The 72,089-nt window shown below is 36.1% G+C and overlaps 1 protein-coding gene across 1 annotated transcript; it reads right to left on the bottom strand.

The window, feature by feature from the left end:
• Nucleotides 1–21,111: 21,111 nt before the first annotated feature.
• On the bottom strand, nt 21,112–64,455 carry ABO5 (ABA Overly-Sensitive 5). The gene is made up of 2 exons (XM_089821181.1): nt 63,216–64,455; nt 21,112–22,877 (listed from the first exon to the last, which is right to left on the bottom strand). Exons 1-2 carry the CDS (start codon nt 63,996–63,998, stop codon nt 21,666–21,668), a joined length of 1,995 nt encoding a protein of 664 aa, XP_089677307.1. The 5' UTR covers nt 63,999–64,455; the 3' UTR covers nt 21,112–21,665.
• Between the last annotated feature and the right edge of the window lie 7,634 nt (nt 64,456–72,089).

Raw genomic sequence — 72,089 nt, 5'->3', positions numbered from 1 at the left:
AAGTATCAATAAACCATTTTTTGCAAATCATATAGTGAGTTAAGTTAGAGAATTTTGAAACTCTAATGGAAAAGTTTCATAGTGTTGCCTCCATTTTGTGATTACAAAATGGACAATACTATGATGTTGTTTTGATGGTTAGATATGAACTATTTTTGTATGGACTGAATTAGATGTGAGATATTCAAAGGACTAATCAGACATTGCAGATATTAGTACAATCATTTTGGTATTGTACCTATTGCTTGTTGTATAGATCTAATATTATTGGAGAGTAGTGAGCTCACATTGTAATACAACTCCTAATAGGGTTAAGATCACCTCTAACAACGTTTAGTCTTCTCACAAGGACTAATGTACTAAATGTATGTAATGACTCCTAACGGGGTCTAAAATCCTAACAAAGAACTTTCAAAATGGTACATTGTTGGGGTTGCAGTCCCCACTAGAATTTTCCCTTGGTTAGGGTTTCAAAAATAAATCATGGTGTTATGAGTTTCTTATTGTTGTGTGCTTTACTTTTCTGTTTAATTATTTATAAATGCATATGGTTAAGTTTTGAGATATATATTAGGAGTAAAAGTGTTGCAATACTAATTCACCCCGCCCCCTCAATATTAACTATTTCTAATAAGGACACACATGGTGCTCAACTAATTGTCCTAGCTTTCTATTCTTCTTTGATGACTCTTCATAGGTTGATGATGACTCCTCTCAGGATGAAGTTTTTCATCTTGTTGTTGGTTTTTCCTCCTTATACATTGTGGATCCTATTCCACCTCTTGTTGCTAGTATAGTCCCCTATGGCCATGCAAACCCTTCTCCTATTGTTGTTGATGCTCTACTCCAACCTTTGGTGGATGATGTATAACCTTATCACCACTTTGTCCCTTGTTCTGATAGTTTCATGAGAAGGATTTCTCAACTTGGTGATGTGTTTTGTAATGAAAGTATTTCCTATATTATTTTATATAAACATGGGAAAAATCATTATTCCTCTTCTCACTTTCTTCCCCATGTTGTGAGCGAATTGTCTATGTTGGTCTCAGATTGGTTTTGACAATTGAGTGTCAACACACTTAACCAATTCTCAAGATGATGCCAAGTATAATACAAATGCCAAGCTATAGTGTGTGTCGAGCCAGAGTTTCAATAGATGTCGAGTGTACTTCAGGTGCCAAGTGAACTTTAGGTGTCGAGTGAAGTTCAAGTGTCGAGTGATAAGTGATGCTAAGTCACTATAGGTGTTGAGTCACTATAGATGCCGAGAAAAGTATAGATGTCGAGTGAAACAAAACTACTATAGAAGCTGAGTGAGACTAAATTCCTATATGTGCTAAGCATCAGCAAATAGTAAGTATTGAGTAACACAGAATTAGCATATGAGTTTGTATCTTCACAAACTCAGAGGTAAACCATTTTTAAAGCCGACTTAGGATGAATCTCAGAGGATCTTGAAGATAAGATTGAATCTTTTGCATTACCTATGTAATCAGCATGCAACCAATAAGAAAAATGAAGAAGGCATGAAACTAATAGGAAAAGTGCAAGAATTGAGCGGGAAATGAAGATTAAATATTGATCGTAGATTCATATCTAACCCTAAGTCTTCGAAGCCTTTAAAAGGAGGATGAAACTATTGTAATATTCAAATATGGAAAGATTACTTATGAGAGGGGGTGGTGAATCATAAGTATCATACTTTAGTCAATAAAACTTTTAACTGAAAGTAAATTGCATGCATGTAAGTATATCAAATAATCATAAAACCAAACACATGCATCAATAACACTTAACACTGGAATTTGGTGCCCCAGAAACCCTCCAAAAATAAGAAGGTAAAACTGGGGTGGGGATGATACCCAGAAAAAATTACTACAGCAATATTGTTCAACCACTTCTGATGGTTTGCCCTGTTAAAGGCTTTACACTGTGTCAATAGTGACCTGGTTAGAGGCTTTTAAACACTTAACATGAAGTGTTACCTTGTTAAAGGATTTTATCACCTAGTTAAAGGATTTATCGAAATAGCTGTTAAGCTAACCTATTATCATAGGAATTTTATTCTAATACAATTGCTAGAAAGTATTAGGTACAATAAGCCTGACTGATTACAATCCTTGATTGCTGATTGTAGGCACTTGTTCTGCTTTCTCCGATCTAGATCCTTTTGTGATCTGATAATCCTCACTTCTGAAAATAGACTTCCTTGCGAACCCTTGTATATCTTCTCATACCTCTTATCTCTCTTACATTTTTACAATGAAGTTTTGTCTTCTTATATAGAAGTCTGATTTGCCTTTACCGCTCAATTCTCCCTCTTCAATTTTAGGGTTTCAAAATTGATTAGGTAGGATACAATGTATCTACCCCTTATCTTGTTTTCTTCTTGAAACTTCGCCAGTTGTATCTTAAAAATGTTCTACATGGTGTTTTGTGCCACCAACTCATCATTCTTATCTTCCTTTTAATTCAAAGATTTCTAGATAACAACCTTGTCGGCTTAGATCTGGCGAATCTTCGATTTCCTAAATAATGCGGCAACTCGGCATTATTGAGTTACTGGTGCTCAGCACCTTTGTGTTACTCGGCACCTATACCAGCTCGGCACTTGAACTTACTCGGCACTTGAACTTCACTCGGCATCTGAACTTCACTCGGCATCTGAACTTCACTTGGCACTTGAAGTTACTCGGCACTTGAAGTTACTCGGCATCTGAAGTTACTCGGCATGCATGATGTACTCGGCATCCAGTGTGGAATATGATTAAGTGTGTTGGCACTCAAGTGTCAAAAACATTATGATGTTAACAATCTCCCCCTTTGACATGAGTGACAAAAACACTTAACTGACCTTTTAAGTACATTTACTAATCTGATTGGTATGTACATATTGAAATCTTTGATCAAAATTTATGTCTTACAATCTTACAATATATACCTCAAAAATTTTGTAACTCCCCCTGAGTTGATTGTGCCTTATCTATATATTATTTGTATATCAATGCTCCTCCTTTATATCTGTTCTCCCATTAATTCATCTCATAATATCTATATCTCCTCCTTTACAATCTATATCCCCCCCTTTTTGACACTTATGTCAAAGAATGTTTAAGGGTTAAGACCATATTTGGCCAAGAATGTCCTATTTACCTCCATAATCATTCTAAGAGTTGCATCCCAATTATTCAAAGCAATTTCTAGTGACTTATGCTGGATGGCAGTCTCGGCAGCAAGATGAACAAGTCCATCTAATGTAGAAAGACTTGGATCTTTCTTGAGTACATTTTCAGCATATACTTGCTCTTTATGGAGTATCTCTAAATGTGGCGTAATGGAGGACTAAAGTCGTATTACTTTGGCCTTGATATTGGCCTCATCTGCTGTTAATATAGCTATTTCTTTGTTTGTGTGAAGCAATTGGGCAAAATGCTTCTCACTTGGTAGTTGCATGCTTGAAATGTTTAAGTTTCTTTCCAAGCTCAGTATCTTTTGGCTTGTTTCTTGTGTGAAATATGAAAAATCACACAACTTTTTGAATAGTGAGAATATATTCTCAAGTACCGTCTTCACCTTATCTATGAGCTTTTCCAATTCTACTTGTGAAAGTGCGATTTGTCTTGATATTTTCTTGTTCACTCTCCCTTGAAATTTCTTTTCTAACCATTCCATAAGTTTTGCATTGGTTTCTAGGTCTTCATTTATCACCTGGTCAACAATATCTGTTAATTGCTCTGTGATATGCTTTGACTCATCTAGTGATTGCAAACTGAAGGCATCGATAAAGATGTCCTTGATCTCATAAAGTGTTTGCTGATTTTTATACTCGTTCATGAGTATTTCCCATCTTTTCCTTCTATTTAGTGCATCCTGCACTTCATTGATTTGATCAATGGTTATTGATTTTGAGTCATAACTTGGTATGACTATCTCTTCATCTGATTCAGGGTCTCCATAGTGAAGTACCCTTGCAACTCTGGTGGTGCTGGATGATGGTACTGAAATTTGTAATGGCTTGTGTGAAGGAGTCCCCGAGGTAGGCAAATTTATTAGTGTTTGTATTGCCACCTGTTCTTTAGGGGTTTTTACTATTTCCTCCTCTTTCTGTTTACCATGATCAATTATTGTTATCTGTGGAAGTCCACCTTGTATTTGTGTTGTAGGATCAGATGTAATGGTCTGTCATGTTTGTTCTTTTCCTTGTTCTACAGCTGCACTTTGCTTTTGTCTTGCAACATCAATTATACTAGTTGGTATATCAAATTGACTACTAGTAGTTGTGATAGAAGGTGGTTCTTGTGTATTCACCTTATCTTTAACTATACTTTCTACTAGTTTCTGTAACTCATCTATACTCACCAATACTGGTTCTGTACATAATATTGCTTGTTGTGTTGACTGGTCAAGAATTCTTTTCAGATCTTCTGTAGTTAATGGATTGACATTCTGAACAAAAGTATCAGGAACATTAATAATTGTTATAGTATCTGCAGGTGGGATGGATGCTTGTGGAGGGCTAGGGGGTGGAAATTGTGTGTCTTGCACACTCTAATCTAGTTGCTCCTCTTGTTCAGTTGTTGCCATTGTATCCTATTTTTGTGTCTTTTCCTCCTTTCCATCTATCTTTTCTTCTTCTCTCTTCTCTTCTTCTCTTCTCTTTTCTTCTTCTTCTTTCCTCTTTTTCCTCTCTTCTATGGGTATGGCTGCTTCTTCCTTGTATTCTTCCTTAAGAAAATCTTCAATCTTTTTATACAAATTCTTCCACGATTTTGTTGTTCTTTGAACAATCTCTTCCATTCTGTTTTGAAGTATAAAGAATGCCCTGTATTTGGGTGTGAACCTGTTATTATGCCTTTTGACTGCTTTGCTAATTTGTTCTCTAGTCAAATTCAGCAATACACTGGCTAGGGTTGATTCCCTCATCTCCTTCTCCATTTTTAAGCAAAAATGCCATCTGTCTTCTATAATTTTTGACAGCTCCTTTGGCAATTGAGAATCTAGTTCAAGTGGGGTGTACTTGAACTGCACCATCATTCCATACACTGTTTCTTCTATCTTATTTTGTTCTTCTTTATTAAATTTACTAAAATCAACTTTATTTAAATTATTCAAGTCACCACTTGCAATCCTTTAACATAGGGTATCAACTGATGAGTTGCTTACCTCTTCTGGTTGTTCTTCGTCATCAATGTCAGGTTGAGCCACGTACTTTCTTCTTTTCCTCGACTCTTCTTGAGATTCCTTGACTTGTTTCTTCTTTGCAACTTCCTCTTTAGCCTTTTGAGTAGAGGCTCTTGTTGATGCTCGTGTTGTTGGCTTTTGAGGTGATGAAGTGGCAGCTTTCTTCGTTCTGGGCTTGGTTGAAGTTTGTTCTGTTGCCTTTCTCTTCTTTGGCTTGGCTTCAGTTGGTGCTTCCTTGGCTTCTTCTTCCTCTGCACCTTCCTCCTTGCCTTCTCCAAGACCTTGGGTTTGTTCTATTGGCCCTTGTTCCTGCTCATCTTCATCCTTACTGTCATCTTCTTCTTCTTCTACGTCAGCCTCAATTTCTTTGCCAAACTTCTTCTTGATCTTCTTGACTAATTTATCTTTCTTCAATGTAGAAGCAGTTTTTAATTCCATGTTTATTTTTTATCTTACCACATCATAAGTGCCAAAATGTGGTGCATTTTTATCTACTTCCTCTGCCAATAATGCAATTATTGTTGTTGATGCCTTGTCAATATTGATTTCATATCCAAATGGCCTTAGCCATCTTACCCTTAGAATTACTGCTTGAATGTAAGTAAAATCTATGTTATCTAAGAAACATATGTCATGTGTATGCTTTTCTACTAATGAAGCTGGTATCCTTGACCTTTGCTTCATGAATTTCTTGAAATCCTCAAAATAACCTATCATTTGGGCATCAAAATTTTCACCCATTTGCTCAATGTATCCATTAATTTGTTCAACAATTGTTTTATCTAGATTCCATTTTACTTTCCCTATAGAAGGAAATTCTTTCATCAGATAGAAGAACATACACATCAAAACTGATCCAAATTTGCATTGAGCTCCTTTGCTTTTCCTTATGGCTCCCAAATTTTCATTAATCTGTTGAAACATGAGCTCTACCAGATCATAAGTGTGATCTCTTTTTATTATCTTGTATGCAACATCAACTGCTATACAAGGTACACTATTCAACCTGCTTGATTGATAGAATTTGTGTGAAATAATTCTCATAGTAAAATCTAGTAGGGGATCTATGACTATGTCAATAGTCATTCCTCTATTATTCCATTTGGCACCTGTATTTTTCTCTATTATTTCCCTTTTATCACTTCGCAGGGTCTTTGGCCGATCTAGGGTTGGAATACCAGTAACCCTATGAACAGTTTTCTTGGTAAATTTTACTAGCCCTGACTCTAACTAAAAAACTCCGTCATGTATTCAGCTCAAAATTATCCGTACCCATTCTGTTTTGAAAACAGTCGAAAATGCTAGGGTTTTGGTCAATCCTTTTCTTTCTACTATTGAAAACTCATTTTTCAGTACTTTTTTTTCACATAGTTTATCATATGCATTATGAATTTCTAAGTCTCCTATGGCACCAATTTTGCAATTGTAACATTTCCTCACATCTTGTACCATTACAAATTTTGGGGGAATGTGGGAAAGAGCTCCAGCTGGGTCGTTTTTGTAGGCAACTTCAGGAATAGGGCGGAAATTAGGTTGCTTTACTTCATTTGAAACTAACTGGACTTCAAATGACTCTTTTTCTTAGGTTTTCTTTGAACTTGACGCCATTATTGCAAACTAGGGTTTATACAACAAATGGGTATAAAACTGCGTAGCTCGGCACAAACGAAAATACCTTTAGATCGATGAAAAACGTGTTGAATGAGTTTGCAATCTGCTTGAAATACCAGATTCTTGATATGAAGTCACTCAGCTCTCTTTCTTCTCCTTTGCTTCTTGATCACGATGCGAAAAACTGATTGAAATCGCGATAATATACCCTAATTTTATCGCATTGAATGCTCAACTGCCAACTCGACTTCTAAAGAAAGTTTGACCTAACTCGACTTCCATTATTTTCATTTTACTTGACTTCTATTGGAGTTATCCAACTCGGCATCAATTTTCAGCTCGGTCGTTGTTGGGAGCTCGACATCCAAAGGCAGTTCGGCATCAACATTTAGTTTTATCTTAACATCTTGTTTCATGTGGATTTATACTTTGCTTAACTTCCTTTTCTTGGGACTGATGTATGATATAGCTTTGTATATCAGTCCTGTGTACTTCTTGTGCTTAGTTTGATGAAGTATGATCACTTAACCCATTGGGTGAGGTGATCCCTCCACTTGATGTGTTGCACCCTTCCTTCTTTTTCCAAGTCTTATTCATTTGCCCTCTTATCTTTTCAACATCAATTATTTGTTTCCTTTTGCAATCTTCAGTCTTGGGTGCCTTTGATTTTGTTGGGCAATTCTTGCTGACATGACCAGTTTTTAAGCAACTGAAACATGTGGTTTGATTCAACCATCTTTTGTAGTTTCCTTTGAAATGTGTTCTTATACAGTTTTGTGGTATATGTCCATATTCTTGACAATAGTGACAACTGTACCTGGTGTTGTAATCCCAATGATAATGACTTTCATTTTCTTCTATTTTTGTTGGTTGATTTAATGTCCACATAGGTTTTGATCTGCATTCAAATGCCCTATGTCCATACTTTTTGCAATTATAACAATGTCCATCAAATCTTTGAGTCCTTGTGACATTGGATCTGCAATTTTTTGTCATATGTCCTTACATGTTGCACTTGTGACAGAAACTTTTGGGTATGTTTGATTGATTGAATCTTCACTCCTGCACACATTAGTTGTATGTCCCTTCTTATTACAAAAATGACAAGTGGGTTTTGAATTCTTACCTTTATCACTTCTTTGTTTAGCACTCTTTGATGATTCTCCAACTTCAGTGTTGTTGTATCCTAATCTTGATGTATCATGGGCAGATTTTGGTGATTTCAGCAACTGTTCAAAATACTTGATTGCTTCACTTGATTTGTTGAGATTCTCGACTACCTCTTTTTCTCTGTTCAATTCATTCTGAATTTGTTCATTTTGCATCTTCAAGGTAGAGATCTCAATATCCTTTACATTGAGTTCATGATGAAGATTCATCATTTGGGCAAGTGTATCCATCTACATGTTTGAGATCCTTGTCAGTTCAGTACATTTTTCTTCAAGTTTGTTTGCAAGATTCCTTTTGTCATTTTCCATCATGACCTTATCATCAACTGCTCTTTTCTTTTGTTCAGTAATTTCACATATCATTATAGCCTGTGATTCATGTTCCATCTTGAGAGTTCTTATCTCATCTGCTTGAATTTTATTTTTCTCCATCAGTTCTGTTATTGCTACATCAAACTCTTTAGTGTCTCCACTAGAAAATATGTTGGTGTTATCAATCTCCTTGTAGTGTATATCATTTTCAGCTATGGCTAGATCCTTCCTCTTTTTTAATGAGTTTCTCAACTTGTTTCTGAATTCCTCCAAGCTATGCAAAGCAAGTTGCACATCTATCACCTGATTTTCAATGATCTTTCCAAGTTTGAAGGCTTCCATCTTTAGATCTTTTCTTCCAAGCTGTTAGGCTTTTCCTTAAGAGAACCTGGATTAAGCTCTGATACCAATTGTTGGAATATTCAAATATGGAAAGAGTATTTATGAGAGGGGGGGTGAATCATAAGTATCATACTTTAGTCAATAAAACTTTTAACTAAAAGTAAATTGCATGCATGTAAGTATATCAAATAATCATGAAACCAGACACATGCATCAATAACACTTAACACTGGAATTTGGTAACCCAGAAACCCTCCAGAAATAAGAAGGTAAAACTGGGGTGGGGATGATACCCACAAAAATTACTGCAGCAATATTGTTCAACCACTTCTGATGGTTTGCCCTATTAAAGGCCTACCCTGTTACAGGCTTTACACTGTGTCAATAGTGACCTGGTTAGAGGCTTTTAAACACTTAACATGAAGTGTTACCCTGTTAAAGGATTTTATCACCTAGTTAAAGGATATATCGAAATAGCTGTTAAGCTAACCTATCATCATAGGATTTTTATTCTAATACAATTGCTAGAAAGTATTAGGTACAATAAACCTGATTGATTACAATCCTTGACTGCTGATTGTAGGCACTTGTTTTGCTTTCTCTGATCTGGATCCTTTTTTGATCTGATAATCCTCACTTCTGAAAATAGACTTCCTTGCGAACCCTTGTATATCTTCTCATACCTCTTATCTCTCTTACATTTTTACAATGAAGTTTTGTCTTCTTATATAGAAGTCTGATTTGCCTTTACCGCTCAATTCTCCCTCTTCAATTTTAGGGTTTCAAAATTGATTAGGTAGGATACAGTGTATCTACCCCTTATCTTGTTTTCTTCTTGAAACTTTGCCAGTTGTATCTTAAAAATGTTCTACATGGTGTTCTGTGCCACCAACTCATCATTCTTATCTTCCTTTTAATTCACAGATTTCTAGATAACAACCTTGTCGACTTAGATCTAGCGAATCTTCGATTTCCTAAATAATGCGGCAACTCGGCATTATTGAGTTACTGGTGCTTGGCACCTCTGTGTTACTCGGCACCTATACCAGCTCGGCACTTGAACTTACTCGGCACTTGAACTTCACTCGGCATCTGAACTTCACTCGGCATCTAAACTTCACTCGGCACTTGAAGTTACTCGGCACTTGAAGTTACTCGGCATTTGAAGTTACTCGGCATGCATGATGTACTCGGCATCCAATGTGGAATATGATTAAGTGTGTTGGCACTCAAGTGTCAAAAACATTATGATGTTAACAGAAACCCCATTGTATGTATGGATGAGAGAAGTGTATGGGTGAATTGTAGTGAAGTGCAAAGAGGTGTAAAAGACTTAGAAAGAGCATGACAGCATTACAAAATTTAGTTGATTGAAATAAAGAAATCAGAATTTCAAGGAGAGACATATCAGATCAAGCAAGGATCAGATCAAATAGAGTAGAACGAGGATCTGAAATCAGTAATTAAGGATTGCAAGTCATCAGGTCAAGACTTTCTAATACTCTCTAGCAATTGTATTAGGAATGAAAATCCTATGATGATAGGTTGGTTTAATAGCCATATTGTAAGCCTTTAGACAAGGTGTTTAATCCTTTAATAGCGTAACATTCCAAGTAAGTGTTTTGTAAATCCTTTAGCTAGGTCACTTTTAATAGGGTGTAAAGTCTTTAACAGGATAGGCCTTTCACAGGGCAGACCATTGGAAGTGGTCAAACTTTGTAACCTTGAACAGTTACATATTGTTGCAGTGATACTTTGTGGATGTCATCCCCACCCCAGTTTTACCTTCTCATTTTGGAGGGTTTCTGGGTTACCAAATTCTTGTGTTATCTATTTTCATGCATGTCTTTACTTTCATGTTTACTAGATGGATTAGATGCATGTGAATGATTTCAGCTAAAAGGTTTTGAAAAGGTTAAAGTTAGTTACTTTTGATTCACGCCCCCCTCTTAGAAGTAAATCTTTCCACTTGTATATTCCAACAATTACCCACTCTTAATGTAGGTTTCAAATTGTCCAACTAGTGCATTACAAGTGTTTTGTTCTAGCCTTTGTTAGTTGTGTTTGATTCTTCACGAAATTGTAAATGCAATTTTTGGCATGTCTCTTTAAGGGTCAACATCCCTATTTTCTTTCTTTTATTATTAAAATATATGGCACATAGTAGTAAATTTTAGTAAATGCCTTTATAAGAAGTTATAGCTAAATAAAAAAGTTTCTTTATAGAATTCTCAATTAGAGAGAGATATTATATTTATCTACATAGAATTTTTAAGCATCATAGATTGTGGAAACATTATGTCTCTTATTAGTTCTTATCCTCTACTAAAGAAAACAATCTCAAGTCAAAATAAGTCATAGAAGGTATAGAAACTTTTAGAATAATTTAAAAAGGTAAGAAAAGAATCATGAAATGGATAATTAGGGTTGCTAAAAGGAAACATAATTCTAACAACACAAGGAATTTTATTGGAATTAAGGTTGAAGTTGAGAGTAATCATGCCTCTTTATCTTAGCACCTAATATCCAACTTTATTACAAGATGGGTTTTTAGCTCAGGTGTCACATCATGAGATAACCTTAGCATAACTAAACAAGCAATATCACTAGTAGAAATTAAAAAATATAATAAATTATAAATATTTAACTAATAAGTTGTCACCAAAATTCCTACCAACAGGTGGATGCATCTCTTGAGGAAATATACTCATAATAAATAGTCAAATGTGAAAGTACAAGAAAAGTCAATCAAGGGATACATGTGGGATTATGTTATATTTATCCCTTTAAATTCCATATGAATGTTTATGCATATGTTATCTCAAGTTTTAAATTTTCCATCATATAGTTTCTCTAGTGTTGGTCTTTTGGGAACCTAACTTGCAGTAGAGGGATTTTGAATGCATATCAATTTGACTTTTCATCTGTGTTGATATGCACTACACTTAAGAATAAACAAATAATGAAATACATTCCCTAATCTAGGAAATAAAACTTTTCTATTACATAACCATCAAATTCACCTTAAATTATAATATGCATGCCAAACTGAAAGTAAGTGAATACAAATAGCTTTTATAGTTTGAAATAATCCCTTATTTTTTTGTGGTGTTACATATGTATCGAGTGTATATTCCATTTCATTGATATTGTGTGATTGTTATGTAGTGAGTGCACTAAGCTACTTGAATTATAGTCAATGAAAACTCATCCCTTCTATCTTAATGGTATGTTTCTATTATTTGATTCCCCAACCATGTACCCACCTATGATTGGCAAGTTCAAAAGCAAAGAGACTGTATTCATAAAGAACCTTATGTTTCATTATCCTCAATTTATATGATTTGTGAATTTTGTGTATTGTCATGTTTATAGAAAATTAAGAAAGATTGAAAAATTATTATTATTTAGATTCATTAGTTAGGGTTATATAGACCCTCATCCTTGAATTGTCGGTATTTCTTTATGAGACACTACAGTTGAATTGTAGAAATATTGTTCTAGCAAATTCTCTACTAATGGGGCATACTTCAATTTCATTTCAAACTCCTATTCCTAATGATGATCTTTTGGCTTGAATACCTCACCTTCTTTTTAGCTCTTCTCCTCTTGTAGGACATTTGTGTTAAGGAATATGGATCTGTGATAGAGAATTTTAATATTCTTCTAATATCATATTATCTCATATTTATATATTGATATTCTTCCTTGAATATAATATATACATATATGATCAGAATTTGTATGATATATATCTCAAACTTGGCTAAGATTATATATATTGTGATTGTCAATATATTTATTCTAAATTGTGTACTAAGAATATCTTCTTGATCTTTGACTTGAGTGATCACAATGTATTTCCTTGGATAATAATGAAGTATGGTATATCAAATGACTATTGTAGATAACAGTATTACTGCTTTTCTTGATATTGTATTCCCAGCAGTCATCAATATTCATAATATATACATTGCAAGGGGTTAAATCCACAAAGAGACATGACTCCCCGTTCGCTTATGCCATGGTGAGTCATGACCCTTCGTGACCTTAATCAAATGTTATGATAACTAATGAGTATCCAAAAAGCATTGATACTAATCATGCTTGTTATTGTATCATTTTTATCGTGCCTGATATATATTACTGTATCATTGAAATAGTTATGAAACTCGATAAGGGTAATCTCATAAGAATGTTAATTATTTTGTTGTTATGTAGACAAGTATATGTTAATAGTAAATTATTCATTCAATATGTGTGTGTGTATGTGTAATTATATATATTTGTGTGTGTGTGTGTCTATGTACATATGTGTGTGTGTATAAATGTGTGTGTGTGTGTGTGTGTGTGTGTGTGTGTGTGTGTGTGTGTGTGTGTGTGTGTGTACATACATATCTATATACATATGTATTTATAATTAATAATTATATTTCACAAATACATACATACATACATACATACATACATACATACATATACATACATACATATATATATATATATATATATATATATATATATATATATATATATATATATATATATATATATATATATAAAATGATTTATTACATGCTTTCAATCTGAATGAAGCTACATTCTTAACACTCCCTCTTAGCAAAAGAGGATTGAATAGTCTTAAGTATTTCACGATGAAAAATATCTCGGAGATGCACTGACACCAACTTGTAGTGCTATCAATGAAAGTAATGAGTTATCAAATTTCTGGTACTCTAGGACAACATTGAAATGAAGTCTATCAAATAAAAACCTTGATCTTAGGATGACAATAAAGTCTTCAATATCATAGGTATCACAATCTTAGAAATATATAGTCTATCTTGATACATAAGTTATCATGACCTCACACATTTCGAGACAATTTAATGTAGTCTATCATGGTAACAAATCAAGATCTTAAAAGAAACAACACATGTAGCATCATGATTTCATGTTTGTTCTGGGACAACAACTTAATTAAGTCATGTGATAACAAGTCAATCTATTGTGAATTTCATCACCTTACTATAGAGACCTCAAAAGAAAGATCATCATCTTTCACAATACACATGTGCACAAAAGTAATCAATACATATATATATATATATATATATATATATATATATATATATATATATATATATATATATATATATATATATATATATATATATATATATATATATATATATATAACAAAACTGAGTTTTAATCTCAAGAGTTACGTTTACATCTTGTCCATTACAAGTGTACCTCAAAAATATTCCACTTTTAATTTTGCAAGAGGCTTGGTAAATATGTTGAGAGTCTTCTCTTCAGTGCTAATATATGCCAACTTGATAACATTTATATCCATTATATCCCTTATGTAGTGATAGGGATTTCTATATGCTTGGACTCGTTATGAAAGATTGGATTTATAGAGAGTTTGACGTAGCTTTGATTATCAAAATGCATATTTGTGGGATTTAGGGGTTTCCCAATAGTTCAACCAATAACTTTCGTAACCACACTACTTCTCAAGATCCCATAGATGTTTCTATGTGTTATCTTCTATAGAACTCTGAGAAACTATAGATTGTTTCCTTCTAAACCAAGATACCATTTCAAATCCAAGACTAAAACAACATCCTATAGTGCTCTTCTAATCAATAGAGCTCTTGACCCGATGAGAATCATAAAATCCAAGAAGTTGTAGCTCAGCATGGTCATATTCTAGACCAAGTCTAATAGTGCCTCGTAAGTACCTCAAAATTTTCTTGGCTTTTATGATATGGATCTTCTTAGGTTCACACATAAATTGACTTAGTGTGTTTGTAGAAAAATAAATATCAGGACAAGTATTCACCAAGTACATTAGAGATCCAATAATCTGTTTGTAGTATGTAGGATCAACATATTCATATTTAGATGCTTCACTCTTGAGCTTAAGAAATTTGACTCCACTAATGTGGACAATGGTTTACAATCCATCATGCCAAGTTTGTTTAATATATCAATAGTATATATTTCTTGATTCAAGAAGATATAGTCTTCCTTCTACCATACTTCTAACCCCAAAAAGTAGTGAAGTAGACCTAAATCTTTCATTTCAAATTTAGATGTAAGATTTTGTTTACATGTCGCAATAAGGTGATCTTTACCTGTTATTAGAAGATCATATCATATCACCCTTCGATTCTTTGAAGTATATATTAGGGTCAGCTTCATTTCTTCAGTACCCTAATTTGATAAGATAACTGTCAATTGTCCCATACCATGCCTTGGGGACTTGTTTAAGACCATAAAGAGCTTTCTTAATTTACTTTACATACATGTCTATTCCTTTCATGAATAACAAACCCTTTTGGTTGTTCTAGGTATACTGCCTCTTCAATGATACCATTTAGAAATAATGTCATTACATCCATCGGATGTATCTTCCACCCTTTAGAAACAACAATTGCAATGATGGTTCTAGCAGATGTATATCAAGCAACAAGAGCAAATATTTCCTCATAATCAATTCCAGTCTTTTGGGAGAATCCTATAGCCACAAATCTAGTTTTATGTTTTTCAATATTGTCATCAAGTGCTTGTTTAATTTTAAATGGTCACTTTGAGGAGACAATAGATTTGTCTTTGGGTATTGGTACTATGTCCCAAACATCTTTTTTTTGTATAGATAGATATTCCTCAATCATGGCATCTTTACAGGCTTGAGATTTAAAGGTTTCTTCAACATCTGAGGGTTCTAATTGAGTGGGCTCATGTATATGAGTGACATAACATGAGTGACTTCTTCTTTTCTTATTTTCTCTAAAGATTTCATCAGGAGCCACATTATTTTCTTCAATCATTTTCCTTGCCCATAATGGGCATTTCTTGTTGAGTGGATTTGAGTCATTCTTAGGATTAGAGATTTTGGGTCGATTATCTTTTGTACAACTCTCCCTCTCAATCATAGTCTCCCTCTCAATCATAGAACTTTCATCTAATTCTGGGATGGGTTCATCATTTGATTCTTCTATATTTTTGGAGTGTTTATATGCAACATCTTTTTCAAACTTAACATCTCCACTAATTTCAATTTTCCTTGACCCTAGTATGTATACATTGTAAGCTTTGAAAGACTTGTTATAGCCAACAAATATACCTTTGTTCCCTGAGGGCTCTAGTTTAGTCCTTTTCTCTTTAGGTATATGATTTTTAAGTGACTTTGATCAGGTTTGATTCCCTAGAAGACTTCTTCAATTGTTACATTTTCTAGAAATGAATGAGGACATTTGTTCTAAATGTATATTTTAGTATTAGATGCTTCAGCCCGAAATGTTAAGTGAGGATTTTGGTCATGCATCATAGCCTTAGTTGCTTCAATAATAGTTATGTTCTTTCTGTCAGAGCTACTCCATTCTATTGAGGGTTATAAGGTAATGTATACTCCCTCTTAATCCCAACAGATATGTAGAATTCTTTAAAGTTTTCAAGAAAATATTCTCCTCCATTTTAAGATCTTAGGGTTTTAATTATCTTCCCTGTTTGATTTTCGACTAAGGATTTGAACTCTTTGAATTTAGATAGAACTTCATTCGACTCTTTTAGTTTTAAGAAGTAGATCCAAGTTTTTCTAAAATAATCATCAACAAAAATGATATAATACAATTATCCTCCTATGGAAGGTACCGACATAGGTCCACATAAGTCAGTATGAATGAGTTCAAGTACCATCTTAGATTTGTGTTCACTATGAGGAAAAGATGTTTTGGAGTTCTTTACTAATGCATAACCTTTACATGTTCCTTCATGTTTAGATTTTAGGGTAGTTATTCCTTTAACATTTTTTTCTATGGAAGGTAGAGCTCGGAAGAGTAAGTGACTTGGTCTTTTGTGCCAAATCTCATTGTTCTTTATGACTTCATGACCTAAGGCTAAATTTTGAGTGTTACGTAATTTATATAGACTTTCGTCTCTAGATCTAATAGAGATTGCATTTTTTATGTTTGAAATTTTAGGCCAAGATAGGACCTTATCTTCCTAGAAGGTAATGCAATACCCTTGATCTGTTAAACTTGAGATAGAAAGTAGGCTTCTCTTGATACCTAGTACATATAGGACATCTTTTAAATGTAAGGTAACTCTAATTTTCAATTGGACTAAACAGGCACCAATTCCTTTCATAGGGTAAGTGGAGTGGTTCTTGATTGTGACTTCTTCAGTCGAGTGTCCTTCAAATGTTTCAAATTGATCTCAAAATCTTATTATATGTCTAGATGCTCTGTTGTCATTTATCCAAGCATTCTTGTTGGAGTTTAGCTCACTTGATAAGACAAGGAAGAATAGTGAGTTTTTTGGCTCCTTGACTTCAGATAGGTTGACTAGGGCTTTCTTTCTTTCTAGACAATACCTGTGTGTATGTCCAAATTTGTCACATTTGAAACATTGAACTTTGAAGAAATCTCTTTTCTTATAATATTTATTTTTCTTCTCTCTTTTCATAAAATGTCTCTTCCTTTTATTCTTCGAGTTCACTTGTAAGCCTTGAACTTGTTCTTTTTTATTTGATATGATTCCTCTTGTAATTAATCGTGACTCCTCCTGAGTACAATCATTCTTGAGTTGATCAAATTTAGTTAGAGTAGGATGGGCACTAACCCCTTGGATGAAGGATTCCCATGTAGTAGGTAGCCCTTTAAGAGCTATCAAAGAAAATTCTTCATCATTTACAATATATCCAAGAGTAGAAAGTTGGTCTCTTAATTCAGATATCCTCAAGAACTATGATGTGACAGTTTCTCCTTTGTTCATCTTGATGTGAACGAGTTGCATTTTTAGAGTAAGCAATCTACTGGTGTTATTGATTTCATATGAGTTTTAAATTGTCATTAACATTTCATATGTGGTTAATGATTTTGTTATATATGGAAGAATGTGATCTTTTACATAATCAATTATAATCTTCATGGCTTTGTTTTTTATTAAGTAAAACAGGTTTTGAAGGGTGCCTAAAACCCTGTACAAGTCTAAAGATTTTCAATAAGCACAGATGCAAAAGTACAATAGACAAAAGAGGAGTCAGTCACCCCCCAAACAAAGGGTAACCATGGTGACAGAAAAGCCTATCACCAACCAAAACCAAACACCCAGCTAGAAGGCTAAAAATCGAACTAAGAGATCAGCCTCCAAAAAACTAGTCACTACATGGGAGCTCACAATTTGCCCTTTGATTTAGAGCCTCCCTTGCATGATCGGAGGTTCATTTCTAAAGAAGGAGCAAAGGGCTTAGCTCAACCATCCTCTACTTTTGTTGCCTCAACAATCCAATCCCCAGACGAAACTGAACAATGGAACCCAAGGGAATCAGAAGCAACAACATTCTCCCTAGGAAAGCCCGTAAACGACTGGCCCCCAACAGGACCAGGAGGAGCATCTGATACAGGGGCAGGGGCAGGAGAGGGAATAGGGTCTTGACCAAAAGTTTGAACTTCCTTCGCTACCACTGGCACCAAATGATTGTCAGTAGGGGGATCATCCACAGGGGGAAAGTCATACACAGGTTCCAGAGACGCATCCATGGACTTAACCACCGTATAGTGCTCAAAAGAGGCCCCAGACCACTAGGAAGGTGGTCGCCTTGATTTGGTCTTCACAGCAGTACAACAAGCAACAACGTGACCTGTCATATGACATTTTCTATAGTGAAAAGGGATACCTTCATAATCCAACATTTGGGTCCAAGAACCCCTCAAGGATTCCAAACAAATCTTCTTTGGAAGGCCCTTTGAAATATCCATCTCTACAAGAATTTGTGCACACGTTGAATGGAGAATATCAGAAGTGTCTGAGTCCACATATAAAAAATCACCGATAGCATCCCCAATAGCTTCGTAAACAGAATCTAGCTACAAATGCATCGGGAGATTCAGAAGCCAGACCTAGATAGGAACCCTATTAAAGGATTTTGTAAGTGGATTGAAATCCATATGCCACGGTTTGGCCATATGTGGATATCTGTCCTGCCATAAAAAACTGTTATCACACAAAATAGTCTTCCTGCCTTTAGCATTTTTAAACTTTACTATGAAAAATCCTTTAGCAATCGGAAAGATGTGGACATCATGGTCTAAAATTGGTTCCCAATGCTTGGAGATCCAAGGATGAAGATTAGCAAGAGAAGGCCAAAAACCTCGAAAGTGAAAAATAGCAGCAAGAGAAGAGAACTCTTCTGTCGTATTGAAATTATCATCAACTATGTCTAGGTCTAAGAAAACCCTTATAGGGTTTGATACACTTACAGATGGGGACGAGAAGGCCCAAATGAGCCGCACCATGAAGACCCGCTTCAAAGGCAGCCACGTTGGCATAAGAGGCAACCCTACCCCTTGAAGGCACAAGAGAAGCCAACCCGAACCCAACAGAAACAGCGGTAGAAGGCATATTAGTCTGTCATTGTTACTGTTACTTTTCACAGTTATTTATCCCAACATCCAAACGTTCCAGAAATTGGGCTCAATAATGAGAAAAGACGAAGTCTCTATCAGCAAACTCCCAACATACACACTCTAGGCATCAGGACGGCTAGGGAACCATGGCAGCAGACGGCTAGGGCACCACTCACTGTACCAGCAACCTATGACCCCTGCACTCGACAACCAGGAAGAGCACGAGTAGGAGCTCAGGCACGAGCATGGAGCCTACGGCCATGGCTAGGGCAGCGGATGAACAGAAGCGAGAAAAGAAAGAATGTTTTTCCATCTTCATGGCTTTGTTGTTATGTCTTTTCCATACAATTTTGTTAGGCTCATTTTCAAGAATGGATTTTTTCTCTTCCACATATTTCTCTAATTCAAGTTCTCTAAGAACAATCATGATTTGTATTCTCCAAGATATGAACTTTGAAGCTCCAACAAGTCTATCTTGTAACTTGACTCCATTCATCATGATTGCTCTTTTGAGTAGATTAAATAATTCAAGAACTTTTGAAGGAGTTTTCACAATATTTTTAATCTCTATCTACCAACTAGGCTCTGGTGCCATGTTAAGGAATATGGATCTATGATAAATAATTTTAATATTCTTGTAATATCCTATTATCTCAAATTTATATATTTATATTCTTCCTTAAATATAATATATACATATATGATCAAACTTTGTATTATATATATCTTAGACTTGACTAAGATTATATAGATCGTGATTGTCAATATGTTTATTCTGAACTGTACCAAGAATATCTTCTTAATCCCTAACTTGAATAATCACAATGTATTGCCCTGAATAATAATTATGGTATATCAAATGACTTATGTAGATAATAGTATTACCACTTTTATTGATATTGTATTCCCAGTAGTCATTGATATTCATAATATACACATTGCAAGGGGTTAAGTCCACGAAGAGACATGAGTCCCTCGTGGCTTATGCCACAAGGAGTCATGGCCCTTTGTGGCATTAACCAAATGTTATGCTAACTAATGAATATCCCAAAAGCACCGATACCAATTGTGCTTGTTATTGTATCATTGTTATCGTCAATGATACATATTACGATATCACTAAAATAGTTATGAAACCCGATGAGGGTAGTCCCATAAGAATGGTAATCATTATGTTGTTACGGAGACAAGTATATGTTAATATTAAAATGTTCATTCAATGTGTGTGTGTGTGTGTGCGCGCGCGTGTGTGTCTATATATGTGTGTATATACATGTATATACATATTTATACACACACACACAGATACATAAATATATATATATATATATATATATATATATATATATATATATATATATATATATAAAATGTATTACATGCTTCAATCTAAATGAAGCTAATTCTTAACAATTTGCTTATGTGTTCATCATTTTGCTCTTGTAGCGTGAATTCTTTCTCCTCCTTCAAGACAACTACTCATTATTCCTCATTGCTTTCCTTCATCTCCAGGCTTACCACACCCTAGCACTAGAGATCACTCCAACATACCTTGTCGACACTAAGATGTTCTTGAGGAAAATCAAACCTTGGTCTCCAACATATGAGCCAAGTGATACAACTAATTGACCATGACTCCCTTGGGAAATTATACAATGTTATTTATGTGTAAACAAGTTATAACAAATTGGACATCTCAACTTGTGTAATACACAATAAAAATTATCTAAGTGATGGATCAAATATTGTGCCAAATGTAGACTCTATAGAAAAATGTCATAGCTATTGAACACCTTCAAATTACATTTGTCTTTATGAACTTACATGCAATGAGCTCAGCAAAATATATATAACTAGCTTATGACAAGTATTCTTGCAATAATATTATATTTCCAAATAAAAGAGGCAGAAATCATTGAAAATGTTATCACGATTTCACCAATCTGGATGTCAATATTTATAAAGCATCAACATATTGTCATGTTTTAACAGTGATGTAAATCAAACCATAAGCACACTTGATTATTTGCATTACACCCACGTATGCCATTGGGAATGCTTATCAGGTCAAACTATAGTAGAACATGATATATAATCCATTCACATTTCGCATGATAATTATTCTAAGAAACAGATAATCTTTTTCAGAGAGTGTAATAATCATCAATTCCTTGGGTTCAATTGAGGTTATAATTGAACCAAGAAGATATCTTTGAGAAGGTTTGACTTGTGACGGTATAAATTACATTTCTCCAAAGTGAAACTACAGAAGCTTCTTCAGAGGTAGTATATGCCCAATGGTCCAACTCTTTCAATGAAAACAAGATTCCATCGAGTTTTTAATGCAACTCTAAAGCATCGATCCAGGATGCAACAGAAAGTAGGGAAATAAATGTAAATCTTTCTTTACAGGTAAACAATTTCCTATTTTGCAGCTTTTTCCCAAATCAAGCTCAACAAGCCCAAAGGAAGCTCGAGCACAGTACGTCTCTTGCTTGTAAACTACATATATTCAATGCTCATCTTTACAGATAATGATGGAACTATTGGCAAAATGGGCAAATGGAGAAAAATTGAGGAAGGGTGACGCAGTACTTTCAATTCAGTTTGTTCTTGCATTGGAATAGTTTCACCTATGTGATAGAGGGCTAACAACCCAACCGGTTATACTGCGCTGCTTATTAGGTCTCGAGGTTTTCCGAGGGGCACTTTGTAGGCGTTCAAGAACAGAATATGTGATAGAGTCAGGTGTCAAGCCCTGCTGCTTCAGCTGGTCAAAAAGATTTAAGGCTTCCTCTGACTTTCCTTTTTTTTCAAGACAATCAAGAAGAATATTGTAGGTGACAATATTTGGACAACAACCTTTATCCATCATTTCTTCAAATAACCTGTTTGCCATCTCCAGCCGGCCTAGCTTTCCAAAACTTTCTATTAGCGTACTGTACGTGACGACATCTGGGCTCAAGCCCTTTTCCTCCATCTCCTTGAAACGAAAATGGGCTTCATCTAGTTCGTCATTCTTTCCAAGACAATTTATCAGAGAATTGTATGTGACAACATCAGGCTTACATGATCCCAGCTCCATTTCAGTGAATAGCTTACAAGCCCCATCTACATTGCCTGCTCTCCCAAAGCTTGAGATCAAAATATTGTACGTCATTATATCTGGAAGAGGACCCTCCCGTTTCATTTGTTCATAAAGAGAATAAATCAAGGGCATATTTTTTCTTTTGCCGAGGGCTGAAAATATAACATTGTATGTGGCACTGTCAATTTCCATATTAGATTCCCGCATCTTATTCAAGAGGTCAATGGCCTCTTGTGTCTGACCTGCATTGCAAAGGTTCTCGAGCATTAAAAACCACGAGGTCTTGTGAGCTTTATATCCATTTTCCCACATAATGCAAAACAATTTATGGGCCTCTGCAGTATGGCCCAACTTACTAATCCTTCTAATTAGGTGGTCATAGATTGATGTATTTATAACACTCTTAGATAGTTTTATAACCTTATCTAACTTGCTTAGTTGGCCCTCTTCTGCCAAACCCTCCAGAAGAACAGAGTATGTGAACTGGTTAGGGCAACAACCATTTTTTATCATATAACCAAACATCAAAATAGCTTTATCAACTCTATGATTTTTACAAAGTGCATGAAGTATTGTGTTGTATGCCGTCAATTTTGGAGTGCACCCATTTGCAATCATCTCATCAAAAATCGTAAGGAATTCCTCCACTCGGCTTTTTGTCCCCAGCATTCGAATAAGTATCGTATATGTGTACTCATCTGGCACACAGTGGTGTTTCTTCATTTCTCTAAAGAGTTCGAAAGTATTTTCAACCTGAAAATTGAGAATGTGTTTTTCCCAAATCGTTAATTTTACATTAAAAAATATGACATTGGAAAAAACTGAAAAAGCAACTCAAAAGACATGTCTCAATGTTATACTATATAAGAGTATAATCAATTAGAATGTAAAGAGAAAATTTAAATAAAAATCTAGTACAATCTCAAGAAGAATAGTTTAAGCAAAGAAGGGCAAGGCTCAGAGAATAGACAATGGATGCACTGGATCAAGAACGGATACATCAGAAAGTGGATTTTATTAATAATAAAAGAAATATATTCTATAGCAGCATGTACCCATGGAAAATAGTCAGCATGGTTACATTCTTGATTGATATTACTCAAGATTGGCCCTTTTTTTTCTAATTATTAGAAAATAGACAAGAATATGGTATATATGAAAGCAAATAAACCAGGACACAAATCAAACAAGAAAGCGTACGTACATATACAGACGTGCACTTGTAGCCATATATTTAGATAGATACACACCATTTTCATATATTTAGATAGATTTCAATTAACTTGTGATATTCAAGACAGTATTTAGTTCTATGTATTATAGAATGTTATAGATAACACATGCAAGAGGGTAAACTAAGGGGCACATGAGCTTAAACAGACAGAATGACAAATAAATGTTTTAATCTATTAAACACTTATGCACATATGTATAAAAAGCTAGCTATTGCTGTACACTTCTAATTTTTCAGTATATACCATGATATATGAAATTATACATTAGGTTCTGTAAATCACTGTACAGATTGAACACAACTACAAGTCTACAAGTACATAAATGCGACGAGAATTCCATTTCTAGCAGACTTCAGACTAAAAAGTATAAAACCAAACCCATATATGAAGTAATAACCTTTTTCAAAAACAAACTCAACACCAAAACGCACAAGCATATTAATGCTCTAAAGATATATGTTTTATTGTTATAGCCTCAGTTTTCAGAATGACAAAGTTAAAGCTGCCATCCACAGAACCTCATCAGTACCAACTGATGTGGCCAAGTTGCTACATACATCAAAGTCGAAAGGGGGATCAGAAAGGAAAACAAAAGTGATACCAAGTAAAGACAAAATAGAAGGAATGTAATAGGACATGATGGGTAGTGCCTTCCTGGAGAAAGGATTGGAAATCAAAAGAATTCTAAGATACATAAGAAAGAGGGATGAAACACTTTTCACCTCAAAAATCATGTTTGGTTTTGGTCAATTGTTTTCCTCCAAAATCATGTTTGGTTTTGGTTGATTTTTCTTGTCAAAAATTTGTTTCTGATTTCTATAATATGCAAAGTTCACATGGGATGTTATTTCAAAGATTTTTGTTTTAGGGTTTTTACCTTCTTTTCCAAAAAATGATGCTTTGTTCACTTTGAATCATGGTACCTAGCAATATGTTTTGGGTCATCCTTCTCATCTGCAAAATTTTGGAGGGTTTGCCGATTTTTCCTCAAAGTCATGGCAATTGTTCTCAGTATTTGTCTCTATCTACCAAGAAGGACAGTTCTGTTATCCAACATCAGGTTGGAAATTTTCAAAATGATTTCAGGTCAAAGGTTTTGCAGTTTTTGGGAGGTTTTATAGGCAAACTTATCTCAATGGAAGGTTCTTGTCTCTTGGCGAAACATTCTAAAGAAGGGAACAACCTTCTCTATTTTTTCTAGGCTACTCTTTGTCATTGACATTCTACAAATTTAAGAAGGATTTTAGCAGCAACAAAATGTTTTGAGGGATATGTAACTACAAGGCATGTACTGTCTGCTGCAGGGTAATTTATAGAATGACCATTGAGGGAGGTTATTAGATTATTTTAATATCCTTGGCTCTTTCTAAATTTAGCACGTTCTGCTAGAAACTTAGTAAATGGTCATTTAGAATTTATATTGAGTTTTCGTAGTATAGTCTATTTTAGACATTGTCTTATTTAGACAACTTTGCTTTTTTACTTTTTATAGCATCTGTAAAACTCTAGAGTGTTTGTTAATACAATCAATTCCATTTTTTAAAGTTACAATTTGGAACATAATAAAATTTTAATTTATTTTGTTATTTATATTCCCACCATTTTTTACTGCATGATTACTTTTGTGAAAGAAGGTGACCCTAAGCTGGCAACTGCCATAGTAAGAGAAATAGGGTCTTCTGAAGATAATTATTGTAGGGATATAAAGACTTGTCCTAGTCACAAAAGGAAGTGCCCTCTAGGTCATGGAAGCCCTAGTGTATTATTGGCATATATCTACTTCTGGCACCTTTAGCACCTTGAAGATGTATGGTAAGCCTAGGATGCCTATTTTGAGCTGGTTGAATTAATATCAATTAAGGTATGGATGTCGCTAGAAATAATATACCAGTGTAGCACATACTTTGTATTTTGTACTTGGGCTTTATCTAGTACTTCATAATTTCTTAGGGTTTGACCAATTTATTATAAACCAAAATGCAAGAGATTCCTTTCTATCCATAACTTGCACCAACTCTTAATTTGCCACGAATGTGCATACGATTTGCATATGTATATAGTATTGATATCCTTCCTTTAATGAATCAGGCAATTAGCAAATGTCTGATTTCTTAATATGAATGAATACTAATCCGCAATTGTCATATTTTAATATGACTTCCAAGTTGATGTTCGTATAATTGCTATATGATGGATATTGTCCTTGACCAACAAATATTGACTATGTCATCATTAATTCTAGAGCAAGAGGAATATGAAAATATCCTAATAATCACTGATATGATAAATATCAGTCTGCAGATATAGAGAGATTGTATACATATTATATCAATCTGGATATGAAAACTTAGGACAATCTGAATATGAAAACTTAGGTCAATCTGAAATATATGGATCTGCGAATTATTTGCTTTGACTTGTAAGAAGTGTCCCATCTGATCTGATCTTTATGGTCTTACATGAACCAAAAGAATTACAAGAGAGTCGCTAATATAGCAATCTACAAAGATATGATTATCGCTGCTCCTGACTTTTGCTCAATGCTTTATATGTGATGATCAGTTCTGGTTCAAATGATGCCCGGTCTGAAGTTGGTTATCACTGTCTTGACTATTAATATAATGTGATGTCCTTGTAATGTCACTGTCTCTGATATATATTTAATTTTCTTATGTGATGTTCCTGTTATGTCACTGTCTCTGATTGAGGCTCTCTGCACATGCAATCTATGTTTCTTTTGCCAATGGTAGATTAATTCTACCTTACTAGGCTGCCATAAGGCTCCAGGAGTGGTTAGTCTGCAATGTATATAAAAATGATATGCATTAAGTCTTTGGAGGAGTGGTGGATATCCCTTCAATATGTCTTCAACAGACATGAATATGAGAGTTGCATCTTATTACCAAATTGCAACCTTTCAAATTAATCTTTTATCCTAAATTGCATCCCTTAGAATGTTTCTTGTTTAAAGAAACTCTTTTCGTTAACAAACACCCTTTATTAATTGAGTCTTTATGCTATAAAGAGTCACTCCTCTTACTGTTTTATCCATTAGGTGGATTGTATTTCTTATATTTTCTTTTTTGCTGCCCATGAAATAGAATCCATATCACTATTTTGTTACATATACTAATTTCTATTATATATTTAATTGTTTGTGCTCCAAACATTTTCTTCTCGTTAACTGCTGTTATTTTAAATAAAAACCCTATATATTTGCCTTTTTACTTCAACCACTCCATGCTCTTACTTACATATCATTCTGTTCTGTCGTTGTTTATGAATCAATGACTTCAGAAAGTTTTACTTTGTTGGCTTTAGCTAGTTGTCCTTCCACGTATAAATGCTGTTTATTGTTCAAGGAGATCACTGTTTATTATCCTATTTGTTTTGCTTTGGAGATTTGGACAGGGATATTAAAAAAGTCGTGGTAAATTCCTCATAGAGGAGGGTATTAGACTCTATGATAAGATCATGAAAGTTATTGTTGGTGGTCACAAGTTAGCTGGGACTTTGTAGTTATAAGTTAGTTGATAGTTTCAAAACAGTAAAGGAAGACACTGCTATGAAGACTAGACTATTGATGGATAAAGCATCCTTGCTTCTTATTGTCCATTCTCGAGTGCTCTATTATACTCTTTCCTTAACAATCAAAAATCTAATCCTTCCTACATTAACAAGGCATATTGAGGTAATTTGATAGTTTTATTATAGTTGACAGCTCGTCAACATTGGAGAGAGAAAGCTGCATCATTGTGCAACTTGAGCAGACAGCTGATATATTCCTAAACCCAGAAGGACCAGACAGCTTTTCCAGTTTAGAGAGAAGATTTATATTCTACCTTAAATGACAATCAAGGGAAGGTATAACAATATAGTAATGGTCACAATAAATAAGGGCTAGTTGGTTGTTATGCGTTCATAGTCATAAACATATTAGTTGACTGTTTCAAAAAAAGTTTATAAAGAAACATTAAATGTAATGCAGACTAGAACATTAATGAATGAAGCATTGATCCATCTTCGCTTTCTTTATCTCTAGTGTTGCATTACATTTTCTTTTTGATGATCAAGAATCCAGTTTTATATTTATTATAACAAAAGCTGATGAATTTCCTTCGTTTCTAGCTTGGAAGATAAGAACTGATTGTGCACAATGTTTTATTTGTAACAAGTTTTTCTGTCATGTGATTTTGGTATCAAAGACCAGTCTATTAATAGTGGAATTAAAGCTTAGTTCCTCAAAATTTTCTTTTCCCAGGACCAAATGGAATTATATTTTGAAATGTAGCACTTGAATTTCCATAAAAGTGTAATGGAAAAATCTTAAGAAAGGGATGAGACTTTTAAGACAGGTCTTCTTTGACATGCAGAAGCACATGGCTACTTGATCTAGAGATGGCTACTCAAGCTGGAAACCAGGACAAGGAAATGGAAGTGATCAAAGATGTAGATGTCAGTACTTAAAATCAAAGTGGGCATCCTGGGCCTGGAGGCAGAAGCGGATGCCTGTGGAAGCGGATTCCAGGGTGGATGCCTGTGGAAGCCACCCCAAAGCACCTCCCAGGCATCTGGATGCGAGTGGAAGCCTGTCACAAGCCTCCACTCGCACCCAGATGCCTTGGAGGCACTTCTGGGTGGCTTCCACAGGCATCGGGGTGGCTTCCACATTCATATACTTCTGTTATTTGGTTAAAGCTTAAGGTTTATATCCTGGTTAGGCTTGCAGAGAAGTAAGAATTCAGAATTGCTACATCTGAAGGCTGACCATTATTGGTCACTGTGCATATGGAGGGCATTTGCAGAGCATTCTCTTGTGTTACAGGCAGAAAATGTGTCTGAGAGTTTGTGTGGCAGCAGATTGAAATCCAGAGATCAATTTCTACTATGTTGATTTTTCGATACATGGTGTCTTCCATTACAAATGTTAAGGAGATAATAGATAACACTAAAGATGCATTCCTATCTAATACTGTTTCCAGTTCAGGAGATTTGTGGTTTTTAACTGAGGAATTTAGCAATATCTGTGGATCTGTGATCCTAGAACAATCCGTTAGTTCAATATTTAAGGTTAATGAAAATGCATTTCTTTGCATATACATTAGATAGATATAGATAGATATAGATAGATAGATATAGATACATATAGATAGATAGATATAGATATAGATAGATTTAAAATACATAAATGCACATGCATCCACATCCGCACCAGAATCGGTAACTTGGCTTAAATAACAAAAATGGCTAGTAAGAGATATCAAAAATGCAGCCAATAGCATTTCCAGAATTCAATGATAAAGGGACTAGAATTGAGAAGGAATAAAAGACTGATAAGGTATGGGTAGATATGGCACAGATCAATGAAAAACTATGCACAAACTTCTTGGTAATGCATGAAAAACAGCTAGGGGCCCCATGAGTATTGGAGTAAATGTGGATTAATCTTATCTGTACAGGCTTGAGTTTTACTTAGGTAGCAACATAGTGCATTGTTAGTTATTCGTTGCACACTATGTTCCCCTGAGTTTCTGGTATGGGGACAGTGGGACGGGTTTCCGGGACGGCAAATTTTTTTGGCGATTTTGGGGACGGGGGGGGACAGCAAAGAGGGACGGCTATATATGTATATAGGGAAATTTTAAAATATACATTGAAATTTGCAAATATACATGTCATTCATATGAAAGTAAGCACAAAGCATGTCATTTAAACATTATAGAACCATAACATACAACATTATGCCATCTAGGAAATAATATCTGATTTCAATACTAAATTGTCAAAATGCATATCAATATCAGTGAACCATATCATAATGATAAACATGATAAATTTGAAAATCTAAATCTAAATATGTCCAAAGTTATATGCCCGAAAGCTAGAGGGATGCCATTGTGTAATAAGTATCAATGTATCATAATCATGTTCACATTCAACATAAAAAACAAAACATAGAAAAATGAAGCAAACTGCTGCTCCTATTCTGCCTCTTCTTGCAAAATGAAAACTCCAGCCAGCTGCAACACAAAATGAAAACCAAGCAAATGACAAAACAACTAAAATGTGTTGTCTTTAAACCTTTTAGGGAATTTGGAGGGGTGGGGTTCACCTGGTCGACCTAGTTAGGAGCCTTAAAATTATTTTTTTGCATAAAAAAAAAATTTAAAAAGAAAACATTTGGGGATGGTCGGCCATACCCGGTACGGTTGGGGGACGTTTAGGCGTACCCTTTCCGTACTGGCTGTCCCCTGTTTTTTTTCCAGCCGTCCTCGAGTTTCGGGGACGTCCCCTAGTAATTTGCATTTTTTGGGGATGGTTGGGGGACATCCCCTACCCATCCCCCCTGTAGCTAGAATAAAGTAACTATTATGTTTAGTACTTGTTAAAGCTAGTCGGGCTGGGTAGTTAGGAGGTGAGGGAATGCATTAGTTGGTTCCCAACCAACTGACCCTTCTATAAGTACTTGGAATATTGTCAATGTACTCATGTTGATTTTGGTATTAATAAAGAAATCATTTCCTCGCCTACTGGTAATATGGTATTAATGGTGCGCTCTGTGTTCTACTTCATATGTATCTCAATTACGTTGTTTTGTATAATTAATATATCTCTATGAACTTGAGTGATATTTCCACTCTACATTTTTGGCACCGTTGCCTAAGTCCGAACTTGGAGGTCGACAAGATGGAGTAATGGGAATGCCATTTGTACCACTCATCCAAGTAACAAATAGTGACGGGGAAGAGGAGGAAATAACTAGGGAAGATCAGTTGACACATGATCTGGTAACGGCCTGGGAAGTTACGGTCGATCAGTATGTACAAGGGGAAGCTCGTGAGAGAACAGTCCCTGAAGATACGGTACACAACAAACTTTCAGTGCCACCAATGGTGTATGATCTCCTCAGAGAGATCCATCGCCTGTTAGCGTGCAATTTCCTACGAGTGGAAGAGGAAAGAATTGAGACACAAAGGGAACAAAGGAGACAACAAGTACTTCAGCAGTTTGCGGAAACGAGGACCAGGGAATGTGAAGAACGTGAAAATTTCAAAAAGGAAAACAGACAATAAAACTAATTCATGCCCCTGATTCCAAACATATATCCCATGCGGGTACAAGGAGAAGAAACTGAGGAAGAAGTCGCCTTGAGGATAGTACATCTCCAGCAGTAGCAGGAGAGACGTCGTAACTTGAAAGGACACAAGGATTCCACGAGAATCCAAGAAGGGTTGATCGAGCATACAATCGAAGGTATAGCAAATTTGGTCATCTCGAAGACACCAGCAAGAAATTTGGGATACAGAAATCCAAAGACGTCTGCAGGGAAAGATCTCTGATAAGAGCAAAGTCAAGAAGAAGAGGATACTTTCAGTAGTTCCTCCTCGAGAGCGAACTTCCAACTGGGAGAAGGTGTTCCATCGGAAGGAGGTGTTCCATTGGGAGGAAGTGTTCCCTCAGGAGTTCCCTTTGAAGGAAGTGTTCCATCAGGAGGTGTCCCATCGGGAGGAAGTGTTGGAGGAAGTGTTCCATTGGGAGGAGGTGCTCCATCAAGAGGAAGTGTTGGAAGAAGTGATCCCCCGAGAGGGAAAAAGCCTCACATAATGGCAATAGACAAACAAAAATTACCAAGATTCATAAGGAATGGCTCGAAGAACCCCGCTCACCATTGTAAAACACGTATAACAATATGGCAAGCAAATGGAGAAAATGATGTCGCAGAATGGCTAAAAGCTTTCCCATCCGCACTAAGGGGTATTGACATTGATTGGTATACCGATTTGGAGGCAGCAAAGAAAAACACATGGAATAATATCCGCACAGCCTTCAAGGAAGAATTCAGACTCCTAAAGGATGATGAAATAGTAACGGAGATTTATAACACACGGCAAGGAAAGAGTGAATCCATCAAACCCTATAGTAGAAGAATGAAAGAGTTATTGGGAAACTAGACAACAAGCCAGCGGATGGACTAAAGAAACGATGGTTCATCGAAGGATTAATGTCGTCCCTCAGGAAAAAGATGAAGATAGTCCCACCATCAACCTTTGGGGATGCATGTACCCGTGCCATGGACATAGAAAGCAAGAGTAAAACTTCCAAGGCAAGAAGGCATGGAAGCACGAGTGAAAGTTCAAAGGAGATTGAAGAAGAATCCAAAACCATTCAAGCCCTGAGAAAAGACCTGAGGCGATTGATGAAGGAAGTGGCAGGGAGTAAATAAGAAAAGAAAGAAGGGAGAGAACTTTGGTGTACTGAGTGTGAAAAAGAAAGCCATACAAAAGGGAGCATGCCTGAAGAAAGCATTTAGTGAGATTTCTCAGGTACTGGGGGCACGCAATTAAATATTGCCCTTACAATTTAAAAGCAAGGAGCACTCAAGTATTCCTAGCCCAAGGGGGGCAATCTACACCCCCCTCCACTCCACCAAAGAACACAAATACAGAAGCCCCACCAGGAGGATACAGAAATAATAGGAGAGGAAATAATAATAATAGCAACAACAACAGTAACAACACACCACGGCATTCACTCCAGTATGATTCCAAGGGGAGGCCGATAATCCAATGTAGGAGATGCAATGAATGGGGACATTTCGCACGAGATTGTCAAAGCGACGGCAGACAAATGGAGGAATGCTCTGTAAATGGTGTGGGCTAGGCAATCATGAGGATGCAAATTGCCCAAGACAAAAGGGGGTAAATATGCTAGACATTGAAGATCCAGAAGGCAAAATTCTTGTAGTCACCAGGATGCAAGCCAGAAAATTAACCTATCCAGATGCCACTATGGAGACCGAAAGATTTCAAGAAGCAAAGAAAGACATTCAAGATAGCACCGGAGAGGAAGGCAAGACAAATCTGGAAAAGCCTATTTCTAGTAGGGTTGTAATGAATATTGTGTGGCAAGTATTGGAAACTACTATCCCAATAAAAATAGGTGATTTATTAGAAACATTACCCCAATTGAAGGTAGCACTAACACAAGGGGCAAATCAAAAAGGGATAACCTCAAAGGAAGAGGAGGGAGAAGTACGGACAGTAGACAATACCCTATTCACCATAGGAATGGGGAGAACACCAACGATAGTAGAGATGGAGATACTAGGATGCAAGCTCTCAGATACTATTGTTGATGGAGGTTCCAGTGTAAATGTCTTACCAGAAGAAACATGGAAAGAAATAAGGAAACCTATACTCTGGCCACTGACATTTCAACTAGTGGGAGTGGACCAACATGGAATCAACAGTATAGCAACGCTCATGAGACAAAAAGTCATAGTTGGTATGCAACAATTTTTTCTAGATTTTGTGGTTATCACTTTAGAGAAGAAAGGGTACAATGCTCTATTAGGAAGAGGATGGTTGGTTGCAACAAAAGCTACCCATAATTGGAAGCAGAACACTTTGTCTATTGAGTCTGAAGGTAGAAAGTACATCATAGATCTCAATAACTAGTCAGTTAGTCAAGACTTGGCATCAAACTCCAAAGGAGAAGAACATGGAGGGATGGAACCAGATGAGGAAGGAGTACTTAGATTAGGGGAATGCTCAGAAGATGACACAAGCTCCCTTAATGGATTATTTCACTAGCAGATGGGAGACTGAAGTTTTCCATGCAAAATGTAATATGCTGGAAGTACAAGAATTTAAGTCGGAAGAACGATACTTGGAAGGGTACACAAAGTATAAGGAAGGGGTGACAACTCTCAACAAGACACCTACACACATTTTTTTTTAAAAGGTGGAATACAAAGAGGCCAAACTTCAGGCTTTAAAGCTCAGAGAAGTAGATCAACCTAAAGAAATATGGATAGGAGATGATTGAGACCCAGTGTTGAAGGCGGTAGCCCTTAGAATCTTCTTGGAGTATAAGGATGTCTTTGGTTGGACGTACAAAGACTTGAAGGGAGTACCCCCGGAACTGTGTGTCCATCGGATTCCATTGGTACCCGGAGCAAAACCAGGGCGAAAAAGGCCTTATAGAATGAATAAAAACTATGCAAAAAGGGTCAGGGGAAGAAATCACAAAGATATTAGAAGCAGGGATAATATTCGAAGTACAAACAAGTGAATGGGTATCTCCTATAGTCATATCACTCAAGAAGGATGGCGCTCAAATTTGGATATGTGTAGATTTCAGATGTTTGAATGCGGTGACAATAAAAGACCCATTCCCCATTCCATTTACTGATAGCATTTTGGAGGAGGTAGCCGACCATGAGATGTATTCTTTCATGGACAGATTTTTAGGATACAATCATATTAGCATTGCGAAGGAAGATAGGCTAAAAACTACATTTGTGGTTGAAGACGGGGTATATGCCTATAATAGGATGCCCTTCAGATTATGCAATGCACCAGCCACGTTCTAGAGGATCATACTACATATCTTCGATGGCATGTCTGTGGGAAATTTCAAAGCATTATTAGATGACTGGTCGGTTTACAGTGGGGCAAGAGCAACACCTCAAAATTCTTGGAGAATGCATGGAGAAATGTTGAAGAGCAAGATTAGCCCTCAATCCAAAAAAACGCAGGTTCATGGTTTCACACGGGAGACTTCTTGGGCATATTGTGTGCAAAGAAAGATTGAAGACAGATCCTGATAAGATCAAGCTGATTTTGGAAACGGAAGCGTCGTCCAACGTAACAGGTATCAAATCACTCCTGGGTCATGTAGGATACTATAGAAGGTTTATAAAAGGATTTGCCGAAGTATCAATGCCACTAGAGAAATTAACTAGGAAAGGAGAGCGGTTTGGGTGGAAGGAAGAGCAGGAAGACACCTTCCAAGAACTAAAGAAAAGATTAGTTAAGGCCCCTATCCTCATATATCCTGACTGGGACAAAATTCAGTGTCCATGTGGACGCCTCCAATTATGCAATAGGTGCCACCTTGGCACAAAAAGGAAGGAAGGGTTGGATCATCCTATATATTTTGCAAGCAGGCTTCTATCTAAAGTAGAGCGTAACTATAGTATCATGGAGCGGGAAGCATCAGGTATGGTGTATGCGGTACAAAAATTCAGACATTACTTACTAGCTACACCCTTTGCGTTTTTTGTTGACCACCAAGCACTAATGTACTTAGTAAACAAACCGGCGATCCAAGGGAAAGTAAGTAGATGGCTAATTCTACTACAAGAATTTAAATTTAAAATCATAGTTCGGCCAGGAAAATCTCATGTGATTGTTGATCAATTGTCAAGGATCAAGTCAGGAGAAGCCTCAGATAGTGGGGTGTGTGAGAATTTTTCAAATGCACACTTATTTCAAATTGCAGTGTTACCTCAATGGTACAAAAAAATTGGATAGTAATTATCAACAACAACCTTTCCAAAAGAAATGCCTACAACGGAAGGGAGAAAATTTGCCTTAAAAAGCAACTCATTCTAGCTAATTGAAGGGTTATTGTACAAAATGGGACCAGACGGAATACTGAGATGTGTGATGGAGGAAGAAATTCTAGGTGTTCTAAACGAATAACATGAAGGACTGGCGAGAGGTCACATGGGACCAGATACTACAGCGAGGAAGGAAATCTTGGCAGGACTCTGGCAGCCGACATTGTTCGCAAATGCGAGGGAATGAGTATTGAGTTGTGACACTTGTCAGAGAGTAGGAAAACCACTCAAAAGAGACTTCATGCCACTATTTCCATCCAAACCACAAGAATTATTTGAGCGGTGGGGACTAGACTTTGTAGGACCCTTACCAGTAAGCAGAAGTCATCGGTGTAAGTACATGGTGGCAACAAAGTACTTAATGAAATGGGCTGAAGTATGGGCCCTTCCAGACAACACAGCTCTTAGCACGGCCAGATTTTTGTATGAGCAAATAGTCACGAGATTCGGGATTCCACTCCAGCTGACAAGTGATAGAGGAGTATATTTTGTGAATCATACCATCAAGAGGATGACAAGTGAGCATAAAAATTTTCCTTCCTTCTCAAGTCCTTACTATCCAAGAGCAAATGGCCAAGCAGAGGCTACGAACAAAGTAATAGTGGCAATCCTTTATAAAATTTGTGGAGTAGAAGGGCAGGAATAAGAACGAATCCCGGCAGTGGTCTGGGCATACAGGACTACGTATAAGGCCACTACTGGACACACTGCTTTTTATCTTATGTACGGACAGGAGGCCGTGGTGCCAATGGAACATATAGTACCAAGTTTACGGGTGGCAATCCAAAATAGATTGGGTGGTGAGGAAAGCCTCAAAGAAAGACTATGTACTTTACTCAAATTGGATGAAAGGAGGACATTTGCTCAATGGAGTAGAGGTGGCCCAGCAAAGGTGAAAATTTTGGCATGACAGGCATTTGAAGAAAATGAATCTTAAACAAGGACAACTGGTACTAAGGTATAATAGGAAAATGAAATAAAGCCAAGAAAATTTAAAGTCTGATGGCTAGGACCATTTAGAATATCAGAAATAAAGGAGAATGGAGCAATAAAGTTATCTACTTTAGATAATAAACCTATCAGAGACCTAGTAAATGGGTCTAAGTTAAAAGCATATGTGAAAAGAAATAAATTGGCAAGCAGCTATTTTAGAAGTACAAATGAGGAACAAGTATGAAAAGCAAAATGTGAAAGTGACGAAGCAGAAAAAATTTAACCAAGTCCTTAGAAAGAGACAGAGTCACAAAACAAAGAAGTAGAGGAAGAAGCAGCTGAGAGAACAGTCGTACAAACAACCATACAACAAGAGGAAAGGGTGGTTGAACAAAGACATTTCCAGACAATAGCCGTACGGAAGAACAGGGTATGGAAGAAGGCGTTCGTATGGCAGACGTCTGTATAGCAACAAGCATCAGGTGGTGACTCCATATGGAAAACTCAGGCATCCATACAAGGACATAAGGAACGGGAGGCAGAAAAGGCCGTACGGCAGACACAAGCATGTGTACAAGTACGGGAGGAATCCGTACGGAAGGCAAATAAGGGAGGACAGAAGGCAGTATATGAGGAGTTTGAGGTGTCCATATGTGAAGAGTCTGTACGTCAGGAGTGCATAGAAGCATCCATACGGAATACCGTACTAGTGAGGCTATCTATACCTGTGGAAGATTTCGTACAATCCGTACGATAGGAGACATTAAAAGGAAAACCTACTGCCGCACTTCTCATCTCTGAGACAAGACGAAACTCAAGGTCGTACGGTGGCAATCTATATACACATACTTCTATAGGTGGAATTTTCTTATAAGCAATCACATCACAGGGAAGGTTGGTATAGGTGGCATATACAAACAGTTAAGAAAATCTTGGAATTAATGCCTCAACACACTGGTGAAATTAATCATAGGAAATCCGAGCAGAGGAAACATGATTGACTCCAAAAAGAAGAAACCTACGGCACTGAAAGCAAAAAAGGAGATAAGGAAGATGACAAAAAGCAAAGAGAAAATGGCACAGAAAATCACAATCACGGCTAAGAATATTACATTTGAAAGTGTGATGGGAAGCGAGTGCAGGACTTGGTGGGAGAAAGAAGAAGTAGATCATCCTCTGAAAAAGGCGTTGTGCACGACAGAGGTACACAAAATAGTTTTCATGCCAATTTTTGAATTAAAAGAGTTTGAACCTATACTGCGGAATTTAATCACAAGTTATGAGAAATCATGTCATAAATCTATAGTACAGTATTTCCAACAATAGGTGACAATTTCTTATTCAATAGAAGAAATAAGTAGGGTTTTTGGAATTCCCAATAAAGGGCGGGAACTGGAAAAAACCCCTATGATAGTAGAAGACAAAAAGTGGTTGAAACTAATGTGTTGGAAAGATCTTACAAGTCTGGAATGGGAAGGAATTTTGAAGAACATTAGGGGTCTCAAGAAAAACTTTATTGCAAATGATGAATGGTGATGTATTGTAGATTTGGTGAAAAGCAAGCTCACTATGGGCAATCGCACTTCCAACATTGCCCTTTGGATGTTGCCTGTAGTGGATGGACATATAAAGGACAGGCGTATAACTGGGCTAAATTTCTTTCTGATAGACTTCGGGAATTCATGAAGTTGAAACACAAAGCCTTTTACATGCCTCATCATGTCATGGCCTTATTCTTAGAAGCAGTACGCACTCAAGTGAGCAGTGAGCACCGAGGTACACTGGTACCGGCTAATAGAGTAGAAACCCTACAAGTCGGCTGTGACATACTGGCTCCATCTGGATACCATGGGTGTAGGATCTCACAATGGAGGTGAAGCAAAGAAAAAGAAACCGAAACAAACAATGGTGATCGAAGATAATGAAGAGTATAAAGAAAGTTCAAAAGAGGAGGGCAGCGATACGGATTCATCTTCCTTGGATGATAGGAGGCAGAAATCCACCTGTCACCTACAGGGGACTCCACGGGAAGTTACTTTTTTTACCACCTACGGAGGGGCCACTTCCAACTGGAATATCAGAATCCCCAAAGATTTACAATAACATGACTAGTGATCCCAAAAGAATTGCTACGTCAAATATTTCCGAACCAAATCAGGCAAGAGTTGAGGAAGGGGCAAGCAACAGGCAACAAGTTTCAACATGGGGAGCTTCTAGAATATCACTTCCGAGGTTGGCGCCATTAATCTATCCGGAACAATAGTCCTGTACTAAAGTAATAGATTCGAGATGTTAGCCAAAGTGTGCGAATAAAGTAAGGTTGCAAACGCCTCTTGGCCCAGAGGTAGTACATCCAGTTGCTCTAGTGGTACAGCCAGTAGGAGCAGTGGATAAACAGCAAGGGGAATCTACACTCAGGAAAGTATGACGGCTAGGGCTATGGCAGATACGGTCCTAGAGGAGGATGATAGGTTACTTGAGGAAGAAGGCATGGTGTTTTGCCCTTTACAGGCAGTTGCTGAGGAACCGGTAGAGATACAAAGCGAGCGTGGGGAACCTCCGAACACGGCTTCTTTTGCAGCCAAGGCAGAGTTGTTTCTCACAGAGTTGTAGGCCATGGAACATTCTACCAAAGAGCTCCTGCAGCAAGCTAGGTCTCGGAATCTGGAGGCTGTCATAACAGCAGCAGAAGCATTGGACATCCCCGTCTCAGAAACAAGTGTATTTTGGCCGGGGAGGTGTCCCCGGGGAACATAGGTTGCACATTATTTAATAATGTTCATTTCCATATATTAGTAGCTGGTAGTTACAAGTTGGTTTGTCTCTACCTCATCACACCTTTGTTATTTATACAAGATGGTTGTACATTTCAAATCATCTCAGTACAGTTTATTTGAGATAACCTCATTGCTTCTCTCGCATTGTGAAGGTGGTTGTGTTTGCAGATTGCTGATTCTGGGAGTTACACCAACATGGTATCAGAGAAGACTCTGCATCTTCTTTCTTGTTAAAATTTTTCATCAGTCAATTTGTTTTTGAGGTCTCAATTTGCAGCTGGCAGCATTGATTTCTGGCATTTTATTGTGCCATTATCATTTGGCACTCCAAGCTCTCTATAGATTCGATATCATCTGGCGCTTCTGAAGACTGTGTTCCTTGGCAACCTGTGATCACACAAGATAGGTGGCGTTGTTGGCCTGCCACGTCATTTCTCTCTTTTCCATTCACATTGGAAACTGATTTATCCTTTATAACTCCACAAGATCGTGGTCATCCTGTGATCACACAAGATAGGTGGCATTGTTGGCCTGCCACGTCATTTCTCTCTTTTCCATTCACATTGGAAACTGATTTATCCTTTATAACTCCACAAGATCGTGGTCATGTGGGCAACCGAACATAAGCCCTAGGGTGTTCTCTCTAGCCTTCTTTGAATACCTAATATAGGCCTTCCTTTCATTTCGGATTAACTTTAGCAAACGGAGGCTAATATTTTCTAACCGGATATCAATAGAGCTGATTTTATCAACTTCATGGTGTAACAAGTATTTTTCAGTGGTTTTGTATTTTGATGTTTTTTGCCCTTTTAAGTAAGATCTTGACTTTGCCCTATTTCTCGTATGAAGGGGGTATTTTGCTGCATTCTCTTGCTTTATCATGGATCTAGCTGAAGTAGAACTTCCAACTCCATAGAATTATCATAAATAGAAATATGATAAGGAAGTTTTGTTTTTGAAACTGCAATCAAAGAGAATCATAATAGGCCAACATCCTAAACGCATACTGTTGTGGAAAAGAGAAAATGGTTAAACAGAAGAGATAAAGCTCTTGGCACTCTTATTATGTCCATTTCTACTGATCTTTGATATCATATGCTAGTTGTAAACATCTCAATGATATTTGGGATGCCATAGAGGGTCTCTTAGAAAAGCCAAATAAGATAGGAAATTTCATTTGGAGAATGAACTGTCTTAATCCTAGGGGTTATGATAATATCCAAGACTTCTTTACCAAGCTTAATTCTCTTAGATTGCAGTTGACAAAATGTGGATTAGTAAAGAGCATGAAAAATTGATTCTGCCTATTCTCGCTAAGCTAAGTCTTGATTATTAAGTGTTTGTTTATACATTTCAGGCTACTATGGATGCTCTAGGTAATGCACACAAGATGCCTTCTCTTGATGGTCTTGTAGTTCAGCTCCCAAGGGAACTAGAAAAGCTGGCACAAACGAGTAAAATGACACCACCAAGTTCTAAAGAAGCTCTTGCAATAGATTCACATCCAAAGGCTTCAATGAGTAAAATGACACCCCCAAGTTCTAAAAACTGCTTGCAAGAGATTCAGATCCAAAGGCTTCAAGTGGCAAGAGAAAGAAACAGAATAAGGATTTTAAGTCTGATGAGCAAGCTAAGGAATCTCCTTCACAACATACCCTAAGTCCAAGAGCCCTTCTAAAGAGGAATCGTCCAAAAAGAATATGAAATGTGCTTATTGCAAAAGATTAGGACATGATGAGTATAGGTGTTATAATAAGATTGATGAACGTATAGTCTTATACACTTTCAGAAGAACATCCAGATACCCTCATTAGTATCTTCTTCTTCAGCTTCACATTCAGCAACATCTTCACCAACACAGCCAAGGAATATTGTAAATAGGATGGAAGGTAAAGAATTTTTGGCCTCCACTATTACTAAAAATGGTAGATGGCTTCTTGCTTCAGGTGCATCTCATCATATGGCATGTTCTATGGATATGTTCTTTTCTTTTAAGCTTGTCATTCACCTAATATTTTGATATGTAACAATACATATATGAAGATTTGTGGGAAAGGATCTATTGATATGGGAGAGGTATCTTTGAATGATATTCTTTGTGTTCCCTCTTGGACCACTAATCTTCATTTAATTTATCAAATTACTCCTGGGGCACAAGTCAAGATAGTTTACTCCTGATTATGTATACATTCGATATATGGAGACTAGAGATATCATTGTTACAAGTGTGGTGGACCATGCATCACGATTGTGTTCTTTAATCGTTTTACTCCTGATTATGATGTTCATTTGACTGATGCATATGATCTAAGCATGGTATGCACGAACAGAACAAGAGGAAAGTGACGAAGACTTCGATGGAAGTGAAACTCAGTTCATAATGCAAATCTGAGAACAACAGGAGCAGAGAAAAGCAAAGATACACAATATGGAGGAATAGAGAAAATTGATAGGAGACCATCATAGAAAAGATCTGTCTCGCAGCTAGACAGGAATTCAACAAAATTGTTGAGTTTCAAATTAGATTTCTGATTTTAATATTTAAATTTTATTGTTCAATGTTTCAAATTTCAAGAATTATTACTTGTCAATTAATTCTCTGGAACTTTTTGTTTCATTTTGCAAATATGTTTTCTCTTTCATCTCACTTGTTGGAGATGTCATTAGATATGCTAATATGGACTGTCCTAGTCTTGGAGAGATATATAAGACATTTGACAACATGCTTGGAAAGATAAAGCAAACAATTTTGGCCAAGAATCCTACTTTTGGATTATGTGAGCAACATATGAAGCCCATTGTGATTAGGAGGTGAAACACAAAGAATAACCCACTTTATGTGGCAGCATTATAAATTCGTCTATTGAAGACTTGAATATGGCATAGCCACCCTAGCTCACAGATCAATGTTGACACAAAAACCTATTTCAAAAACTTTATATGAAGGCCTTCACAATCCACTGTTTCACTAATTCATTACCGGTAAATAGCTCTCCCAAATTCTGTTGGGAAAAGTAAAATGCCACTAGCCAATAATTAACTTTCATATCTACTAATATGAGCTCAAGTGTACAGGAATACTGAAAATCTAAAACATGATTCATTAAGCACAAAAAAAAAACGTGCCGGATTTTCTCAAGGAAGCAGAAGCCTCAAATAATCAACACTAATGATGCTAATCCAACCAATATGATCCCTCCATTCAGGTAAGAAAATGCCATAAGATTTTCATAGTTGAAAGAAATTTAATATAGAGGTAATAAGTGCCAAGTGCCACCTACGAGTGGCAATTACTTATTGACCAGACATAACATGTTGTATGAAACTCAACGTAAATCATAAAATACTGCAGATGACTCCACCTCTTCCCTTCCCTTCCCTCCCCCCACAACCCCCCGCCCCCAATCAGTGGCATTATAAGCCGAATCACAGAGATTTTGGGAAACTACCTTCTTTTCCCTTGGTGAGTGAAGAATTGGAGGATGGACAGAGTACCCAGCAGGACAGGAGGCGGGTAAGCTGGAGAGCCCACAGGATACTCAACAGAATACTGTAGAAGAATCATTTGTCTTTACTTCGGATTCCAACAAAAAACTGAAAAAGCATAGGATCTCCAATAAGGACTCAATGGATATTGAAGGAGAAATTGTTAGAAGAAAGAGAGGTAGAACCCCCCCTTATGGGTGGAAATCCCAAACCATCTAAGACCCCTAAAAGCAAGCTACCACATTGCTTCAAGAGCCTTCAGGCTCCCATGGAAACTGATGAATAAAATGGTTTCAAGATGAAATTAAACTGTGTCTCTTAGAATGTCAGAGGACTTGAATCCTCAGACAGGAAATATGTTGTTAAAATGTTTTTGAGAATGGTTAAAGAGTTCGATATCCTTATGCTTCATTAAGTAAAATTTGTAGCCTTTACCCTTGAAACCTCCCTTATGTGTGTCTGGAAGGATGCAGTAGCATTCTCAACCAGCCATCAAAAGGGGAAAGGAGGCACCTCTATACTCATTGGCCTAGATGGAGGAAATATAACAAGGGATGGGGTTACTCCCCCTGCAACAGGTTGGTATGGGATAATATGATGTCTGATAATATTGAATTTGGGATTTGTTTTGTTTCTGCTCCTAATGATCACATGAGAGGATCTCGTTATGGCAATGGTTGACTGATATGGCTAACATCCACTGGGTGCTAGCATGTGACTTCAACATGATAGAAAGACCTCAAGATAAGGGTGGGGGACTAAAATATGACTGGAAAGGCAATGAACAATTTTTTTGGCGTAGAATGTTGACTATACTCAACCTTTTGACCCCCTAGCAGGACTTAAGCAGGAGTCCAAAGGAGTATGGTAAACGTGGTCTAATTTTCAAAAGGGTGATAGGAGAATTTATCGCAGGCTGGATAGGTTTTATCTGAACAAAAACTTGTTTAGGTGCCAGAAAACTCCAAATGAGAATTGTGTAGGGGTCCTTCCATGTGCTATCTCAGACCACCATCCTGTCACCTCTAGCATTTTCTTGATCTCCAGTCAAGATGATGGCAGCATTAAGAAGCAAAGTTTCTCTCTTAACTCTTCCTTCCTTCAGGATGAAATGTCATTGCAGCTGTAAAAATCATTAACTGGTATAATAAACATATTATGAAGCATAACAGTGCAACTGATAGATGGGTTCAAAACATTAAATCTTGGCAAAACATGTTTAAAGTTGTTGGAAAAAAGAAGACAAAAGATGCCAGGATGGGAGAAAACAGCCTTTTTGAATCCCTTCAAGAAGCTGAGAAGGAAGTTCAAGATAATCCAGCAGACCACAAAGCTATAGACACAACTGTTGGTATTAGGAAATCCCTTAGGAAAGTTCAGAACAAGAAAATTAGAGGAGCCAGGATAAGGGCCAGAATTAATTGGATGAACCTAGGGGATAGGTGATCAAAAATATTATTTCTTGCTCTTAAGATTAAAGAGGTTAGGACAAGATTTCTAGCATTTGTGAAGGGGGTGTTACCCTAACCTCTCAGGAGGATATTCTGAAGGCATTTTACTGCATTTACAGTAAGTTATTCACTACAAATGATATCGGAGATAGGATGGAGATGGACAGGAGTAAAATCAAGGGGTATTATCCCTAAGAAATTGTCTATAGTGGAGGCTGAAGAAATCAGGGAGCTATCTGTTGAAGAGATCAAGTCTGCTATCTTAAAGCTCAGTAATGATAAAGCCCCAAGATCAGATGGCCTTTCAGTTGAACTTTACAAGAAAAACTTGGATTGGATTGGAGCAGAATTATTGGATACTTATACTGAAGCATTCCAGACAAGGTCTTTAGGATCAAACATCAATACAGGACTCATCAGATTGATCCCCAAAGAAGGTGATAAAAATCTCATTAATACTGGAGACTTATTACTTTACTGAATGTTTCATTTAAGATTCTAGCTAAACTCTCGGCTCTCAGGATTGAAGGCCTGCTCCCTAAAATCATCAATCCTACACAAACATGCTTTCTTAAAGGAAGATACATACTTGAAAACCTCGTGTTTTGTTGGGAAAGTCTTGATTGGGCCAAATCTTATGACCAACATGGTAGAATGCTTCTTATAGATTATGAAAAAGCCTATGATAGGATAGAGTGGGGATTCATACTGATGATGTTCGAAGCACTTGGATTCCCACCCTCTATCTGCAATATGGTTTCCACTTTATTGCATGGGGCAAGGGCTACAGTTGAAACTAACGGGTTTGCAAACAGAATTCTTTGAACTTACAAGGTCCATTAGGCAAGGATGTCCACTTGCTTCTTCTCTATTTGTGACTGCAGCTGATTCTTTCCACTACCTCCTAAGAGATGATTCTCTATCTCCCAGAGTTCAGGACATCCTACAGCCAAATAATGAAGAGCTTTCCAATATTCAATTTGCTGATGACAATGCTATTTTGTTATGTTTAGAAGACAATAACTTGGTGCATCTCATGGATAAGTTGGAAGTGTTCTTCTTGGCCTCTTTTGTATGATTTCCTTCTCTAAATCCATATTGCTTGGATGGGATGACAATCCTCCTATTTGGTGGGACAGATTTGGCATTGGGTGGGGAGGCCCTAATCATTTTGTCAGATATCTGGGTATTCCCTTTGCTGTAAACCCCAGTAGCAATGATTTGTGGATTTGGGTTAGAGGGGTTAGAGAAAAGATTGCCAAAAAGATGAGCAAATGGAATACCAACTTCCTTTCTTTTGATAGGAGAGTACAAGTTTGTGAGAAAGTGCCATCTTCTTACTCTGTATACTTCTCCTCAGCATGGTTGTTTAACCAAAATCAATTTGGATTCATTCAAAAAATAATAAGGGACTTCCTATGTTACATCCCAAATTTTATGTTAATTTAAAAACATTTGAATATAACTTATAGCCGTTGAGATGTCATGTGAATTGGAAATGGTTGGTTAAATTGGTTATTTGTTATGGTTAAATTATTTGCATTGGAATTTATTGGAAATGTACTTCCACTATGGTATTTTCTTTGAAGGTGCGCACCGAAGGGGGGAAAGCATTGACAGAGAGGAATTAGGGCATGACAACAACTTGCCACCGAGTTTGTCAGGTGTTCGTCTATACCAGCTTGGCCAGGGAAAAGTAGACTCAAGCAAACTAAGTAATACCAAGTTTCCACTCTAAACTGACTAGGTCATCTAATTTTTTTTTTTTTTTTTTTAAATATATATATACACACACACACATATATATAATAATAAATGAAATAAAAGTGTTCCCTTTAAATTGGAATCTGAATGCTTTGTATTATCTGATGTCGGATATATTATATTATATAAGTAATACCCATGGTATTTATGTATATTTGTATGTATTGAAATATATGTGTGTGTGTACTTATATCTTTAACATAATGTATACATGTATATTTAGAGAGAGAGAGATAGATAGATAAATAATACGTACAAGTACACGTAAATAGTATAAATATTATTTACATAATAGTATGGGTAAAGTTTAATTCCCATGTCAAATTTAATTTTAACTCATGAAAAGCCATCGGCCTCTTATAATTTTTTTTATTATTTCAGCCTTTTGTATTTCTTCCAATATTGTCGTTCCATCAGCCAAGATTGTAGCATACATACGCTTGCCTCTGCCACCTTGTTCTTTCATGCAAATCGTAACTCCATATTGCTCATTCATTTTCCATGATTATCGATCATTCTCCTATATGTTTATCAGTCGTAGTCAATCCTTGGTTACGGAGCTCACTCATTATTATAGCCATGTCTGCAAATGCATGTTTTCATTCAAATCTTCCTGCCATACTCAGTTACCAGTGTAGGAACTGTGACCCCAACTATTAAAATCCGAAGTCGAGCTAGAAGAGCAAGAGAACTACAAATCAGACATTCAGGTTGTATTTTTCTTTGAGTTGTTATTTCATTGTCATTAGATTATGATTCGTGACATGCATAAGGACAGTCCAGTTAGACCATTGCTTGCAAATGAAAAGTTCGTATGAGCTGTAATGGATTATCTTACCAGCATTCATAGGCTGTAAATTGCCTATGCTATAAATTTTAATCCTGAAACTTAATTGTGTCAAGAAGTATCCTTGGAGCATGTCTTTATACTTCAAAAATATAGTGGTTTTAAATATATACATCCCTGGGATTTATGGAAGAATGTCCATGGCTGAAAGATTCTGGCCACATGGAAAATTATGATCTTCCTTCTATCTTTTTGATTTTATTGTCGAGTGTAGAAAGAAATTTACTTTATATAACTGAACATTTTACAATGCAAGCTGGAAAATCACACCAGAGATCATCAAGGATAGCCAAGAATGGCTGATATGAGTGGTGTAGTCCATATGAATTGGACAGTTTGATAACCTACGAAGATAGAAAGATGTATCAGAACTACAAATAATTTACAAAAAAAATTAGTAAATCTAGTCAACTCATAGTGGGAATTGGGTATTAGTTAGGTCTGTCAAGTCAAGCGATGGGTGATTGGGGACATAGTGTCCTTTGGAAATCCTTGGCTAGGATAGGTTAGTGGCGAATGGTGCTGCTATGATCACCAGCGGTCTGGATAACTCATAGTCAAATGGATAGACTATTGCGAGGTACCCGCAGCCTACTCGGTTGTGTAGTTGACAACTCTAACACTAAGTTGTTCAGGTGATAGGTCAAGATGGTGTACACTTGACTTATCCTGTGCAAGGTAGGGTCATTCTCAGTAGAGAATGAGTGGGGATTGCGCTAGGTTCGTGGTTGGGAGGTTAAGCCATTGTCAATGCTTTTCCTCTCTTCCAAATGCCTAGACTTGTCTAGTGCAAAGCAGTTTCTACTTCTTTTGATGTGGTGTGATCTAAACCTTGTTAGTAATCCTTTATTTCTTTCAGTTATATCATCTCAATTTCAGCATTATATTTTATGCAATTACATTCCTGTTCATATGAAATAGTAGTTAAGATTTTGCAATTCATTTTTAGTATTTTACATATCATGTGTAGTATAGTTAGTTAATCTATTTTGAACACTCTTACTAGTTCCTCAAAAAGGTGGTTTAATTATTTCAAATGATAGCTAAGATCTTTTCATGAGAATGCAGTTATGATTTAACAGTTAATTAGTCATTTTCTATTAATTCCTTTTCATGTGAATGGGTAGCTAGCTTTACTTCTATTCGATAAAAGAAAGAGTATCCTAAGGTTTTTAGTCCTTAGAAATTTTTGTTGTTACATATGGTATCAAAGCCCTAGGGATGACAACGAACCTTGGGTTCACAACTGGCTTAAAACTGAAACACAAGCGTCTGAATGAGCACGATGAGAACCTGAATGACGCCTCGAAAGAAACTTGGTCACCCAGTTCATGTTTGTATACTTTAGAACATGTTTAAATAGGATTACTCGTTTTGTTCCATACCTAGAGATGGTGAAACATTAGCCCATGCCCAAATCAAAATCAGAGAGGAAAGACTCCTGCCAAGAAGGCAATCATGAGAAACAAAATTATCCAAGTTTGGAATTTGAGGCAAACTAATCCACTTATGATGTATTATGCACCTTGTATTGGACAGACTGAGCCCAAGTGAGGGAAAGGACAGAATACCCATGGATAGGGTGTTTGATTTCCTTAAAAAGCAATGTTTGAAATTTTGTACTCACAGTAGTGGGTAAATTTTGTAATTAATGTAGTTGCAATCACAATAGAAATCGATTGTTTTTATTGAAAAAGGGAAATCAATAAAGAAATTGTTGAGAGAAAATGATATGGTTTATTTACCTCTTCTTATTTACTTCTATAGCAACCAACTTAAAAAGAAAACAGATGGATGAAGCAACTTTAATTCAAGAAAACTTGTTCAAAAGAAATGGCAAACAATGAAAACTACAATGGAGTATAGAATGAGATATCCAAGGAAGACAACTCACGAGGTTCTATGGACCAACTTGTTCAAGTACTACTTGATACCCAGAATTGAATGAGGCAAATGGAACAAAGAATGAATGATCTAGTTAATCAGCTTAGGTAAGGACGTAAAGACACCCAATCCTCACCCCTTCCAAGAACTGAACCTAAACCATCCGCTCATAGCAAGCAAGGAAATAGGCCAATTCCAACTCAGCTGGAGATTCAAAAGAAGAATCAAACAAGCAGTGAATTATCTAATGACATAAAGAAAACTAAACCCCCAAAGTTTTTAGGATTTGAGTCTAGGGACGCCGCTGAGGCATGATTAATCATGATGGAAAAATATTTTGAAATTAGGAATTTTTTAGAAACCTCAAAAGTTGTTTGGGGAATCTATCGGCTTACTTGAGAAACTGATGGAGTTAGAGTCTTAAACCAACGATATTACTTGGGATAAAATTTTCACAATCTTTACAAACAGGTGGTTATCCCAATCCTTCTCTGACCAGAAATTGTTGGAATTTCAAAACTTTAAACAAGGGGACTTGTCGATGAAGGAATACTGTGAAAAGTTCACTCGAATTCTGAAGTACGTCCCTACTTGTCAGCAAGATGGAAACTTCAAGGTTAGGAAGTTCATCATGAGGCTAATTAACAGAATTGGGGGAGTCATAGATGTACTAGCACCCTAAACCATGGAGGAGGCTCATGAAAAGGCCATTAGGCAAGAGAAAAGATTGAAAAAGGGTGATTCCATCTAAGACAACAAACGGAAGGAAAAATGGAGTTCCTCTAGTTCTAACCATGGAACTTACAAAAAGAATTTTAAGAATTTCAAGATCAACAAACCTGAGTCCAAGGGGAACAATAGTAAGGATTTTAAGGGCAATTTCAATAGTAATTATAACAGAAAGGGAAATGAAAATAAAGGACAAGCAAGAGGTTGCTTTATTTTTGGCAGAGATCATTATGCCAATCAATGTCTTAGTAAGGGCACGTCTAATCAACAAGTGCGTCCTCCATTACCACCTTAGCAAACCGTTTTTCAACAAAGGATCCATGGAACAATGGATAATCGTCAAGTGGAGCATCAGATGGGTCCTACTGAAACTCCGAGTAAGATATATGGGAACTCTATTTCTATATTAATTGATACTGGAACCACTAGGTGTTTTATATATCCAAAGTTGATAAGTAGATTTCCAAAAAGAACTAGATATTAAAGAGCACACGATTATACTAAGAGGGGAGAGGTGAATCAGTATAATAAAACTTTGCAAATTTAAAACTTTTAATCCAGATTACTTTAAATGTTGGACTCAACAATTATGCACATAACACAATAACACGAAATTTTACATGGAAACCTAATGCAGGAGAAAACCACGGCAAATAAATGCTTTTATTATATAAACTGTTCTTTTTACATTGTTTTGTAGGCTACAACCTACTAGAGGCTCAAACCCCTATATTTATGAGCACCAACTCATAGGAAGCTCCAACTCCCACACTTTGCAAGGCCCAACCTACTAGAAGCACCAACTCTCGCTTCTGTCTTCACAAGCACCAACTCACTGTATACAAACTTCCTTGTCACCTTGTCAATGTTGCTTTCTCAACTAATGATGGATACTTCTATTTGCACAACTTGTCTTCTTTAATCTGACATTTATGAATTCTCTTTAACTTCCATTCTTTATAAAATATTTTTCTCTAATTGCACCCCTCACACTTTTTCTATAATTCACATTTCCTAAAATCTGCTTCTAAAATATTATCTTTAATTCACATACTCTCAAATATATATATATAGCTCAGACTTTTGCATCTGATTATATATCTTCCCTTTTACTCCTCATTTTATTCATTGCACTTTTTATTTCAAAACATATTTCACATTTATATTTCACTCATTTGTGGTATGACTTTTCAATGAAGACCTTTTTAAAATAAAGTCCTTTAAATAGTAATGCACCTCTTCGATTTAATTTTCTTTAACTTTAATTTATCTATCACTGCTGGCACATAATGAACATTATCAAATTATTTTTATCAAGTTTATGGATATGCCTTATTTCATTATGCAGTGCCACATATTAAGTCTTCCTGTGTGTCAACATTCAAATGTTCACTGGCTTCATTGTTGATGTTTTGTTATGCAAACTTTCTTAAAATATGACTTTCATTGCTCATTGTTATGAATACATCAATTTCCCCTTATTTCTTACTACATATACTGTCCATGATGGCACTATATTCTATTTCATTATTTTCACTCTGTCTTTAGACAATTATAAATTAAGTACACCTCTTCTTGATTTCAAGAATATATCGGGATGCACATGTGTGAATCTTCTGAACTTGCCAGCTCTATCTACGTTTGCTCCTGATGCCGCTGGTTCTGAATTCTTCAAACTGTGCATTGATATTATGTATGTTTTGCTGCTGTAAGTTATTCATCTGCATTATTATGAATTCACAGTCTTACCCTTTGGATTAACCAATGCCATGCCCATGCAGCATTTATGAATCTTATGAATAGTGTGTTTCAGGATTGTTTAGATAAATTTGTATTGGTTTCCATTGATAATATCCTCATTTATTCTTGCAATGAGGAAGAGCACCAAGAGCATCTGGAAATAGTTCTTCAAAGGTTGCATGAGCATAAGTTGTTTGGGAAATTGTCTAAATGCTCCTTTTATCAAAAGGAAATTCAGTATTTAGAGCACATTATCTCCGCGAAAGGAATTGCAGTAGACCCTACTAAGATCAAAGCAATCAAAGAATAAAAATGTGTCAAAACTTAGAAGTTTTATGAGACTAGTTGGATTCTACAAAAAAATTGTTAAAGAACTCTCCGATAGCCCACTCCATAACTACCTTGCAGTGAAAAGAGAAAAGGCTCATTTGGTCAAAAAAGTGTTAATCAACATTTAAGTATTTGAAGGAAAAGTTAACTACCGCACCAATACTCAAAGTGTCAAATCCCCAGGGTCACTTTGTGGTTATCAATGATGCATCAGGAGAAGGATAGGGGGGTGTATTAATGCAAGAAGGTTAGGTTATTGCCTATGAGTCCAAAAAATTAAACTATGAGAAAAACTATGCACCGCACAATTTAGAATTGGTTGTCATTATTCATGCTCTACAAATGTGGAGACGTTATCTTATAGGAAAACCGTTCAAGCTAAGAACAAATCATCATGGATTAAAATATATATTCACTCAACCCTATATTAATGCTTGCCAAAGGAGATGGTTGGAAATTTTAGTAGACTATGATTTTGAAATCAGCTATATCAAGGGAAAGGAAAACCAAGTAGCTGACATCTTAAGTAGGCGAAAACACATTTCTGCCATAATAAAAATAAAAATTGGACTTAAGGAACAGGTGATTCAGAAATTACCAAGGGATGATTCTATAAACAAGTATGTCTAGCCCTCCAAAATGATCCATGTGATGTCAAATATGAAGCTATTAACTAGAAGCAGATGGACTCTTGAGGTATAAGGGGAGAATGTGTATACCTAAGGATTTTGAAATCCGCAAAATGATTTTTAGAGAAATTCATGTCGCTCCTTATTCAGGACATCCTGGGGTAACAAAAATGTTACCTAATATAAAACCACTATACTTTTGGAAGGGTATGAAGCAGGAAGCAACCAAATTTATCCTAAGTTGTCTTGAATGTCAAAGGGTTAAAGCTGAACACAAGTATCTAGCAAGGTTGCTATATCCAAATGAAATTCCATAAAGGAAAGGGCAATTAATTAGCACGGATTTCATTCAAGGGTTACCCATGACTAGAACAAGTATAACACTATTCTTGTAGTAGTGGACCGACTTACAAAAGTAGCTCATTTTATTCCATGAAATTTAACAGATGGAGCACCAGAAATTGCTCATAAATTCGTAAGAGAAATTTTCAAACTCCATAAGGTTCCAAAAGAGATTATCTCAGATAGAGATGCTAAAAATTAAAATGACATCTCGATTTTGGCAAACTTGGTATACTGCCCTGGGAAAAAAATTGAATATCAGTTTGGCCTACCATCCAGAAACTGGTGGTCAAATAGAAAGAATAAACCAGGTGTTAGAAGATCTTTTAAGGGTATATACTATATGGATCATAAATACCATTGGGAAATGTATCTTCCCTTACTAGGGTTTTCCTATAATAACTCATATTAGTCTACTATTAAGATGGCACCATTTGAGACCTTGTATGGAAGAAAATGTAGAACTCTTGTAAGCTAGAATAGGATTGAGGATTGAATAATTGTTGGTACTGAAATGCTCTTAGAAATGGAAGAGCGGGTAGTTCAAATCTGTCAAAGATTGAAGGAGGCGAATGATCGCTAGAAAAGCTATGCAGATGCTAAAAGAACTCGTAGAGAATTTGAGGTGGGGGAAAGGGTTCTCCTAAAAGTTAAACCACAAAAAAAAGAGCTAGCAAATTTGGCACAAATGCCAAGTTGGCCCCAAGATATGTGGGACCCTTTGAAGTGTTGGAAGTTATAAACCCTATAGCCTACAAAATTGCTCTACCTCCAACCCTTGCCTGGATGTATGTGTTTCATGTGTCTTGTCTTGAGAAATGTATAGTCAATGCTGAGATTGACTAGAATTTCTTGTAGGTACAAGATCCAAGGGTGGTGGTAATAGAACCACTCAAAATACTCGGGGTGCGTAAGCTACACTTACAAAATGAGGATATAACCCAATGTAAGGTCCAATAGGACCAATATGCTGAAGAAAATGCTACTTGGGAAGATTGTGATAAAATCTTCTAGAAATTTCCTCATCTTTTCTGAAAATATGAACCTTGTTAGGATACTATTATTATTTATTCTACATTGAGATGACTGAGACGTTATGAGAGCACTTATGTAATTGTTGTTTTTTTTTTTTAATGTACTTATTTGTAATTGTTCATCGAGGACGATGAAACAAAAGGGGGAGGATATGTTACATCCCATATTTTATGCTAATTTAAAAACATTATGAATATAACTTATAGCCATTGAGATTTCATGTGAATTAGAAATGGTTGGTTAAGTTGGTTATTTTTTATGGTTAAATAATTTGCATTGGAATTTATTGGAAAGGTACTTTCACTATGTTATTGTTTTTGCAGGTCCGTGGTGAAGGGGGGAAAGCATTGACAAAGAGGGTGTAAAAACTCTATGTATGCTCTGATAGAATTTTCAATGCCAATTGAACAATGTTGCTAGGTTTCTTATTTTTATTAGAATCAATTTTCAGAATACATTAAAAGTGCAGGAGGAATGCTAACAACACAACTTCAGCATTTTACATAATTTTATGTAGAAAGGGAATACAAGGAACGTATATTTTTAATTCCACCAATTAAATGAGTAAGGAACCTAATTTCTTTATAGCTTAATTCGATGTGCTTGCCAGCTGAAAGGGAAGACCTGAATATGAGTCCCACGACAGCTCCTCAACACGCATTTCCAAAGATATCCACAAATGCAGGCCAAAGACACTGTCAAACCCCCCGTGATTATTGCGGAATGCCCCCATAGCACATTGCGGCTGGAAGAGGAAAGATGTCCAACTACTCACAAATCGCAGACTATTAATTCTGAGTGCCACCTAGTACAATTCCGCTTGGCACAAATAAACTTCAGCAATTCACAGCCTTGACGTTAAGCTGATGGGAATCTCAAATGCGAACCTTAGCAGTCACCAAATTCATCAAATTGATTGCCAGTATGCAGCATAATACAATCAATTTCCTTCAAAAGATCAATCTCCGTAGCCACAATGATTACAATAAGGAGACTTGGCAAATTGTTTATAACAGCACAATTTGCAATGAAATTACCAAAACAATGTCCTAGACACAGGAAACACAGATAGGAGATTCAGATAGTGAAATCACCATACATCAGCAGTGACTTCAATCATCAGAAACTTCAAAGACCTTTATACATCAGCAAGGGCATACAGTTTAGAACCTAGGAAAAAGCCACAAAGGCACAAAATCAAATATATAATCAATCGAATATTTTACTCATCAAATGGGCTCATATTTATAATCTCCAAATGGCAAAAAGTTTCCCAAATGAACTTCACTTAAGAAGCTTCCCACACACAACATTAAAACATAATAAAGTGTCATTATAAACTAATTTATTAATTGCTTTTGGCTCTGAAAATGACCTTTTCCACCATAACTTCAGATTCTGACACGTAAGGCCAATGTTTCTTGTTCCCACGATTTAAAAAAAATTGTCCCGGTTCCAATGAGCTATGATACTAAGGTGACCAACCAACAACACTATCAAAAATAGCAACCTCAGCGTATTTATATGAATAATAATAATTCTCCACCCATCTTGTGAAAACAACTAAACAGGCATCAGAATCAAAATCTGACAACACCAAGGTGATCCTCATGATGAAAGATGATGAATGAACCTGACGGGGTGACTTACTATAAATAGACACTCTCTCCAAGATTCTTGGAACTCAAACTGGAAGCTCGAAATAAAAACTGAGAGCATCCTCCAACTCCTCTAACTCAACTAAGCTCATCGGAACCAACAGATTGACTTACTATAATTAGTAAGTCCCTCAAACAGAGCCAAAACACACCATAGGTTACTGGAAAGCCTATAACCACACAACTCAGACCCTCAAATCCCACTGTCAACTCATGAGGGTCGCGATGGTGAACTGACCTAGCCAATTGCAGGAGCCTGCTAAAAATGGGAAAATTATACCTCCCTAAGATTGCTTGTCCCCAAGCAATCCCGAAGCAAAATGAACATCACAATCCCCTTTGATCCCAAAGGAATAACTGCGTACTATCCCTATTGTGTACAAGAAACTCCTATAGCATTAGCACCCAGATAGCTGATATGAATGACAAAATCATCTGGAAACTAACTGTAGATGCCGATGGTGATGACAACCCATCGGAACTCAATCCAACTGAAATACCAACTCTATCCACACCTGAGTCCCCATCAAACTGATACTCACACCCAACTGCATTGTGGAGATGGTAACAACCATAGGTAATTGAAACACTACCACCAACTCCAAACTCTGCCAAACTATCTCGAGTGTGTAGATACTGCAAGGGGTCTAACTTGCAACTATCAATCCCATTTGCAAAAGATGGTGCTAAACCATCCCATAATGGATGGTATGAAACTGGAGCCAACACACCAATGTGAAACCAAGTCCTCTACCTGTGGGTCAAAAGAAAAGTGATGAGCACTCCTCACAGTGTAATGCTAAAAAACTCCCGATCTCTGTCAAGGGCTCATCATCATCAAACTAGGAATCAAGAGATGGCTCCAATCTCTAACTCTGAACTATTGGTCAAGAAGGATCCTGGACAACCCTCTCAGCAAACCCAACCTCAAAATCCCTATGGGGAAGCATAGTAGATAGGGTCTCTACAATCTTTCCCACCAACCTCTAAATAGCATGAGAGCCTCGGATGAGAGTACCCTCGAACACTCTGTATGAATCCTCCCTCACATCTGAACTCTCCAACAGATACTCCATGAAGGACTCTGTGTAGTAGAAATTATATGTGGAAGCATCAACCTGCTCCCCTGCAACCCACAACTGATCCCTTTGAAAAAGTGGCACTGTCAATTGTCCAATGCTATCAACTGTATGAGATGAAGAAATAGATTTGCTTCCAGCAGAAGAAAGCAAATCAGCATGAGAACCCAACTCCCCTGATACTCTCATCTCATCCGCATCTACTGCACCCATATCCTGGATGGATGTATCGGCCACATCATCCCCAACCGTAGAAGCAAACTCACCACCAACCACAATATGCAACTGAACTGGATCTAGGGCTAGTGTGGTCTGAACATGCTCCAACTCCACGGTCACCTCATCCAATCGTGATTGTGACTCTTGAAGAGCCCATTGGGTACATTGAAGAGAGTCCACAGTCACCTCAAGCTCTTGGGTGAGCTTCACCACCTCCTCCTCTTTCTCTCACAATGTCTCATGACAGGTGCTACCCCACTCCAAAAGGTAATCCCAGTTAGCAACCAACTATGAGTAATTATGCTTCGAGATCCTAACAGACTCTCGAAGCGCATGAACCTCTGCTAGAGGAGAGTACTATCACCGCGCTCATCAGACATAGGAGCACCCCAACCAGATGTAGCTAGCATCTGACAAACAACATCATGATGCCCAAGAGCTAAAGAAATGTCACTATCACACTCACTTTTAGCTGACTGGTCACATGATGTCTCTATAACCCCTGATTCCTATGCAATCTCTCTATCTCAATAACTGCACTATGATAGGAAACTGAATCAGAACTGCCCACCACAAGATCACTCATACGTGTGTGATCACCCTCGCACAACTCCTCATCCGAAGAAATGGAATCCCTCACAATATCAATCTTCTCACATGTCTCAACTTCCACCTCAAACATAAGATCATGTAAACATCAATTCTAAGACTCATCAAAAACCTACTCAAAGTCATCACCCAATATCTGATAAGGGATACCATACCCGGTGCAATTCATAGTATCATCAAATATGTCCATACCATCTGCATCCACATCTCCCGACTTCGTTGTAACACCTATATCACCAACATCATAGTTGGGTGACTCCATACGTGCCTCGATCCCACCTAAGGAAGCAACTGCCTCTTGTACTGGAGCAACACTACAGTAGCTGACATATAAGTCGCCAATAATAACTCCCTCCTCTGGTGAGTCTGAAAAGTTAGTGGCAACTACATCATTAACTGCCTCTGAACTTAACATAGCGACTACCTTGGGAACCTCAACCTGTTGAAGCTTAGTATTGCTATCTATCAAGGGTACTAACACATCTACTAATCTCTGTGAAATGAGTCCATCATCAACATTGCGGATGGGGCTAGCAAGTGTCATACTAAATATAGGTACATCAGCATCACGGCTTCCTTCCCTGCAACCTCAATGTCGGCCTTCTAAAGACGAAAACCATATACCTCGCTGCCCTCTCAATTGTCACGGGATTTGACAAGCTCTCCACCAACCTCTGTTGATGAAGCTTCAGTATCTCCAAACTCTCTTGCAAGGCATTCATTTTTACGCTAACTTCCTCATTACTCCACTGACTTCTAGAACTGCCAGTCCTATGTTTGTCCATAGCTGGAGAAAATAAAGTGTTGGTCACTCTAGGAATCAGATCTGAAAATCTTCAAAGTTAGCACCGAACAAAATAAAAACTGAGCCCAATTCCTGTAGGCTGGCAGGAAACTGCTCTGATACCACTGTAAAAACTCTATGTATGCTCTGATAGAAATTTCAATGCCAATTGAACAATGTTGCTAGTTTTCTTGTTTTTATTAGAATTAATTTTCAGAATACATTAAAAGTGCAGGAGGAATGCTAACAACACAACTTCAGCATTTTACATAATTTTATGTAGAAAGGGAATGCAAGGAACATATATTGAATTCCACCAATTAATTGAGTAAGGAACCTGATTTCCTTATAGCTTAATTCGATGTGCTTGCCAGCTGAAAGGGAAGACCAAAATATGAGTCCCACGACATCTCCTCAACGCACATCTCCAAGGATATCCACAAATGCAAGCCGAAGGCACTGTCAAACCACCTGTAGTTATTGCAGAGTGCCCCCATAGAACATTGTGGCTGGAAGAGGAAAGACATCCAGCTACTCACAAAAAGCAGGCTATTAATTCTGAGTGCCACCTGGTGCAATTCTGCCTAGCACAAATAAACTTCAGCAATTCACAACCTTGGCATCAAGTTGATGGGAATCTCAAATGCCAACCTCAACAATCACCAAATCCTCAAAACTTCATCAAATCGAATGCTAGTATGCAGCATAATACAACCGATTTCCTTCAAAAGATCAATCTCCGTAGCCACAATGATTACAATAAGGAGACTTGGGAAATTGTTTATAACGGCACAATTTGCAATGAAATTACCAAAACAATCTCCCAAACACAGGAAACACAAATAAGAAATTTAGATAGTGAAATCACCATACATCAGCAGTGACTTCAAACATCAGAAACTTCAGAGAACCTTATACATCAGCAAAGGCATATAGTTAAGAACTCAGGAAAAAGCCACAAAGGCACAAGATCAAATATATAATCAATCGTATGCTTTACTCATCAAATGGGCTCATATTTATAATCTCCAAATGGCACAAAGTTTCCCAAATGAACTTCGCTTAAGAAGCTTCTCACACACAACATTAAAACATAATAAAGTGTCATTATAAACTAATTTATTAATTGCTTTTGGCAACGAAATTGACCTTTTCCACCATAACTTCAAATTTTGACACGTAAGGCCACTGTTTCTTGTTCCCAAGACTTAAAACTTTTTGTCCCGGTTCCAATGAGCTATGATACTGAGGCGACCAACCAACAACACTATCAAAAATAGCAACCTCAACATATTTATATGAATAATAATAATAATTCACCCATCTTGCGAAAACAACTAAAGAGCTATCAGAATCAAAATCTGACAACACCAAAGTGATCCTGATCATGAAAGATGATGAATGAACCTGACTAGGTGACTTACTATAAATAGACACTCCCTCCAAGATTCTTGAAACTCAAACTAGAAGCTCGAAATAAAAACTGAGAGTATCCTCCAACTCCTTTAACTAAACTGAGCTCATCGGAACCAACAGATTGACTTACTATAAATAGTTAGTCCCTCAAACAAAGCCAAAACACACCATAGGCTGCTGAAAAAGCCTATAACCACACAACTGAGACCCTCAAATCCCACTGTCAGCTCACGAGGGTCGCGATGGTGAACTGACCTAGCTAACTGCAGCAACCTACTGAAAATGGGGGCATTATAGAGGGATTGGGACATGAACATCAACTTGCCACCAAATTTGTCAAGTATTTGTCCAAACCACGTTGGCCAAGGAAAAGAAAATCAGGGCAGACTAAGTAATTTCAAATTTCCACTCTGAGCTGACTAGGTCATCTAATATATATATATATATATATATATATATATATATATATATAGTTTAATTGTTACCTTTAAATTGGAATCTGGATGCTCTACATTATCTGATGTCAGATGTATTATATAAGCAATGCTTAAGCAATACCCATTGTGTTTAGGTATACTTGTACATATTGAAATATATATGTATGTGTACTTATATTTTTAACATGACGTATACATATATACATATATATAGATAGATAAAATAATACGTACAAGTACACGTAAATAGTATAAGTATTATTTGAAGATTTAATTCCCATATCAAATTTAATTTTAACTAATGAAAAGCCACCAGCCTCTTATAATTCATTTAATTATTTTGGCATTTTGTATTTCTTCCAATATTGTCATTCCATCGGCCAGGATTGTAACATACAGATGCATGTCTCCGCCACCCTATCCTTTCATGCAAATCATAACTCCATATTGCTCATTTGTTTTCCATGATTGCCGATCATTCTTCTATATATTTATCAGTTGCAGTCAATCCTTGATTACATAGCTCACTCATTATTATAGTTATATCTGCATATGCATATTTTCATTCAAATCTTCTTGTTATATGCTCAATTAGCAACGTAGGAACTGTGACACCAGCTATTAAATTCCATTGAAGCTTATTGATTATCAACTATGTCGAGCTAGAAGAGCAAGTGAACAACAAATCGGGAGCTCCATATTCAAGTCGTATTTTTCTCTAAGTTGTTTATTTCATTGCCATTAGATTATAATTCATGGCATACACAAGGACGTCCAGTCGGACCATTGTTTGCAAATGAAAAGTCTGCATGAGCCGTAATGGAATTATCTTACCAGCATCCATAGTCTATAAATTGCCTCTGCTATATATTTTAATTCTGAAACTTAAGTGTTTCAATAAGAATCGTTGGAGCATGTCTTTATACTTCAAAAATACAGTGGCATTAAGAATATATGCCCCTGAGATTTATGGAAGAATATCCATGGCTGAAAGATTATGGCCACATGGAAAATTATGATCTTCCTTCTTTCTTTTCTGATTTTATTGTTGAGTGTAGAAAGAAATTTACTCTACAAAACTGAATATTTTATAATGCAAGCTGGAAAATCACACTAGAGATCATCAAGGATAGCCAAGAATGGGTGAGATCAGTGGTGTAGTCCATATGAATTGGACAGTTTGATAAACCTGCAAAGATAGAAAGATATATCAGAACTATGAAGAATTTACGAATAATTGATATTAGTAAATCTAATCAGCTCAGTGGGAGCTATGTATTAGTTAGGTTTGTTAAGTCGAGAGGTGGGTGATCAGGCACATAGAGTCCTTTGGAAATCCTTTGCCAAGGCAAGTTTACTAGCGAATGATGCTACTATGATCCCCAAAGGTCAGGATAACTCATAGTCGAATTAATAGACTATTGGGAGCCTGGAGGTACCTGCAATCTAGTGGGCTAAGTAGTTGACAACTCTAACACCAGGTTGTTTAGGTGGCAGGACGAGATGGTGTACACATGCCTTATACCATGCAGGGTAGGGTCATTCTTGGTAGAGAATGAGTGGGGATTACACTAAGTCTGTGATTGGGAGGTTAAGCCTCCGTCAATGCTTTTCCTCTCCTCCAAATGCCTAGACTTGCATGGTCCAGAACAGTTTCTACTTCTCTTGTTGTGTTTGATCTAAACCTTGTTAGTAATCCTTTAATTCTTTCAGTTGCATCCATATCTCAGTTTCAGCATTATATTTTATGCAATTGCATTCTTGTTCATATGAAATGGTAGTTAAGATTTTATAGTTAGTTTTTAGTGTTTTACATATCATGTGTAGTATAGTTAGTTAATCTATTCTGGACACTCTTACTCGTTCATCAAAAAATTATTTTTATTCTTTAAATTGATAGTTAAGATCTTTTCATGAGAATGCAGTTACCATTTAGCAGTTAATTAGTTATTTTCCGTTAATTCCTTTTCATGTGAATGGGTAGCTAGCTTTACTTCTATTCGATAAAAGAAAGAGTATCTTATGGTTTTAGTCCTTAGAAATTTTAGTTGTTACATCCTATGGGCCGATGGAAAGGGCAGTAGGAAATCCCATGTTGTCTGTTGGGAATGGTGTACCAGAAGCAAGGAAATAGGAGGCTTGGATCTGAAAGATCTAAAACACAAGGTATTACCCTTGCTGTCGAATGGATCTCTAAAGCAGTTAATGGGGAGGAGCCCTAGAAGATTCTTGTTAGAAACAGTATCTTCCATGCTCATCATTGTAAAACCAAATCCTGGAGTGACTTAAACATTTGTGATCTCTTAGCCATGGAATGCAATGTGAAGGTTCAGGGATCAAATGTGTTTAATCAATCTTGAATGGGTGGAAGTATGTCAGGTAGTACTTTGCTAAGAGGGGATGCACTGAAAGGAATCATATTGCTTGCAGATATAAGTCAATCTGGTGGAACTTAAAGCATAGTGATAAATATCTTGCATTGCTTCAGGGATGTAGAAAGTGGGCAAACAAGGATATCAGATCATTTCATGATATTATCAAGGGTAAAGACCTGATTCCTTGGGCTACTCTCATGGAAGACTTTGCCATCACGGCTGCTCATTGGAGAACATACTCTGTCCTCTCTGTCACCGTCTCTAAACTCAGCATTCCTTTAAGATGTTGATTCCCTCGTCTTTGTTACTTTCAACATTGCTGGCCTGATAATACCCCCCTCCACCTTGTTAAAGCTAAGTATGTCTATTCCCTTCTTACCCATAGCCTTGTAATTCTTAAGCATCTTAACCTCAAGTGGAATCTTAGCCTCTTACCTACTATTTGGAGCAGATACCTTACTGATCTCTGGCGCTGCCCTGTTGAACCCAAGTTCTCTTGCTTCTTGTGGTGTCTCTTCCTGCACAAACTGCCTTTCAAGAAACCAGGGTGGGGGGCGGGGGGAGGATTAATATTTGTTGTGTTTGTAGAAACCTGGAATCTATCTTCCATGTCTTTTTTTATTGCATTTTTGCCAAAGAAATTTGGAATTTATTTGGCTTGGTCACTAATAGAGTTTTCTCTTTACAGAATGTTGTCTCTGGAAGCATTGTTAATGGCAGCAAATTCTGTAACATTTTCTGGTCTATTGTGCTTTGGAACATTTGGAAAGTTAGGGATAATGATGTGTTTACAGGTAAGGCTAGAAACCTTATTGAGTCTCTTCGGAGATTCATTTATTCTGATGTTGCCCTGCAGGTCACAGCAATCATAAAGATTAAAGAGAGCAAATTTCTGCAGATTCTAAAGAAGGTAAGGCCATGGCAGAGAAAAATAGGTTGCTTATGGCTACACAACAGTTCGGGACAAGGATGAATTCGAGATCACTCTGGCTGAATTCATCCAGCAGCTGAAACAAAAGTGACAATGGAGGAAAGGAAATGAAGCTGGTACATCTGCAGGTATCCCCCATATGATGGAACAGTGGAACAGAACCTCAGAGATACTCAACAACAATGCTGTCTGTCCTGACAATTATGCCTGTGATTCAGACCAAGATAATCCAAACTGTTGTAGAAGACTTGGATGAGGATTTCTTTGATTGGCATGTATTTACTGAGCTAGGACTTGCTGCTTTGTTGAGCTGTTTCAATAAGACAGCCATACTGTTGTATTTTGGTATTATATTGCTGAACTCATGCTCGATGTAATTATACTCTGATTTTGTTTAAATGATATTCAATAGAAAAACAAATACCACAGATGATGAGCACAATAGCATTAACTAAAAGGATGTGAACTTTATTGTATGGATTACCAACATTTGAAACCCAGCAGCTGTCCCCTGCATGTTCGGTGGTCTCCATTTCAATGTAGCTTATTAAATGTCACTGAGGAATTAGATTTCAGTGAATCTTTGTAGGGAATACGACTAGATGTCTGGTTTCTCAGTTGAAGTGAGTTTCTATACCGTGCTAAACAATGAAAAAGTAGTCATGAAAAAGAGGCCCAACACCAGAACTCTTTGATCTATTAAAAAGGACATTGGACACGTGCAAATATGAACGTGATCATCAGTATCCCAAGCCCGTTTCATTCCATTCAAAGGTATTGGATGCTTTCCCGGTTGTATAATTATAACATTAATCGGGGGGAAACATGTTTAGTGTGTCCACTAACAACAGGCATATATAAAACAATAAAAATCTACTGGTGGAGGAACAAGAAAACAAAATTCAGTAAGTTGATGCATTTCAAGGCCCTTGAATTAGGACTGGAATCGACAACGTAGTAAGTGAATCCAAAAAAACAAGACAAGTGTGGTTACCTGATCTGCTTTCGCCAGGGAGTCAAGAAGCATGTTATATGCAAAGATATCCAGCTTATACCCAGATCTACGCATATGCCTGTAAGTCTCTACAGCTTTGTCAACATCATCCGCCCTCAAATATGCCTGCAAAAGTGACTTGTAAGTATATGCATTGAACTTCAATTTCCATTTCTGAGCCAATTTGCAGCATTTCACAGTCTCTTCGATATGCTCCTTGGTTCCCAAAACCCCAATCAATATATTAATTGTGGAGATATTACCCTTAATAGTCTTCCTCTGCATTTCATCCACTAATAGCCAAATTTGCTCCAGCTGTTTGCCCTTGCCCAATATGCTGATCATTCTATTGTACGAAAAACAGTCGTGCTTATACCCACGTCTTGATTCAGCCCACTTGAAAAATTCCAATGCTTTAACACAATCATTTTGTCCTCTCAAAATATGACTATGTTCCACTGTTGTCAAAGTTATTCCTACATTGTCAAGGTAGTCATTTATCTGAGAGACCCAATCAGGGTTCTTAAGCATATTGCAGAGCCTGCAGATTATATCTCTTCTTGGGTATGCATAGCCTCTTATGTCTTTAAGCGTTTGCGAGGCCTCCACTTGCACTGCAATACATCTCCCATCTTCATTCTCCCGAATAACACGCCCACTGTACTTGGTGCCGTATGATCGTTTTGATATCAGAAATAAGGAGATTGAAATAATAGAGTGGCATCTTACGACTATGTGCGTGACCCATTGAGGGCTACTTACAATGTGACCCATTGCTTGCATTTCGCCTAATACGGGAAACTCCGACCTTTAACTTCGCCATTAATATAAACCATCAGAGAAAGTTATATCACTCAAAATTATAATTTTTCACTGTTTCTTCAAATCTCCGGCATAGCAACAAAGAGTTGTAGCGGAAACCTTTTATTTTGCAAACCTTACAACTGAACTTTCACAGAAGAAAAAAGATGAAGCATAAATTCATATCGATTTATGCTACAAGACCATCATAACACCATAAAACCAGTTGTAAGAGAGTCAAAGCGTGAGTAGTTCCATACATACACATGCTCGTGTAATAAAATTCTCTCTGCGTCTCTGTTCTAAATGGCATTCACTAGATACGTGCATTCTCAATAGTAAGAAAAGCAGGTACAATCTCGACTGAATTCTTTAAGGTACCTCGAAAGAAAGAAAAAATCGAAGCAGAGAGTCCAAGTAAAAATAAAATCGAAGGTATCTTGAACGATGTCCAAGTAAAAATAAAATCATTGGTCCTCTAATGTTTAATATAGTTAAGTTTATATACTAGGTATCAATATGGGGAAAATTTATTATTTCAAAGTTTTTGTTTAATAGAAGAAGAAATTTTAATATTCAAGATCATAGCATATAGGACAACCAGATTTTCTATATTTGTTGTTAAGTATTGATTTTATGTACGATGATAATAAGTTTCGTCTACTTTTTGCTCAAAAAGATTATATGATGACTTAGTTATGTTGAGAACATAGGTAATGGAAGTAAGAAATCTCATGGAATATGGAATATGTTATATAAAAAAAAGTAGCAATTACAAACAAATGATATTTTTAAAAACTAATTTAAAATAGAAAATGTCATTTGGCATCCAATACTATTTAAAATTAAAATTAAAATATCAATTGTCATTTGGCATTTGGAATTGATTACTTATGAATAAAATTAAAATACCAAATGTCAAATAGCATTTGAAAAATATTTTTAAAATAAAATTGAAATACTAAATGCTAAATGACATTTTGATTAGATTAAAAATATATATAATATTAAATGTCAAATATTAGTTTTGGTGTAATCATAAATCAGGAATATACAATGGTAACTATGTTATTATTCAATAAAAAAATTCCTAATTATTTCTATATACAAATGGTTGTTTATAGGTTTGTGGCTTATTATTTAGGTACATGATAGATACTCTCCTTGGTGTGCTTGCACAATTGCTAACTAGGTTATTCTAGACCTAGTCTCTTCTAGACCCAAAGTCCACTCCTAAGGCCTCTCAAGTCTTGACAAACCTAGCCTAAGACTTCCCTAACTCAACTCTAAGAGTGAGTTTCTTTGTGCTTCACCTTGAGAGATAACTATCAATAGGGTGTTTCATGTCTTCACCCTTCCTTGGTTGGTTCCAAAGGCAATTTCATCAAATGACCTTCACCAGTGTTGAAAGGGGTGCATCCATCACTAAACCACTTACTTGACTCCCAAACAATTCCATTTGAACTGGGCTTCTAGGGTTTCCCTATCGAGTTTAGGATTTTCTTTGGTTTTGGCCTAATAGGCCTAATTCGTCAATTAGCCCTAGACAATGGGTTTTTTTTCGATTCTTTCTCAAAACCTCTAAATAACCCCCAAAAAAAAACTAGTTATTCGGATACCCTTTTTAAAGACCTTAAGGATTTTGGTGGTATTAAGTCCCAAAGTCATCCGTACAGTGGGTTCCTAAAATATAGGGCTAAAATTGTGTTGATTCTTGATTACTACTTGGAAATCTAACTTAATGGATTGGCAAAGTCTCAATCTCACTCCCAGGTGTTTGTGGGACCTCTAGGTTTCCAAAACCATATTTGGTTTAATGCCCTCATCTTTCCCCTAGACAAACACATTGATTTTTCACCGTCATGCACCTAGTTAGGCTTGTTGATCTCGCCTAGGGCATGAGGTTAAAAATAGTTAAACTTTGTTTCATAGATCCTCCTATCACACATATAACCTCCAATGGCTTCCCTAGCATATTCCTCTAAGTCGTAATGATTGGTATGGTAGAAAACTACAAGGAACCCATAAAACTAAAAACTGCCAACTACTGCCCCAACAAATTGTCTATTTACAAAACAATTTCTAAACCTACTCTAATGAACTCAAATCCACTAAACTACAGAACAGAAAATGCTTGAATCTATCTACTTTACACAAATCCAACACTAACTCACACAAATCAATCCATAGAAACACATTTTCTCTCAATGCAAGATGACTGTCACTTCCAAAATAGAGTTCTCAGGGCTATTCACATTAAAAACTCCACTACATCACACTCTCTCTCAGGAAATCAGATCCTATAAGACTAAATATGCCCTACCCTTTCTTTTAGGCCATTATGGAAACTACCCATAATGATGCCTCAAAGAGAATCCAATCTTGTTGTTTGTTGTCATGCAATTTTCAAAAATTGCAAAATGTTGTCAAGCAACATTGTGACAACTTTTACATCTTTTTGCTATAATCATGCTAAGGGTCTCAGATAGACCTAGAATGATGTAAAAAACATCCTAGGAACTATGTTAGACATATTTCTACCCTTTCCCAAGCCTCAAAAGCTTTTAGACCTACATTTCCCATTTTAAGCCCAATCTAGCACTGACAACATTTAAAGCAACAATCAACTAGATTAGATTGATCTTAGTCTAATCCACCTAGGAACACACAAACAAGAACTTCTAAGGTCAAAACAACATCATTGACTTGGCTAAGGTCAATACATGCCAAAATTGAACAAATTTGAGGATTAAGCCTAGGTGCTCCTGCACCTATACAGATGCTTCTAACAGAGAGTCAAACATTATTGATGTCAACCCAACTGCTTCGGTGGCATCAAATGACTACTTTAAAATAGAATTTGTCAAATGCCCACAAATAATCACAGATTTGTCCACATCAATAATTAAAGTTTTGAAGAATGCAACATCAGCAAATGACAATGTTGAAGAAGTGGAAATATTGTAGATAGAAGAAGCTACAAAATTTGTGCATGATACATCCACAGAGGTGGATGTGTTTACATCACTGATGAAATAAGTTTGTAGTGATTACCATTTAAATAAAGGTGGAAATACAATCTTAATCATTGAGAATATGTCATGCATTTACACCATTGTGGAGAAATGTTTTCTATATAGTTCATCCTTCTCTTATGTTTCAAACTTCTATTTTGTCTAATTAGGTGTACTAGGAGTTATATTATTCCATTGTTCTATGTAATTTTTTATGTGAAATAGAGATATGATGTGTTTTTACAAATGATGTCTTCAATGGATGTGGTTGTTAAATGTAGATAATTCATTAGGAAAGAGTTTGCATGTACATGTTACAAACTAAACTTACTATAAACCACATGTGTTAATTCTTTGAAACATCCTCATTTTAAGTGGAACTTTTATTTCACTAAAATAAATGCAAAATTGTAATCATGTGTGATATCTTTCACAATAAGAATATTTATCAAATATAATTTTTACTTATTATAGTCAAAGATGTTTTAACATCTAATGTTCTCATATTATTACAACAAAATGTTTTCATCTATTAAATTGTTTTCACTTTATAAGACATGTTTAAAATCTAAGTCATAATTTTTGCCATAGTTATAATCCACATCATAGTATTTAATGCAATAGTGACTATTATTATAATAACAATAACAACATTTGTGAACTCTACACAAACACAATATCATACTAACATTAAGTACCACAAATGCTTTCCTTCATGATAACCACAATTAGCATAAACTAATACTCTATTTATATGCCTAACTATGATTGTAATCCTAACTTTATTACCTGAATCATATCACTCACACTAATCCTAATTGTAAGCATTGTGTGTGATTTATCATTACATCCCTATATAATATTAAACAATGACTTTCTACTAATGATAACTCTGATGCTACACCTAAGTCGCATGCTTCCCTTTTGCATGCCTTTTTATATTGTAATGATTAATCACTTATTACCCCCAACCATTAAAAATGTCTGATGTAAACAAAAATGTTGGATCCTAACTTAAACCCCAATCCTTACTGTAACACTATATTTAACCATATGTTTGTATGTGACCTTAATGAACACTTAGTAAGTTATATACGTAACCCTAATCCTTTCTATAAACACACTACTAAATAAACCCAATACTTATTATAAGTATTTCCTTAGCCTTAACCCTAACCAAAATCCTATGTCTAGCCCTTATCCTAATCCTACTCTAAATCTAACCCTATCCATAAGAAAAACTATATATACTTCTACTCCTATTCCTAACCATATTGCACAATTATAAGAATTTTCATAACTCCTATGGCATGCCTAACTATAACAATAACTCTATTTGTAAACCTAACCCTAATTACTCCTTAACCTTAACCTAATTGTAAGCCTAACCCCTACCTTATCATAACTTTATCACTAACTCTAACTCTAAATCTAACCATACCCCTAACAATACCTCTAAACCTAACCATAACCCTAAATATAACTCTAAATCCAACCCTAATCCTAATTGTAAGCATGTTTGGCAATCCTATTGTTATCCCTAACCTTCCTGTCATCGAAAACTTGTCCCTAACTCTTAATTTATGCATTTACTACAACAATAAATCTAATTTGAAATACTAACCCTTACTATAACCCTAACTATAATGCTAACACCTAGCTTATTATAAGTGTGCCCCTTACCATAACTCTAAATCCAACCCTTAATGAGTAATCTTATTCCTAACCCTAATCCTATGGTTGAACCTTTCTTTATCCTAACCCTAACCCTAACCCTACTTTGTATCATATAAGGTCTAACCTTATTCCTAACCCTGCTATTAAATGGAACCCTTTCCCCAATTATAATTCCTAACCCTAACTCTACCTCTAAGTCTATATCCTAATCACAAGTCTAACACTTACCTTATCGTAACTCTGACTCTAGTCATAACTTTATTTGTTGCAACTCTAAATAGAAGTGTTATTCTAACTATTATTGTGATATTTAAAAGCCTAACTCTAACTATAACCATATCCATAATCTTAATTGTAATCCTAACGGTAATCTTTACAACAAGACTAATCCTATCCCTAACCATATTCATAATGCTAAGTCTAAATGTAATCCTATCTATAATCTTACTTCTAACCCTAAGCCAAACCCTAACCCTATATAAGCCTAACTACATACTCTAACTCTAACCCTATCCATATCCCTAAACCTAAGTCTACCTATAAACCTAACCATATTCCTAATGCCAAGTATAGTTGTAGCCCTATTAACTCTATCTATATACTTCTACTCCTATCCATATCCCTACCCTACAAATGTAAGCCTTTATGTAACTCTTATGACACACCTAACAATAACCCTAAATCTAACCCTAACTTAATCAGTTATCCTGGTCCTAACCCTTATCCTACGTCTAACCCTTCACTTATCCTAAGTCTAACCCTAACCCTATTCCTACTCCTAATCATAAGTCTAGAACTTGAACCCAATGCCTAACCCTATTGCTAAATGTAAACCTTTCCCCAATCATAATTTTTAACCCTAACTCTACTACTGAATCTAAACCCTAATCATAAGCCTAACACTTACCTTATTATAGTTATTTGACTCTAATCATAAATCTATTTATTTTTACTTTAAACAAACATGTTCTCTAAGCATAATTCTAATCCAAACCCTGACCCTAGCTATAACCATATCCATTTCCCTAATTGTAAGCCCAACATCGATCCTTATCGTAAGCCTGATGTTAAGCCTAACCATATTCACAATTCTAACCCCACTTCTAACTTTAAACCAAAACCTAACCCTAAATATAATTTTTTTATCACAACTGTTACCTTATTATATGCCTCAACCCTAACCATAAACTTATCCCTAAACCTAAGTCTAAATGTAACCCTGACTATATTCCTGATGCTAAGTCTAATTGTAACCCTGTCCATAACCCTACTCCTAACCCTAACCATACAACATATAGAATAAATACTGTAAAAATTAAAATTAAATAAATTACTAATATTATACTAAATTGAAGAACATTAATTACATCTTCAAGTTAAAGAAAATAAAACACTACATATAATTTTTTTTTTAAATTAAAAAGTAAAAGAATAATTTGATACTAAGCTTAAAAAAAATATAGAACTAATAATTGTAATATGAACCCTAACCCTAACTGTAACCATAATCATAATAAAGTTCAAAAAAATAGAAATTAGAAATTTAAATAAACTTATTATTATCAAGATTTCTTTCAAAAATGTCTTTCATGATGCGTATTACAACCACTACTTATATATACTTAGGTATATCTATATAATGTACTGAGAGTAGTACTTCTTGAGGCATCTATTTTCATAGTTTCATATGCACGTGTGTGTGTGTGTGTGTGTGTGTGTGTGTGTATTTATATGTATACATGTATGTATGTATATATATGTATGTATATGTATATATATGTATATATACATGTAGATATGTGTGTGTTTGTGTCTGTGTGTCTATATATATATATATATAAGCTTGTTATCGAGATATTAAAATAATTGTATTCAGTTGCGCAAAGAACATATACCATTTCTTCCTAATTTTATTTTTGTCATTTCCACCACTCAATTTTAGATCAAATTTGATGAGAATTACTTCTTAATTGAGCAATAAGAATTTTGTCTCTCCATAAGATGCAAGCCTTTGTATGCACATTTTGAGAATGATTACGAGTAAGATATCACTGTTCAATATATTATTTCCTTTTTGTCCCAAGTGCTTTCCTGTGAGAATTTTTTAAAGCATAACAAGGAACACTAAAAGACTGGAAAAAAAATTGAATAATTTTTTCAATCTCAGAGTTTATCCTCTCTGAATTTATTTTAGCATATAATGTTTTCCATCCACCTAAAGTTATCTTTTTCTATAACCCTCCAAAATTAACTTTTTGTTGAAGTCAAAACCAAGATATTTGTACTCAACTTATTTATGAGTGTTTCCTTCAAAGTGAAACTTATGCTAACATTGATATCATTTGTTCAAGAAAATTACACTTTTAGTCATGTTGATATTAACTTGTATCCCTTCTATATCATAAAAACATACAAGTGAAAATAAGTGCTTGTGCAACCACTAAGACAAATTTGCAATCAAAATTAACTTTTTGTTGAAGTCAAAACCAAAATATTTGTACTCAACTTATTTATGAATGTTACCTTCAAAGTGAAACTTATGCTAACATTGATATTCATTTGTTTGAGAAAATTATGATTTTGGTTATGTTGATATTAACTTGTATCCCTTCTATACCATAAAAAAATGCAAGTGAAAATAAGTGCTCATGCAAGCACTAAGTCAAATTTGCAATCAAAATAATATCATTAGCACAAAGATTAATTCTTATCAGAAACTCCCCTAAATAAAACTCATCACCACCTTGAGAATTTAACCATTCCTTAATATTTTCAATAAAGAAACCAAAGAGAGTAGTGGATAAGGGTCACACTTGATTGACCTTGACATCACTCCTCATACTTTATGAGATGTTTGTTGAAGATTCTATTTTAACTTTAACCTCTTCATAAACACTACGGATAACTGCTCTAAGATGTAAATGAATCCCAAGATCTTATAATCTATGCCACAATTTAGTGTTAAGAACCATATCAAATGCTTTTTTAAATCAACAATGTAACGAAAGGATTCTTCCCTTTTCTTCCCAACTTTTATAATTAAGTGACTGAAAGTGATGTCATTGTCAACTATACGGTGCTTAGGCTTGAAAGCAACTTGTCCTTTTGCATTATCGTCTTTATCTTTTACACATGTGTTGATTCCATTTTCTATAATACTACCAAATAGCTTTGCAAATAAAAGATTTATTGTTATGGTTCTATAATTAGAAGAATTATTGATGTCACCTATATTGCTAGACTACTTATCCATTTGTTTAAGGAGCCCTTTCTGAATGATATTGTTAAGTATTTTCATTATATGACATAGAAAAAAATCAACCCCCACTTTAGATATTCTTCTTGAAAATCAACCAAACCATTAGCTTTCCCAACCCCCAAC

The sequence above is a fragment of the Cupressus sempervirens genome, chromosome 3 (assembly GCF_028749045.1).
Source record: "Cupressus sempervirens isolate cs-2001-9-10 chromosome 3, ASM2874904v1, whole genome shotgun sequence".
NCBI classification, from domain to species: domain Eukaryota; kingdom Viridiplantae; phylum Streptophyta; class Pinopsida; order Cupressales; family Cupressaceae; genus Cupressus; species Cupressus sempervirens.
This window is presented reverse-complemented; position numbering and strand designations above follow the sequence as displayed.

Bases quoted from the DNA above. Each gene is read 5' to 3' on its own strand.
- ABO5 (XM_089821181.1), bottom strand. From the start codon at position 63,998: ATGCAAGCAATGGGTCACATTGTAAGTAGCCCTCAATGGGTCACGCAC. The intron at 22,878-63,215 runs GTAACCACACTT...CTCAATTTTCAG, and splicing joins CCCTGGCGAAAGCAGATCAG to GTTGAAAATACTTTCGAACT.